The 60,948-nt window shown below is 43.3% G+C and overlaps 2 protein-coding genes across 2 annotated transcripts; both read left to right on the top strand.

Annotated features, from left to right (window-relative positions):
- Nucleotides 1–372: 372 nt before the first annotated feature.
- On the top strand, nt 373–32,689 carry LIPA (lipase A, lysosomal acid type). Its single transcript, XM_075935105.1, has 10 exons — nt 373–784; nt 6,307–6,418; nt 9,948–10,068; nt 13,211–13,409; nt 14,587–14,696; nt 15,190–15,326; nt 19,607–19,753; nt 23,920–23,991; nt 28,342–28,413; nt 30,017–32,689. The coding sequence occupies exons 2-10, from the start codon at nt 6,308–6,310 to the stop codon at nt 30,248–30,250; spliced, it is 1,203 nt and encodes a 400-aa protein (XP_075791220.1). The 5' UTR covers nt 373–784; nt 6,307; the 3' UTR covers nt 30,251–32,689.
- A 12,377-nt stretch (nt 32,690–45,066) lies between these two features.
- CH25H (cholesterol 25-hydroxylase) lies at nt 45,067–46,728 on the top strand. Its single transcript, XM_006121446.4, has one exon. The coding sequence runs from the start codon at nt 45,099–45,101 to the stop codon at nt 45,924–45,926; it is 828 nt and encodes a 275-aa protein (XP_006121508.2). The 5' UTR covers nt 45,067–45,098; the 3' UTR covers nt 45,927–46,728.
- Nucleotides 46,729–60,948: the final 14,220 nt, after the last annotated feature.

The following is a 60,948-nucleotide window of genomic DNA, read 5'->3' as shown; positions in this document are numbered from 1 at the left end:
CCAGGCACATGCAGATCCCGGGGCACTGTCAGTCCCGTGCACAGTCCAGAGACAGCGAGTGAGTCCAGCTGCGGCTCCAGGACGTGCTCAGGAGCAGGGACCCGGCTTCTCCCCCAGGCCTCAGACGCAGCCAGAGCCCCCAGCGCCGATCGCGTCCGCCTCCCAGCTACTGCCCCAGCCCCCACCAGGCTTCGTCCAGCGCCCAGCCAGAGATGCAGGAAATGGGCAATGGCCGCTATTCTCTGGATGCTTTTACCGGACAGAGGGCCCCAAAACCGGACCCTGGCAACCCCGTGACAGCCCAGCGCCTGCCCCCAGGAGCAGCCCAACCCCGCCCCCCAGCGAGGAGCCGCCCACGCCCCAGGCAGCTCAACCCGCCGCGAGGAGCTGCGGGGATCCGGGCAGCCCAACTCCGACTGCCCCCGCCCCCCGAAGCTGCCCGCGGAGCCCCGGCCCGGTCACTCCCCAGCGGGAGCGCGCTGGTTCCAGCCTCCGAGTCCCGCAGCGACCCTTCGGGACAAGCCCCTTGTCAGCGCCGCCCCGCAGCTTCCAAGCCGCCGCCCTGCGCGCAAGGCCGGGCGGGCGCACGGGGGGGGGGCTGGTATCGCTGCAGAAATCCCTCCCCCGCCAGCCCGCGCCGGGCGGGGCGACCCCTGCGCTGGAAGCGCCGATTGGCGCCCGGCGTGGCCTGAGGGGGCGGGGCGGGTCTGGCTCCTTCCTCCTCGCTGCACCGAGAGCGGCGCCGGGCTCCTGAGCAGCAGCAGCGGCCTCCGCCTCCCCTCAGGTCAGTGCGGCCCCCCCGGCACGTCCCCCGCGCGCCGCCGGCCTCGGGCACCGCTCAGCCCCGCGGCGGCTGGGGCCCGGCCCTGAGCGGGGCCCGACGGAGCTTGCCCGCACCGTGGTCTGGGCGCGGGCGCTGCTCTGGAGCGGATTCCCCCGTGGGCACCAGAGCTCTTCCCTGCCGCCCTTTGCGTGCCTCGCCCTGGCTGTGCCCCGCTTCCCTAGCGCAGCGGCGGCTCCTCCTCCTCCTCCGGCCGCTGCGGTCCGCTAGTTGCTCCAAGTGCGACTGAATGTGAGCTGACCGCTTGCCTCCGCTTCGGTCACGGCACTGAGCTCTGCGCCGCTTCCCCTTTTCCCTAAAGCACGTACATGCTTCATCATAGGCATTTGTCCCCATTCTGTAGCTGGGGAAACTGAGGCACAGCATGGGGTGTGTGAAAGTGGGAGTTAATGATATATCCCTAGGGTTGCCAGGTGTCCACTTCTGAACCAGACGGTCTGGTATGTTACCAGATTTGCCCAATACTCTGGGGTATGCTCATTTATCAGGGTTACCCTGATGGGACTGGGGGAAGGTTAACAATTCTATCAGTGTGCTTACTTGTGCTCTCATATGGAGCTGAATTCTCCCTGCTGCCAATTCCCCTTCCCACTGGAGCTCTCCTGCAGGAACTAGGTTCCTCAGGATGGGGTTCTTACCACCTTGGCAACACACACAGACACCCACACCCACTAATCAGAGCACGTCTGAGAGGACTGGGTACTCAGCACTCACAAGCTGACCCCCTCATATGTCCCTGGATTCAGCTGGCTGGGTTTCACAGCAATGCCACACTGCACCCTCATGTGCCTTTGGACTCCGTGGGCTGGATTAAACAGCACTTTAAGCTGCCATCCTCATGAACCTGGGGGCTTATGAGGATGGCAGCTTAAGCACCCCCATCCCCACTTTCACACCACAGTCATTCACTGGTAAACCACATGATGAGCAAACCCCACAGGATTTTGGGCACTATAGGGATCTTTTGCTTGGGAACAAGAAGTGTTGTTGCAGAGCGAATGGGGAAGCCAAAACAACACCCCTTAAGGAAGAGTGAGCAAAAGAGAAAGAAAGAGAAGCAACCAGCTTAACAATGAAAGTGATTTATTTCTGAGTAGTGAATAGATATCAAAAAGTTACAATATTAAATCTAACAATTACAATATTAAATCTAAATTGAAACTGATTACAAACGTTAGGTAACCATATAACAGTTTACACAGGGCAGGGTCAGGAGGCTATGCTTAGAGAGATAGTTGAGAGAGAGAAAGAGAGAGAGACCTCACCACTCCACAGAGCTTGCACTGATTGGGGTTCCCAGATGAAAATGGTAGCTGGGGGTCCAGAGGGCAGGAGAAAAGCAGGACAGAGCCCCCAGCATGATCAGACAGGAGATGAAGAAGTCTCAATGGAACTGATGCAGTTTAAGTCCAGGTATCAGAACAGTTTTCTTGGGGCAAGGATAGGAGTTTTTATAGGGATAGTTCAAAGAGAAAGAGGAGAGACAATAGTGACTGATCACCGCTGGTTATGGGTGATGTTCCTTGAACGAACTCACAATGCAACTAGGCAGTTTCAGTATTTTAGATGTCAATACTAGAATTGGTCTGATAATGACTAATTTGGGTGTGAGCAGGCCTAGGTTCATTAGCATCTGGAGCAGGGATTTCCCATCAGGCAGTGCTTCTCTGCTTTCGGTGTCCCATAGTTCACTGCGGTTCCTGCCTTGGAAGAGCTGCTCTCTATTCTGTATGCTAATGAGATGTCCCTCTGTTCCATCTTTAATGCAAATGAGGCTGGGGTGTTTCCTTAATTATATCACCCTGGTCTGAAGCAGTTTAGGTGTGTCTTCCCCGGCCTTTTCATTGCTTTGTCTTTGATTCTAGCAGAGGCCTGAGGGAGGGGAATGGTTTTCCATGAATCACTCCCTGGCTCCCCAAGAGCACAAGGCTGACAGGTGACCATGTTCTGGTTTCCCCGGAATCACAGAGCTGGTGGGTAACAGGTATTTGAGCTTTCTGCCTGGGAAACAAATTGAGAAAATACCGGACCTATAAATGTCTGGTATTTTCTAATTAGTGAGTTTTATTATTATCATGAGTATTAGTACGTAGTTGTGTACTGCCTGGCTGGTAGACACACTCACACTGTGTGAGTGTGTCTACCAGCCAGGCAGTAGGCAACTACCCAGTGAGGGCGGGGGGGGGGGGGGGCGCCGGGGACTGGACTCAATGACCTCTCAAGGTTCCTTCCAGTCCTAGTATTCTATGAATGGCCACCCTTCTTTTTTAATAATAAAATTATCCAGTCATATCCTATGGTCTCTAAGCCTTTTAGACATTTACTTACTCCGAGCAGTGCTTACGACAGGTGGCCAATACTTTTTGAAGAGGGCCATTTCCTGAATTTTGGAAGTGGTCAGGGGCTGCCCCCGAAAGGGCGGGGCCACGGTTGGAAGGAGCAGGACTTTGGGCGGAAGAGGTCTGTTCCCTCTAAGTGTAGCCCACCCCAGGCGGGGGAGGAGACTTTGCATGCTCCCCATTTCCAGACCCTGATTGGCAGGGCTTGACAAATTCACTCACTTGCGGTGAGTAGATTTTACCATCTGGTAAGTGCAGGGGCGGACTGGCCCGGTGGGCCATTGTGAAGGGCTGGCCAAAGGGCTGGCCAAAGAGGGCTGCCAGGAAGGGGTAAGTGCGGCGATTCTTGCCACGGGGCTGCCTGTGTGCAGCTCCGGTGTGAGAAGGAGGGGTGCAAGCCAGAGGGCGGGATGCTGGCAGACGTCAGGACGCTGGTGTGATGTGGCCCCGCCGATTTTAAAGGGCCGTGGCAGCTTGGCTCTGGCTGCATGTCCCTGGGAGCTGGCTGCGGCGCGCGGCGCAGCCAGGCCCCACCTCACTCCGCCGGCTCTAGTCCTGTCACGGCCCCAGCCCCCTCGCTGGCAAGAGACTGCTCCCTGTCGACTGCCCGGCTTGCTGTGCCCGCCCCATTGTCTCTGCGCTGCCCGTTTCCCATGCCGCCTCTGCTCCCCTGCACCCGAACCCTCTGCTCTCCCTCTTCCCTGTGACTCTCTGGCTCTGTGCCGCCCTTGCACCCCGCCCCCCCAGCTCTGTGCTGCCTGTTTCCTGCAGTGCCCCTAGACCCCGATCCCTCTGCCCCTCCCGTTCCCTGCGTCCCATTCCCCATGCCTCCACCACACCCTGCTCCCCCCGATCCCTGCACCCCTCTCGCTCTGTGCTGTCCCTGCACCCTGCTCCCCCAGTGGGTCGGGAGTGAGGGGTGCATGTCCATAGGGAGGTGCTTGACATGGCAAGGAAAAGGCTGCTGTGACCCAGCAGCGAGTGAAACGGATAGTTCACTTGAAGTGCCTTTGCCTTTATGGAAAAAAATGAATGAAAATACTATTTGCTATTTATAGGGCTAAAATGCGGGGTGGGGGGAATGTTTTGCTTGGGGCAGCAAAAAACCTAGAGCTGGCCAGCGCCAGGTGCCCCAGAGAGGGTTGACCGAAGACAATGATTAAGCGATTTGTCTTGTGCCATCCGTCCCCAGCCTGTGACAAACAGGCCGGGGACACCATTTCTATCCCCTGGCTAATAGCCTTTTATAGACCTAACCTCCATGAAATTATCTAGCTTCTCTTTAAACTCTGATCTAGTCCTAGCCTTCACAGCCTCCTCTGGCAAGGAGTTCCACAGATTGACTACACACTGTGTGAAGAAGAACTTTCTTTTATTAGTTTTAAACCTGCTACCCATTAACTTCATTTGGTGTCCTCTAGTTCTTCTATTGTGGGAACTAATAAATAACTTTTCTTTATTCGCCCTCTCCACATCACTTATGATTTTATATACCTCTATCATATCCCCCCTCAGTCTCCTCTTTTCTAAGCTGAAAAGTACCAGTTGCTTTAGCCTCTCTTCATATGGGGCCTGTTCCAAACCCCTAATCATTTTAGTTGCCCTTTTCTGAACCCTTTCCAAGGCCAAAATATCTTTTTTGAGGTGAGGAGACCATGTCTGTACATAGTATTCAAAATGTGGGCGTACCATAGTTTTATACAGGGGCATTAAGATATTCTGTCTCTTATTTTCTATCTCTTTCTTAATAATTCCTAATATTCCATTTGCCTTTTTGACCGCCGCAGCACAGTGTGTGGACGTATTTGGAGAACTATCCACGATAACTCCAAGATCTCTTTCCTGATTTGTCATAGGCAAAATTAGCCCCCATCATACTATATGTATAGTTGGGGTTATTTTTTCCAACCTGCATTACTTTACACTTATCCACATTAAACTTCATTTGCCATTTTGTTGCCCCACTTAGTTTTGTGAGATCTTTTTGAAGTTCTTCACATTCTGTTTCTGTCTTGACTATCTTGAACTGTTTAATATCATCTGCAAACTTTACCACCTCACTGCTTTCCCCTTTCTCTAGATCATTTATGAATAAGTTAAATAGGATTGGTCCTAGGACTGACCCTTGGGGGACACCACTAGTTACCCCTCTCCATTCTGAAAATTTACCATTTATTCCTACCCTTTGTTTCCTGTCTTTTAACCAGTTCTCAATCCATGAAAGGACCTTTCCTCTTATTCCATGACAATGTAATTTACACAAGAGCCTTTGGTGAAGGACTTTGTCAAAGGCTTTCTGAAAATCTAAGTATACTGTATCTACTGGATCCCCCTTGTCTGCATGTTTGTTAACCCCTTCAAAGAACTTTAATAGATTAGTAAGACATGATTTCCCTTTACAGAAACCATGTTGACTTTTGCCCAACAAATTATCTTCTTCTATGTGCCTAACATTTTTATTCTTAACTATTGTTTCAACTAATTTGCCCGGTGCCGACATTAGACTTACCAGTCTGTAATTGCCAGGATCACCTCTAAAGCCCTTTTTAAATATTGGTGTCATGTTAGCTATCTAGTCATTAGGTACGGAAGCCAATTTAAAGGATAGAGTACAAACCACAGTTAACAGTTCTGCAATTTCCCATTTGAGTTCTTTTAGAACCCTTGGGTGAGTGCCGTCCGGTTCCACTTTTATGGCCAGTTTGCAAGAGAAAACTAGGATTTTCATAATTATTTTTAAGAGCAAATCTAGGGAGGCACATACACAGCTTAATACAGGTGGCCAAGTTTTCACCATTCTTTGTTTAAAATTGATGTGCTCTTGTAAGTGCTTTGTTTCTGGTCTGCTACATCATCATTGGTTTTTTGGAAGGAAAGGATATTAAATTTTACTTCAATTTTAAACCCATTTGAAATCTTCATGAAAAGAAATATTAGAGAAAAGTAGACTCTTTGTATATCCTCCCCCCTCCATCCCATCTATTTATTTTTCCTGTAGAAGAAGCCATATATAACAACCTCAGGATCTCACATTCTTTTACAGCATAAATCTTTCTCTTATACTGTGTAGTTTTAACCAAGCCTCATTTAATTGTGTAAGAAAATAAATAAATGTATTCTCTACAGAATGAAGATGTGTCTCTTTATAATTGTGGCATGTTTGATCCAAGGAATTGTAAGTTCAGAAACATTCATCAGAAGAATAAGAGATGTGGATCCTGAAGCAACTATGAATGTTGTAAGTTATGCATTGTAAAATTCATTCACTAGCTGCCATTTAAAAACATTGATGTTAATATCCTATACGATAACAGGTGATAGATATCATTCCCTTGTAGGACAGGAAATAGTTCTCTCAGATATTGTAGTCTCATTACTATGGGAAATGGCTGCCTTTTAAAAAATGATTACTTTAACTGTGAAATGGTGTTTTGCCTAGTAAATTTGAATTAATAATGCTCTTGTAGCAGGTTGGATGAAAGAATAGAGGGAAATTGTCTAACCTAGTTTCTTAAATTGCCTAACTTGTTTACACACCTGACAGTAAGCAGGAATCTTGTCAGTGACATTCTGTATCCATCTCCTTCCTTTCTTCCAAATAGAGGAAAAAGCTGTGGGTTAATTGTGTGCGTGTGTAAGAGATGCAGAGGAAATAGCATATAAATGTCTTTTATTTGCATTTTCTCTTCCTGTCCCTCAGTTTCTCTTTGTTTATTTCCCCCATCTATCTTTCTTTAACCTCCCCCTGCCACTAACTAGAACAGGGTTGGACCTAATTGGGCAGCTGCCCAGAGCACCTTTTTTCTTCTTCAGATGGGATGACCAGTATTCAAGCTGTGGACATACCATGGATTTATATCTGGGTGGGCAGTACTTTTTGATGGGGGGAGGAGTCACTTCAAGAATTTGATAAGTGATCATGGACTGCACTCTTTCATGCTATTAATGGAAGAGCTGTGGAGTCTGGGATAGAAGTTGGGTGAAGATGGAGGCTCAAGGTAGGGAATTGGGGTGCAGGAGGGGGTGTGGGGTTTGCGAGGGAGTTTGGATGAAAAAAGAGGTTGTGACCCGGAACAGAGGATTGAGGTGTAGGAGAAGGTTGTTGTGACCTGGGGTAGGGGATAGGATGCAGGGTCGAGGAGGGGGTATGGGTGCAGGAGAGGATTCTGACCTGGAGGAGGGGATGTAGGAGGGGGTTGTGACCTGGGGCAGGAATGCAGGAAGGGGTGCAGAAGTTTGGATTGTGACTTATGGCAGGAGAGGGTTATGACCTATAGCAGGGGATTGAGGTGCAGGGTCTGGGGGGGGGATGGGTACAGGAGCAGGGGTGCTGAAATTTTGAGTTACATGTGGTAGGGATACAGGAGGGGGGACAGAGGACTGGGGGTAGTAAGAGAGAGTGTGCCAGAGGCAGGGTGCTTACCTAGATTGCTTCTGGCTGGCAATTCATCTGGTCCCCCTCCCGCAATGTCATTCAGAGTGTTCGGCTGTGGGGACCATTGTGAGCTGAGGAGAGCTACTTCACACACTGCACCTGCAAACATGGCCCAAGCAGCTCCCATTGGCTGGTTCCCAGCTAATGGGAGTTGTGAGATGTGTGTGGGGGAGGGGGATAGAGACAGCACGTGGCTTCTCTGAGTGGCGTGTAGGGCTGAGGCAGACAGAGAGCCTGTGTGAGGCTCATGATATGGCAGCTTGGTGGACTTAATCTGGCCCAAAAGCCATATTTTGCCTGTCCCTGATTTATATAGTGGCATTATGATAATATTATGTCGTCTTATCTGTATCTTTCCTTTATTATTATTTATTTGCTGCTGCTGCACATTGAGCAGTTGTTTTCAGAGAACTATCCATAATGACTCCAAGATCTTTGTTGAGTGGTAACTACGAATTTTATTAACATAATTTTGTATGTATAGTTAGGAATATATTTTCTATTGTGCATTACTTTGCATTGAATTTCATCTGCCATTTTCTTACCCAGTTACCCAGTTTTGTGAAATTTTGTAACTCTTAGTAGTTAGGTTCAAGCTATCTTGAGTAGTTTTGTATCATCTGCAAACTTTGCTACCCCTCTGTTTATGCCTTCACTCTAGTTAACATCTCTAGTTGTTAAAACAACTAAAAGTAAAACCACTTGTTGCTAGCAAGGTTTTAGTAAGTTTTTCCTGGCAATTGCTTTTCTCCCCATTGGTGTTCGCTCTTGTCACTTTTCCCTCTTTTTCTTATAATAGCCATGTCTGTACTCTCATTGAGTAAAGACTTTGTGTTAGTTACTGGTGATCTTATCAGCACATTTGCCCTTCCTCTCATTTTCCCCACCCTTTTTGTTACCTTGACTTGTGGCATCATGTCTGAAACATTTGGGGCCAAAGGGCATTTTTTTGCCATTCCCGTACAATGCCTTGCATGTTTTAAAAATGTTTATTGCCAACAAGATCATGCAATTGTACTGATAAGGCATTTGTATACCTTCATAGTTCTGCTAATTTTTTAAAGGTTTGAATTAACTCACTTGTGGGTGATAAACAGAAGTGAATGTTTAGAAAAGATCGTATTTAATAGCCCTATTTCATTGTAGGATATGTGGCATTAAAAGCCATCACCCAAGCAAGTGAACAGTGTGTAAAACTTTCCTATTCTTACTATGATGATTAAGTCATAATATAAATGACTTTATTGAAGCCAGTGTTACACAACATTTTGTGTCAAACCCTCTGTGTTGTGGGCATTTAGATTATTTATTTAAATGGGATTGAGTTCCATGTGTGATAAATAGGGATGAGGATCGTGATTCTAATATTTGAAAGGTTTTAAAAATCTCCCCCATTAGAAGAGAGATGTATCTCCCTGTCTGCCATGGAAGCTCAATTTTTGGTGATATCACTAGTCTGCTGTTGACAGATGTTCTGTTTCCACTTACATTAGGCATTGTCTGTCAGTTCTTAACTCTTTCACTTCAGTCTTTTCCTCCTTTACCCTGTTGTTTCTGAGCTTCTTTCCCCTGCCTCCTTTTTCAACACTCTAATTTCTCCTGGTTAGTGGCAGATGAGAGAACTGATGTGTCTTCTTTAGAGTGAAAACACAGACTACCAGCTTTAGCCTGAAATACGTATTAGAACTTTAGAGCTCCCTCTTTGTAGAGGTTGATCATTGAGACAGATAAAGAGAGTTTTCTAAGGCAGTGTTTCTCAACCGTTTTTTATAAAGTACCCCTTTAAAAAAAAGTATCCCCAGTACCTACAGTTTTCAGACACAATTTTTTTTCTTCTATTGTAACACATTTGTTTAAACAATTTAATTGTAGCTGGGTTGTGATTAAATTTTTGGGTGTAAAAAGTACAAAAATAATAGAGTTGTAAAACTTAAATAAAAAATTCAGTTTTCTCCAGTTGTGTTGACGTACCTCCCAGACTCCTCTGGAGTACCCCTAAGGGAGCTTGTACCACTGGTTGAGAAACACTGTTCTAAGACACCAAGATTTGTTAGGTGTCCAACTCCTATAGAAAGTCAATGGGAGTTGGGTGCCTAATTCTCATTTGTTTCTCTGAAACACAGGTAGTAGAAAATGCATCACTGCCAAGTAACAAACCTTTTTCCTACTTGTGTGTCTCTAACGCTTACCAGACATGGAAGTGTGGTGTCTCCATATATTGTCTGTGGAGGGACCTCCAAGCACTTTACAGACATTAATGAATTAAAAATGTCAACAGTTTCAACCAAAAGCTTCCCCCCCTCCCTTTTTTTTTTTTTTTTTTTTTTTGCAGAGTGAAATTATTATCTACAGAGGCTACCCTAGTGAGGAATATGAAGTGGTGACTGAAGATGGGTATATCCTTAGCATTAACAGAATTCCCCATGGGAAGAAAAACCATGGGAATAATAAGGGTAAGATTTACTTCTGCTTGAAGAAAAAGAAGTCTTGGGGGGAAAAAATCACTTCAATTTAGAGAGGTGACTTTTGTAATAATCCTGACTAGGAAAAAATGTTGGTAACCTATGTGGAAAACAATAATCAGAATATGGGTAGATTATGTGGGTGAAATATTCTCTTTCCCCCCCCAATCAAAATTTTGAAGTAGTTTGTGTTTTATAGGCTCTAAAACAGACTCTTCCTTTTATGTTGAAATTTTACACTTACTGAAAACCTCATTTTTTTGATAAATGGTAATATTTTTTTCTTTTAAAAAAAAGTAAGAATGTGTTTAATTCTGTTTTGTTGCAAAATATTTCTATTTTTATATAAAGTTTGTTTTAAAAATTTGACCAACACTAAAGGTAGGGGCAGGTCTTGTTCCTCTACTGTTGAAAACAAACTAGAAAGATACTTCTCCTCCCTAAAAACAAACAAACAAAACACCCTACTGCTCTTTTGATTTCTGTATGGCAGGAGTGGGCACTAATTTTTGATGGGTGAGGGCATTCCAAGATTTTGGAAAATGGTTGAGGGCTGCACTCTTCCATGATCTGAATGGAGGAGATGTGGGGTCTAGGATGGAGGTTGGGTGTGGAAGGGAGCTTGAGGTAAGGGATTAGGATGCGGGAGGGAGTTTGCGTGAAGGAGGCAGTTGTAAGCTGGAGCACTGGACTGGGGTGCAGGAGTTTGGGTTAGGACCTACGGCAGGAGGGGGTTGGATCCTGGGGCAGAGTACTGGGGTGCAGGTTCTGAGAGGGTGTTTGGATGCTGGAAGGGGGCAGAGGGTTTGGGTTATGCAGGGTAAGGGAGCAGGAGTATGGGGGAAGAGGGTTGGAGGAGAGAGGGGCTAAGGTTCCAGACGCAGCCTCTGACCGGGGGATTTAACTGGGTGACTCCCAGTCAGCAACCTAGCAAGTTTCTGAGGCTGCCCTGCCCCCGCACAGGGTGCAATGGCCATGTGTGTATGTGAATAAGTAGAAGCCTGTGAAGAGTGGTGTTTCATGTACTGCCTGTTATTCAAATGGGCAGTTCCCATGTACCAGAAACTGGCCAATGGGATTGTGCTTGGGTAGGAACAGCTCATGAAGCCTCTCCCTCCTCCCATGGCTCACAGCTGAGAAACTCAAACAGCGTGGCAGCTACTTTTCTGAGTGGTGGGTGGGTGAGGCGAGGTAAGCAAGGAGCCTGCCTGGGGCTCCCCCCGTGTCTGTGGGCCAGACCTGGTGGCTTGGTGGGCTGGCTCTGGCCCGCTGTATGGAAATGAGAATTAGACTAACACTTAATTTCAGTTTTTAACTAACTATTCTCCTTGTCTTTGTTTTAAACTATAAAGCAAAGTAATTAAAATAGCACCATATTGTGCATAGCTATTTACCATATATAAAATGCTGTAATAATAAAAAATATCTTGTTCCAAGACAAATGAGTGCAATTCAGCTTGAAATAACCAACTCCAAGATGGAGGGCCAAGTCGCTGTAGTTGCATGTTTCCTCAACAGAAGTTGTTTGACAGGGAAGGAGAGTGATTGCCATATCCTAAACAGGAGGATGTCCACAGTATAAGAAGTGGCATGAAAGAAGGCATAACTTTAGGAGCGGGGAAATCAAAAGAGGAGACCAGGGAATTTTCAAAATAGAAGATTTGGAGAAGTGTAAAGGGTGAGAGAGTGTATAGGAGGGAATGAGGACAAAGGTACTGGCAAGGACTAAGCTCTGAAATGTTTTGAAAATAAGATTAAAATGTATGTGGAAGAAGAGAAACATTTGCAGGAAAAAGTCTTAGATCTGCTGTACTAATACACTTGTAAATCTGAACAACAAAGGATGAATTCAGCCAGGATATATGTTTACTGTCTCTTGTGGTAAATTCTGTCCCCTAAGGCATGCATGCATCTGTTTATTTCAAAGGGAATTGTACACTTATATTGTGTAGAGTTTAGAGTCTGAATCAATTGAACTTAAAAAGCTGAAGATGTGTGATGCATACATATGTATCTTATGGAGGGGTAAAATGCAAGTATCCTATAATGGCAGGTGTGAACACACACTATGCCAAAAGACACTTTTCTGCCAAAGGCAAAAAATCTGTCTGTCCTTAATGTTTGATTTGATCTCTCTTAATCATGTTTGCTCTAACGACTATTTCAAAGAGCATAGGGACAGACAGTTTGGTACGTGATGCAAGCTAGTCAGATTAGTTAGATTTCATATTTGTGCTTAAAAAAATCTTGAGAAATCCACAAGAGAAGATAGGTGATGCATCTGTAGGTTTTTTAGTGAATCTTTCATCAGTAATAATAAGCAAATTGAGACAGGAAATATTATTCTTAGGAGTGTTGTGGTGGAGGAGGAAGCAATGTCAAAGTTAATGTTTTGTAAAACACTTTTAATTTTTAAAATCAAGGATTACTAGCAATATTTCTCTCTATAAGATTGCGGATTTTAAAGTTCATATTGACTTCAAGCTGTTACAGATCTGGTATAACTTCCCAAACAGTGTTTATTTACTGCTGTGTCAGAATTCATAGTACATATATTTCATAATGTTTTTTTTGCAATATCTGATTAATGTGAATAGAATTAATTGCAGTTGTGTATGACATGTTTATTATTGTCATAGTGTACAAAGTCTAATTCCTTAAGTCCACCTATGGGAATGCTTAGGGGAAGGGGAGCAAGGGCAGTGAAGAAAATCTAGCATACCTCTAGGATCTGTCCTCTTATCTTGCAGAAATTATAAACACTGGGTACAAATAGCTCTCTTCTAACTGTAGTTCCTGTTTTTCTTGGGTTTGCTTGATGCAAGCCTGCTTTTGTGTGTGTGTGAAATACTAGTTGCCTTTTGCTCTAGATAAGTACCTAATGTTTTAAAATCCATAGCTGCAATAAAATAACGCTTTTAAAAACCTGCTATTGTGGAAGATTACAGTGCATGAATTTAAGACTTTCTGAGTATCATAAAGACTGCTAATCATACAGCTCATAGGTTGATAACCTCTCAAATATAGATATGAAGGAAATATTGACTATTCAGTAGAATTTGTCAGGTATTCAGTGTTCAAAGGAGAATATGAATCTTTGAGTTTTAACTATGTAAAGTGCTTTATTTTTCAGGTCCCAAGCCTGTTGTTTTTCTGCAACATGGTTTACTTGCAGATGCTAGTAACTGGATCACCAATTTGGAATACAACAGCCTAGGCTTTATGCTGGCAGATGCTGGATATGATGTTTGGATGGGAAACAGCAGGGGGAATACTTGGTGCAGAAAGCATAAACGCTTTACAGAAAAGCAAGAGGAATTCTGGATTTTCAGGTAGCCGGATCTCATTTTTGAGGAGTGATGTTATTACGTGTCATATATGCTGTCACCAGAACCTCTCTTCTCTTTCCCCATCTCCTCTGTGATGCCATGCCTCCAGTACTAGCTCTGTGCTGATCACTGATTTTTTTTTGGGGGGGGGGGGGGTTGCTGACTATTCTGAGAGGCAGGAGGGTGCAGGTTGGTTTGGGTCTAACTAAAACAAAATTTGGAATTTTTGATGAATTGAAAAAGTAGGGAAAATGTCCTTTTGGATTGAATGAAACATTTTGTTTACAGACATTTAAAAAATAAAATCAAAAGGAAATGAAGGACTTTTATTCACAGCTGAGGCAGTAGGGTTTTCCCTCCTTAGCCCGGTGGTCAGGGTATTCACTTGGAATATGGGAGACTCAGGTTTGAATTCCTGCTGTGGAGCAGGGGTTGAAACCCAGGGCTGCTTCCCCCTCCCTATGCCGCCAGGAGAGTGCTCTGACCACTGGGATATAGTCAATCTCTCTCCTGCTTGTCTGGCCCAATGGCTATATATGTGCTTTTATATAAACTGGAAAAGCATCAGGAGGCGAAATTGAGAGACCTGCCTCAGTAGTTCATAATGGGGTGGTCGTGTAATCTCCTGGGATGTGAAGGAAGCTAATGGTTCCAGTTGCTGTTCCAAAGCAGAGGTTTGAAGCTGAGTCCCTCATGTCTTGGGACAATGCCCTAGCTGCTGAGATAAAGCCTGTGAAGGAGGATTCTCCCATTCCTCCTGAAGTTCCTTTGGTCATTTTTAAAAAATCAAATATGAAAAATTTTACCCTGCTTTATCTACTACCCCTCTTCAGTAATAGATTTAAACAAATGTGTGCCACAATAATTTTTTATCTTGGTTATATATGTGCTAATATGTTAACAATATGGGGAACTATCAATTTGCCATAATGACCTGACCGTGCCTTCATTGAAATCAATGAGAAAATTCCCGTTGACTTCAGTGGTGCAGGATCAAGACCTAAGTTAATCTTGGTCAGAGTCTGGTTGTTCAGAAACATCCTTTGGAAGTTGAGTATATTGAAGATAGGTCAGCTGTGAATGAATATAAAGTTCCATTCATCAGTTCTACATTGTATACATTGATGCAGAAATTTTATAACTTTATTTATACAATTGCCTTTTTGTCTTTGTACTGTAGTTTTGATGAAATGGCTAAATATGACCTTCCTGCCACTATAAACTTCATTGTGAATAAAACTGGCCAGGAGAAAATCTGTTACGTTGGCCATTCACAGGGTACTACTATAGGTATGTGAAGAGATTTAAATACTTTGTTTTAAAAGATATAGATTATCACACTTTTGGTTAAATAATGATAAAATATAAATTTGAGTACATTTTGTTTTGCATTCTCATTAGAGCTAAAATGTAGAGAATTTATTTTCACGTATTCATTTGAAATGAAAAGCTGTAAAAAAGTATGCTAAGCTAGTAGACTACATTATTCATTTCGTTTATATAAACAGATGTTTTAGAGTTTTAAAAATGTACATGGGAAAAAAATAATTAATCATTTCATAAAAAAATCTAAGTGATGCTCAGGTGAACCATTAATTAACCAAACCTGCATTTAAAGAATATAGGACTGATGCTAATTCAAATTCTTCTTTAAACACCTATATAAGTTCCAAATTCAGAACTTAAAACATGCTACATTTTATAATGAAAACATGCTTAGCTAAAATTCTGATGTGAATTTCTGTCAAATGTTGTCTTATTAACCAGTCTAATTTTTTTATAGGTTTCATTGCATTTTCAACTATGCCAGAGCTGGCTAAAAAAATAAAAATGTTTTTTGCCTTGGCACCTGTAGCTACAATCAAGTTCTCCACTAGCCCGCTGACAAAACTTGGAGTGCTTCCAGAACTGTTGCTTAAAGTATGTATTTCAGTCAAGATATTTGTTTTAAACCCAAGTAAGATTATTTCTTTTCCATTTAAATTGGGCTTTAGTGGAGAATATAAATGAGATTGAATGCAGGCTTAATTCATATGAATGTGCTTCTCTTGCTGTGTAAACATTTGTACATAAGGTACACACATGCAACAAGAGTTCTAAGCCAAATTTTGATATTGTATCAGTTTATCTCCATAGTTGCTCTAATGGTTTTCATATTGATAACTGAGTAATTATGGCGAGGAGTCCTGTGGCACCTTATAGACTAACTGAAGCGTAGGAGCATAAGATTTCGTGGGCAAAGACCCACTTCGTCAAATGTATGTCATACATGCGTCTGACGAAGTGGGTCTTTGCCCACGAAATCTTATGCTCCTACGCTTCAGTTAGTCTATAAGGTGCCACAGGACTCCTCGCCACTTTTGCAGATTCAGACTAACACGGCTACCCCTCTGATACTTGAGTAATTATGAGGAGAATTAGGCTCAGTCACTACAAAATGCATTTGATGCTGCCCAGTTGCACCTCATGTTCCCCACTGGAAAAAAGTGAATAAGAATGTGAAAAAAACATTTGTTTTTATGTTGCTGCATCATGTGCTATCTAAAAAACTTAAATATTTATCTTTTTTGTACCATCCACAAGTGTCTAGAGAGCCTTAAAAATGGAAGATTTGAACCAAGAAGCTGAGAAATCTAAATACGTGACAGGAGAAGCTAGGGGGAATTTAGAACTTACAATGTACCATATTAAATAGGGCTTGACCTGACCTGAAAAAATCAGTGTGATATTTACTCATTTGCACATGATTCTAGCGCTCGTGTTGCCAAAAAAGTCATGATTAACTTACAGGCTGGTCAATTTTAGCAGAATCATGCGGTATCCTTTCTGCCTTTATATAGAATATTTTTCATCTGTCATCAGTTTCTTTAGACTTATTTAGCAATCATATCTGTGTACTTCAGTCTTCATATAGATTTTTTTCCATTGGAAAAAAATGCTTTTTCAGACTTTAAATTCTAAATTCTTATTTTTCACACAAATTGCCAAACAAAGTGAGAGGAAACAAGTAGGATACAATGAAGATGTTTACTAGATGTTAAAAAGTGCTCTTTATGGGAGCAGTGCTGTTCATATCCTTCCATCTAGCTATCCTTTGGTAAGAGAAGGAAGGGGAGCTATGTGAGTTATGGGAGACTAGATTTTAAATGTTGGAAGTGTGTCTCTGATAGGTATAATGTACCTTTTCTAGCCACATGACATACCTTGAATAGATACTTTTATGCAGGACGGCAACTCCAGTCAGAGCTCAACAACTTTTCCCCTGGAGTACTGGCACCTCTTTTTGTACAAAAAAAGCACTGCTTTTATGTATCATAACTGCTGCTGGCTCCCCTCAGGCAGATAAAGATGAGATTGAATAACACCTGCCTGGCTGCCCCTCTTCTCATAGTGAGAATGGCTGCTTAGTTAGAATAATAGACAGTATCCCCCCAGTTAAGAAGTTTTTATTTATAGAAGAATGCACCTGTTTACATCAGACTGTGAAACTTGATCCAGTCATGGTGACTTGCACAATAAGCTATTGTGGAACCACCCAGTTAACCACAAACTAGTGGATGTGTCATAGACTTTGTGCTGTGTCAGTGAGAGTAAAATGCACTATCCCTAGATCATATTCAAACTCTTGAACTGTTTAAAAATAATGTCTTGCAAGAGGAAGCTGCCACCACAATGCAAGCTTGGTTTTATTCAAATAGTTTGAATTGAGGAAGCTGCAGATATCAAACCTCTCAACCTAAACAAAAATCAGTTTAAAATATTTAGCTTTTAGCAGAAATCTGACATGCCCATGGATACAAAACTGATAAGATCAATTAAAAGTTGGAATTGTCATGGATTTTCTTTGGGTAACCATGAATATTGTATAGGGTTGTTGATTAATTGCAGTTAACTCATGGGATTAACTCAAAATTAACTGTGATATAAAAATTGCAGTTAATCAAAGTTTTAAATCATACTGTTAAACAGTAGAATACCAATTAACATTTATTTGATGTTTTTTACATTTTTCATTTACAACACAGAATACAGTGTCTACAGCGCTCACATTATATTATTTTTATTACAAATATTTGAACTGTGAAAATGATAAATAGTATTTTTCAGTTGACCTCATACAGGTACTATAATGCAATCTCTGTATCGTGAAAGTGCTTCTTACAAATATAGATTGTTACATAACTGCACTCAAAACCAAAACACTATAAAACTTTAAAGCTTGTAAGTCCATCCATTTCTGTTTCTTCAGCTAATTAAGAGAATTTTGTTTACATTTGCAGGAGATAATGCTGCCTGCTTATTTACAAAGTCACCTGAGAGTGAGAATAGGCCTTCCCTTAGCACTTTTATAGTTGGCCTTGCAAGGTGCCAGATATGCTAAACATTCATATGCCATTTGTACTTTAGCTACCGTCCCAGAGGACATCCTTTCATTCTGATAATGCTCATTTAAAAAAAAAAAAAAGTGTTTACATTTGTGACTCAACTTTTTGAGGGAGAATTGTATGGGTCCTGCTCTGTTTCACCCACTATTCTGCCTTACATCTGAAATCTTGGCTGATGACCCTGCACATGTTCATTTTAAGAACACTTTCCCTGCAGATTTGAGAAAACACAAGAAAGGTGCCAAAATGAGATTTCTAAAGATAGCAGTAGCACTTGACCTAAAATTTTAGAATCTGAAGTGCCTTCCAAACTCTGAGGGACAGGATGTGGTACATGATTTCAGTACTCTTCAAAGATCATACTCTGATGCAGAAACTACAGAATCTGAACCAACAAAAAAGAAAAGCAACCTTCTGCAGCTGGCACCTGACTCAGATGATGAAAATAAACATGGTTGGCCTGCCCAACTTTGGTAGAACTTGTTAGCAGAGCTGATGCATGTCCTCTGGAATGGCTGAAGTGTGACGGGACATATGAATCTTCAGCACATCTGGAACTGGGATATTTTGCATTGCTGGCTACAACAAAGCCATACGAACACATGTTCATTTTCACATGGCATTGTAAACAAGAAGTGGGCAGCAATATGTCCTGCAAATGTAAAAAAATCTTGTTTGTATGGACAAGAAGTCAGACTGAATGGTCTTGTAGGCCTAAAGTTTTACGTTTTTATTTTTGAATGCAGGGGATTTTTTTGTACATAGTTCTTTTGTAAGTTCAGCTTTCGTGATAAAGAGATTGCTCTATAGTACTTGTAATGGGAGAATTGAAAATACTATTTTGGTTTTTACAGTGCAAATGTTTGTAAAAAAAAAAATAAAGTGAGTACTGTATACTGTAATCTCTGGTGTAATTGAAATAAAAGCATTTGAAAAGGTAGAAAACATTCAAAATATTTAAATGGTATTTTGTTAGTGTTTAATCAGGAATTTTTAATAGCATGTTTAATAGCTATTTTTTTAATTGCTTGACAGCCCATAATATTTTTAACTTGATACCAAAGTTCCTGATTTATATATTTTATTTCAGATTAACGATCTAGGCCAGTAATTCTCAAAGTGTGTTCCATGGACCCGTAGTGGTCTGCAACAGTCTTTCAGGAGGGCCCTGGGCTCGGAGCTCCCCCCTCTGCAGTGGAGAAGCCTTTGCTGGCGCTCCAACCCCTCACCTCCCGTGCATGGTTGGAATGCTAGCACCGGCTTTCTGCTGGGGTGGGGTGGGGAGGAGTCCCAAACCTTACAGGCTGGATCTGGCCAGTCGGGGAGAGGAAGCAGCTCCGAGTACTGCTGCAGCCCCTCCTCCCTTCTCCCACCCCAGCTGGGAGAATGACAGTACAGGAAACCACTCCCCAGGAGGCTTCCCCCTTCGCTTCCACTAACCAGAATCGTGGTCAATGGCAGCAATGGGAGAATGGAGCCTGGGAGCAGTGGGAGGCATGGGAGGTAAGTGCCCTTCATGCCCAGATCCCACGCCCTCCCTCCTGGATAAACCTCCTCCCCACCCTCAGCCTGCTCCAGCACCCATTTTGTTATTTTGGGTGGTTGTCTGGCGATCTGCAAAAAGGCTTGTGTTGAGTGGCGTGGGCCGCAGGCCAAAAAGTTTGAGAACCACTGATCTAGGCGAAACACTAAAAGCATGTGAGCATTACATTATCCTTATTTTCTGAATTGAAGTAAACTATCTGAAGAAGGCTACTGTATGAGCAAAAGCAAATAGCCTTCTGTTTTTACATGTGTGGGCTTATTCTTTTGCAGGACATGTTTGGAAAGAAGCAATTCCTTCCTCAGAATTCATTGCTGAAGTGGCTTGCCATGCATGTTTGTACCCACAGATTACTCGATGACCTTTGTGGCAATTTCTTCTTTCTTATATGTGGCTTTGATGAGAAAAACTTAAACATGGTATGTTCTGTATACACTTAGCAATTAGCATCTTGTGAAATTTAAAGCGTATAGACTACAATCTAAATGTAGTTGTATACATATGTGAGTTTAAAAAAGTTTAATACCTTCTAGTTCAGGGGTGGGCAATAATTTTTGACCGGGGGCCACTTCAGAAATTTTTGAAGTGGCCCCAGGCCACCCCTGAAGAGGCATGGCCTCAGGTGGGGTGGTGTTGGGGGGACCAGAACACGTGCATGCTACCCTGCCCACAGACTCTGATTGATCTATGGGTGGGGGTGCACGTGAAATCTTCACCCCTGCCTCCCACAGGAGAACTGGCAGCGCAATCAGGGCCCAGGGGTGGGAGGACCACATTAAGTCTTCTGAAAAGCAACTGCAAGATGATTCTAAGTGCCAAACCCCTTGCAAGGTGGGAAGAGAATTTGCCCACTTCCCTTCCCCCCCCCCCCCCCCAGGTGGGGGAGCACAAAGTGGGTATGTCTAGACTACATGGCTCCGTTGACGAGCCATGTAGATGAGTTTACTAGACATAGGAAAATGAAGCAGCGATTTAAATAATCGCCGCTTCATTTGCATCAAAATGGCCGCTGCACTGTGCCGATCGGCTGTTTGGCGACACAGCGGGACAGTCTGGACGTGCCGTGGTTGACAAGGGAAGCCTTTGTCGATTGCTCCGATAAACCAAGGTATACCGGAGCGGTCGACAAAGGCTTCCCTTGTCAACCGTGGCACGTCCAGACTGCCCCGCTGTGCTGCCAAACAGCCGATCGGCACAGCGCAGCGGCCATTTTGATGTAAATGAGGCGGCGATTATTTAAATCGCTGCTTCAGTTTCCTATGTCTAGTAAACTCATCTACATGGCTCCATTGACAGAGCCATGTAATCTAGGCATTCCCAGTATCTCGCTCCCTGCCCTCCAGGATGTGACAGGTTGACTCCAGTGTTCCTGCTAAGATTTTCCACCCATGAACGGAGTGAGTTTTGTCTAGTGCACCAGTATTGAGTCCACGTGCACTTGTTTGGATGTGCCACTGTGGCACCCAAGTTATTAATAAATATCTTATAAACCTTTACCTTTTCCCTCTGTTGCCAAGTCTCCTACCCTTCCCTTGCCCCATCTACTTCCTTGGTGCCTCATGCTCCCCACTCTTCACCCTCCTCTGCTGTCCTGGCTCCTGCTTTTTCACTCCCCTCAGTCCTTTGTGGACCTGCTCTCACCCCCCACCCGTTGACCCCTGCACCAGCCCCTCTCTTGTGTCCACTCCTCCTCTAGCCCCACTCTGATCATCTGTAGCTACCCCTCCCCATCTCCTCTCCTAACTCCTCCCTCTACCCACTTGCCCTGCCTCTGTCCTCTGGTGCCCGTCCCTTCCTTCCACGTGTCTGTCCTTCTGCTTCATCCCCATGATACCCCTCTCACCTGCACCTTCTTTTACCCCTGCACCTTCCTGGTTTCTCCCCCTTCCCTCACTACCCTTGCCCTCTTTCTCCCTGGTGCCCATCCCCTCACCACCCACTGCCCCAGTTCTCCTCATGGCCCCTCTGGAGCCTCACATATGACTTACTCCATCCACTGCCTTCCTCATGCCCATCCTTTCTTTCAACCTCTCGTCTCCTCGTACTCATGTCTCCCCTCTTCTCTTGCCCCCATTGTTCCTCCCCTTTCCTCTCCTAACATCACCCTGTCCCTTCCCTTCTCCCATCCCCACTGATACCTTTCCTCCACTCCTGCCCTTTTCCTCATTGTCTCCTCTTGGTCCCCTGGCATTTGTCTCTTCTCTACCCTGTCCCTTAGTGCCTGCCCCGGCCCACCTCCCCTCAGCACAAGCCCCTTCCTCTCCTCTCCCCCACTTCCTCCTGTTCTTTCCCTCACCTTCTGCCTCCAGCATGGAAAGCAGTTTGTGGGGGTTGGAGCTTTGGCTGAAGTACTATTTTTAGTACTGCAGTTCCGGCCCCAGAAGCCCCCGCAGCCCTGGCCCAGCTGCTCCAGCGACAGGACCGCGTGCCAGGACTGGAGCAGAAGCTGCCTGCGGTGCTATTTTTAGTACTGCGGTCTTGGTCCCCATGGGACCTCAGTACTAAAAATAGTACCGCGGGTCACCCTGGCCTCAGCTGGAATAAAGCGGCAACTGCATGAGGCTTGTTCCACCTGGGGCAGTCTTATAGGAAGATCCTCACCTCACACGCCATTGCTCTTAGCGGAGCAGAAGGGCAGCTGCCGTCTGCCAGGATTCCACCAAACCACTAGCTGCTGTCGCCACCACTCACCTTCTGTTCTAGCTGCTGCACGGCTCTTAAAATGACATGGGTGGACCTAACATTTTTAGCATGCAACCGCATAGGCGTGCAGCTTAGTGGGAACACTGGTTGACTCTAAGCACCACATGCTCCCCCATCCCTAAGCCCTGATTGGCCTGGGGGCGGGGGAGTGGCAGGACCTCTGTGGGCTGGATCAACCCATTTTGCAAGCCAGATCCAGCCTGCAGAGGCCCTTTTTCCCACCCCGTTCTAGTTCTTGAAAGATTGAATAAGTATCTTTTCTTCTTCTACATATGAGTCCAACTTCACAGACTCTAGTTGATGATACATGGAACTAAATTTTAAAAACGGATTGAAAATATTTTTGTACTCAGTGGGCAGAACATGAGCAAGATGAATAGTGATAAAGTCTCAGAAAGAAATAACCCAGCGTGAAATTTCTAGTCTCAGGGTTTGAGTTTCCAGAGCTGGGTTTTTGTTTAAACAACAAACACACAGAAACACCAAATAGCAGAACATCTCTCTGTTACTGTGGACATCTGTGACAGAAAATGATGTGGGATTCTATGCTTGACTCTTTTTAGAGTCTGTTTGTGGCGTAACTCAGTAAGCTGGGTGCAGTAATCAGGACATAATTGTCTACTAAATCCTAGAATATGGAGCTTTGGGTTTAGGGAGAGAGGATTCAAACTCGATGGGCCATTCTGTTGGGTCAAGCCACCTAAAGGAGCAATGAAATAGGGACATTCTCATATGGGAAAGATTACAAAATATTCACAACAAAACTTTCATTGACGGGTTTTTGCTTTTCCATGCAACTTCACTAAAATATAGTGGAAAAACCTGCAAAATTATTTCTTCTTCCTAAAGGTTTGGACAAATCTTCCTGGTGAAACTTGGCCCAATTGACTTCTTATCATTAACTTCAGAAGGGCCAGAATTTCACCTGAAAATTTGAAGTTGGCATAATTTATATGAAATAGGAAAAAATGCTGATTTTTATAGGTAGAATTTTCCTCTCCCTGCACACAATATTCCATTGTTCTAGATATGGATGATATGTTAACCTGCCTGAGGATTCAGCTTTCAGAAGAAATTCAGGTTGTGGGGTTTTTTTTTAACTGAATGTACATGATGCTTATTTGGAGCAAAAGCCTACATAGCAAAAATAGCTGAATTATTGGTTAAAACTAGCATACTGTAGGGAGGCATTTTTAACCTAGAAATACTTGGCATACTTTTGTTAACAATAGGACTTTTGAACTTGTGCATTAATATAAAACTGATTCATGCATAACAATATCAAGTTTAAAGTCAATGTTATGAAAAAAATCACAGTATTAAGGACACCATGGAATATTAAATCTGAAGCGTTTTTTTCTAAATTTAGTTTACTTTTCAACATCTATGCTTTATTTTATTTTTGCATTTCATTCAGAAGGGAAACAAAGTTAGAGTAGCTAGTTTCACTTTTGCATCTAGTAGTTTTAATTAACTTGAGTAACATTGTTTTCTTGTTTTTTCTCAATATATTTGGAGAAAGCTTACGTCCCTTCCTCCTCCCCCACCCTTGGAAAAAACTCAGCGCAAAACACTGAAATATTCCTAGTCAGATTTAGTATGTTTTTTTTAAAGAAAAGGCAATGTTATAGTAAAATATGAACTTTAGTTTAAACTAAACTAAGTACACAGTGATAATTAATGTCAAATATTCTCCATGACTTAAGCATTTTACCTAGTTTGTTTATACTAGTCTACTCTGAAACTTTCTGAAAGGAACTTTTTATTTCTTAAACTTACTGTTTTGTTATGCAAAAAAAAAAAAACAAAAAAAAAAACAGTAAAGAATGGAGCAGATACACATTAATAGATGAAAATTGTAATTACTATGTTGCTGTTTCAGAGCCGAGTAGACGTGTATTCAACACACTGCCCTGCTGGGACATCTGTACAAAATATGCTCCACTGGAGTCAGGTAGAACTTTTGAAATCTAAAGTGCCTGTTAACCTAATTTATGTTTATAAAATACTGCTGTCACTGAAATGGGGTGAAATGTCAAAACAATCTTATGTTAGCACAACTTGGATAAGACTTTGGGACTACTAGGGAGAAAGAACAACATATGTTAATCTCTACTATTTTAATTTTAAAAATCCCCCTCCCTTAGATGCAGCATGTTTTTGCATAAGTGCAAAATAATAGGTGATCCAGATCAGTAGACAGTAATCCTGTCTGCATTTAAAACTAGCATGTCAGAGATAGTGTTGCTACAATAAACATTTGTTTCTCCTTCATTAACCTTGGTTTCTGACCATGAGCTCTAACTACATACTGTAGCAGAACCAATGGACAAATTGTGCATATTTAGGCTTTTTTTTAACACTTTGCAATCTATATACTTTCAGTTCTTTTAAGTGGTTGTGGTGCTGTTGTATCTCAGTGCTAGAAAGCAAGTACCATATCCCTATGCTGAGGGAGAGAGATTTTTCATGGAATCCGCAGCTGCTGCTCTCTGCATAGGTGACTGAGATACAGTCTTAGAGTCAACCTGGTTGTCCACACAAAGCGCATGTTGGTCTAGAAATTTAAGTTGAGCTTCCATGGGTTAGATATGGGACATGGAATGAAGCGGAAAGAGGCTCATAAAGAAAGCTGGCTTTAAAAATTCATATTTCTTAGACAAGTTTTAAAAGAAAACTTCATTGTTTTGTTTATCAGAGCAGGGCTGCTGTACCTGTATTTATCACCAAGGGCACTCCTTCTAGGTTTCCAGCTTCTTAGCTGGCCACCTCTCTTGGGCAGAAACCCACATCTTTCCCTTCAGAATAGGGTATTTCAATGCTGTAGCTCCCTGCTACACTGAGTTCCCCTGCAAGCCAGACTGCCTTAACAGGTCTGCATGTGTGCTTTGCTATCTCTCCAATGGCTTTGAACAGGTTAATTTCCCCAGCTATAAGTTACCACATAGCCCTGTATAAACAAACACATTTACTTTTAAGGTGAAAGCATTAGGTAAAACATACAGAAAACAACTAAAAGAACCTATACACCTGCTAATAATCTTAACAGAGATTATCTCTCCCCTCCCCCACATCCTAGAAGGGCTCTGTCCTTTAACATTTTAAAAGATTTGGGTCTCCACCCTTGGATCAGTTATGTCTATTTGATAGACTAGAAAGAATCATGGAATCGTAGAACACTAGAACTGGAAGGGACCTTGAGAGGCCATCAAGTCCAGTCTCCTGCCCTCGCAGCAGGACCAAGAGCCAGATAATCCCTGATAGATGCCTATCTAACCTGCTCTTAAATATCTCCAGTGATGGAGAGTCCATAACGCCTACCCCCCCAAGCAATTTATTCCAGGGTTTAATCACCCTGACAGTTAGGAAGTTTTTCCTAATGTCCAACCTAAACCTCCCTTGATGCAACTTAAGGATATAAGAAGACTTGGTATCAAGTCAGTCATTTTATCCCAGATTCCTTTCTTTGGCTACCTCTAAGACTGCATTGCTTTTCTGGGATACTAGAGGTATCCCAGAAAAGCAATGCTGTGTCCAAGGAATGCATCCGTTTTTTTCAAAACATTCTTTTAAAAAGCGGGCACACTCTTTGGCCATCCCTGTAAACCTTGTTCTACAAAACAGCAGGGATGTGTCGAAAGAGCATTTTTTTTCCTGACATTTGGCACCTTGTAGAAGCGCCAAATTTTGGAAAAGCCTCTTTCAAAAGTAAATCGGAAAAAGATACACAATTTGCGCATTGCAAATTGCATATCTTCTTCTGATTTAACACTTAAGTCTAGACGTAGCCTTTATCTGCTAGTCTCTGGAGAGCCTGGTTTGAACCAGTATATGCTAGTCTTTCTAGTAATATACAGTCTAATGTGCATGCAGAACCCCCAATGAATGAATGAATTCTTTGCTTCAGTCTTCACGGCTGAGGATGTTAGGGAGATTCCCAAACCTGAGCCGGCCTTTGTAGGTGACAAATCTGAAGAATTATCACAGATTGAAGTGTCATTAGAGGAGGTTTTGGAATTAATTGATAAACTTGAACAAGACACCAGGACCAGATGGTGTTTACCCAAGAGTTCTGAAAGAACTCAAATGTGAAATTGCGGAACTGTTAACTATGGTTTGTAACCTATCCTTTAAAACAGCTTCTGTACCCAATGACTGGAAGATAGCTAATGTAATAACAATATTTAAAAGGGGTCTAGAGGTGATCCTGGGAATTACAGACCAGTCAGTCTAACGTCGATACCGGGCAAATTAGTTGAAACAATAGTAAAGAATAAAATTTTCACACCTAGAAGAACATAATTTGTTGGGCAAAAGTCAACTTGCTTTCTGCAAAGGGAAATCATGAGTTCTTTGAAGCGGTCAACAAAATATGGACAAGGGGGATCCAGTACATATAATGTACTTAGATTTCCAAAAAGCCTTTGACAAGGTCCCTCACCAAAGGCTCTTACGTAAATTAAGTTGTCATGGGATAAAAGAGAAGACCTTTCATGGATTGAGAATTGGTTAAAAGACAGGAAACAAAGGTTAAGAATAAATGGTAAATTTTCAGAATGGAGAGGGGTAACTAGTGGTATTCCTCAAGGGTCAGTCCTGGGGCCCAATCCTATTCAACTTATTCATAAATGATCTGGAGAAAGGGGTAAACAGTGAGGTGGCAAAGTTTGCAGAAGATACTAAACTGCTCAAGGTAGTTAAGACCAAAGCAGACTGTGAAGAACTTCAAAAAGATCTCACAAAATTAAGTGATTGGGCAACAAAATGGCAAATGAAATTGAATGTGGATAAATATGAACTCATGCACATTGGAAAAAATAACCCCAACTATACACACAATCTGATGGGGTCTAATTTAACTACAGCTAATGAGGAAAGAGATCTTGGAGTCATCGTGGATAGTTCTCTGAAGAAGTCCATGCAGTGTGCAGCAACAGTCAAAAAAGCAAACAGGATGTTAGGAATCATTAAAAAAGGGATAGAGAATAAGATTTATATATTGCCCTTATATAAATCCATGGTATCCCCACATCTTGGATACTGTGTACAGATGTGGTCTCCTCATCTCAAAAAAGATGTACTGGCATTAGAAAAAGTTCAGAGAAGGGCAACTAAAATGATTAGGGGTTTGGAACAGGTCCCATCTGAGGAGAGATTAAAGAGACTAGGACTTTTTGTCTTGGAAAAGAGAAGACTAAGGGGGTGATATGACAGAGGTATGTAAAATCATGAGTGGTGTGGAGAAAGTGAATAAGGAAAAGTTATTTACTTGTTCCCATAATATAAGAAGTAGGGGCCATCAAGTGAGATTAATGGGTAGCAGGTTTAAAACTAATAAGCGAAAGTTCTTCTTCACAAGGCTAGGACTATAAAAGAATAGAACTAGATAAATTCATGGAGGTTAAGTCCATTAATGGCTATTAGCCAGTATGGGTAAGGAATGGTGTCCCTAGCCTCTGTTTGTCAGAGGGTAGAGATGGATGGCATTGATCATTACCTGTTCGGTTCACTCCCTCTGGAGCACCTAGCCTTGGCCACTGTCAGGAGACAGGATACTGGGCTGGATGGATTTTTGGTCTGACCCAGTATGGCTGGTCTTCAGTTCTTAATTTGTAATAAATCCAGCACACTTGGATGTTTACCTTTAGAAAATCTGGCAAACTGTATATTCCATTCCAGGATATGGTGTCTGCTCCTGCCTTGTGGACTCTTGAGTGCCCATAGTCTATAGGTAAAAATGTGAGACCTAAGACACCTTGTGGAAACAAAATGTTCTTTTAAAATATTCATTCTACCATTCCCATGCCCAAAAGTTACAATTAGTTGGGCTTTCCTTTGTTCCAGGTATTTTTGGCTAGGTCTACACTGCAATGGTAAGTCGAAAAAGAAACACAAATTGCATATCTTTTTCCGCTTTACTGTCAAAAGAAGCTTTTCAGAAATTTGACGTGTCTACACAGTACCAAATTTCAGAAAAAAAGTGATCTTTCGATCCATCCCTTATTCCTCATAAAATGAGGTTTACAGGGATGGCGAAATAATGTGTCTGCTTTTTCAAAAAATTTTCCGAAAAAGTGGACACATTCTTTGGATGTGGCATTGCTTGATCATTGCACGAGCAGTGCAGTTTAGATGTAGCCTCAGTCACATTGTATAGGTAAAACATCTCCTCTTCCTGGTGTGTGTTCTTTTTTAGTTTAATTACATAGGATTAAGATGCTTCTCTAGCTAACCTTCATTTTTTGTATTTACAGTTTGAGTGCAAACACTGACCTTCATGTTGTTGTGTGACTATATGTTTCAGGCTGTTAAATCTGGGGAACTCAAAGCTTTTGACTGGGGAAACAAGGCTGCAAATATTTTTCACTATAACCAGGTAAAGAACTTTTAATGAAAGTCTTACTATCCCTGAGAGATACAACATGTAAAACTGCCAGGAGACCATGTCAGGCCTCGCAAATTAAGCAGAAACCTGCTTCTGTAATGCAAGCATATAGGCATTAGGAAATTATTAGACATAAGGTAGCACTGTTGTCTGAATCAGTACAGATTTAGTGCTTCCGTATGATACGGGGTGTTTTGTTGCAAGAGATGCAGTAAATAGGTCTTAACCAAGGTTCTGATTGGAGTTGTCTGCAGATGTTTCAGTGAATAGTAAATTCATCCTCCTCTTCTCCCCTCCCCAAAAAAAGCATTTAAGAGATGTTGAAAATATTTACAAATTTGGCAAGTTGAAGACAAAAGTGAGAGAATTTATTTTTAAAATGTCGCCATTTTTCCATTTTGACCATTCTGAAGTGCTTTAACTTTTCATTTTGAAATATAGCTACATATTTTTAAAAATTGATGAAATGAAAATATACATTTATTTTTTGGTTTAGGGCATATTTTCAGCTGAAACAATTTTGTTTTTAAATGTATTTTTCACTTTAGAGAGAACCTGAAAAAAAACTTTAGAAACAAACCATTTTTAAATTTTTGGTGTGGTTGTCCAGCTGAAAAATCACTTGTTTGCTCAGCTCTTGGCCTGACTTTTTTGATCATTAATGATCTCTCTGCATTTCTCACTAGAGTTGTATATGGTTAATTAAGGTGTCCTGGCCAAACTTCAACCTCCTTAAATCCGCCTGCATCTTTATATGACTACCAAATTATTTTCTCGATCCCTTTTGCATAGCATTAAAAATGTACTCCTCTTGCTTTATTGTGAGAGTAATCTCTTACGGGTGCAGGGAACCTTTTTTAGGCTGGAGGGCCACTGATACACAGAAAAATCAGTCAGGGGCTGCACACAAGTGAGAAGTGGGGGGAAAAAACCCTCACTGTGGTCTCCAACTAAAAAGGAGGACGACACTCCCCACATATTCCCCTCACACACCAGAGATTAGGGGGGCCCAGTTTAGTAGATTGTGTGAGTTTCAGCCTCCAGGGGGATGGCAGGGGGCTGGAGCACCAGCACAAGCTCTGCAATGCTGGGGGGCAGAGGGGAGGGCTGAGCCTCGGGGACCAGATCCAGGCAAGCTGAGGGCTGAGGTTCCCCATTCCTGCCTTACAGTAATTCTAGCTTGAGCAATGCAATGGAGATTAGCTATCTGAATGCTTGTTGGTAGGTAGGTAGGTATTTCACCTTTGGGGTAATAGTGACACACAAAAGTAGGTTTGAGATTTAAATTTTACATGGTAGATTCTTTGCATACATCAATGAGCTAGCATTATCTTGTATTACCCAAAAACCTCATTTTCTCTACTGAGGAAGCTTTAACATGAAGTTAGTCACAGTTTCCCTTGAATTGACTGCTGCTCCAGAGCAAAGACAGGAAAGACTAGGATTCTGACTTCTACTATTCTCTTACACTTGTGATATTCTCTCTCTCTTTCTCTCACTCTCTCTCACTTACACACACACACACAGACACACACACACACACACGTACGTACGTTCATTTTTTAAAAGTTTGTGATCTTTTCCCCTACTATAGTCTACCCCTCCATTCTACAAAGTAAAAGATATGACCGTGCCAACTGCACTTTGGACTGGAGGACAGGACTGGCTTGCAGACGTGAATGATATTGCCATGCTGCTCACTCAAGTCACTAATCTAGTTTACCACAAACACATTCCTGAATGGGAACATCTGGATTTCATCTGGGGTCTCGACGCACCTTATCGCATGTATAAAGAAATCATAAACGAGATGAGCACATACTTGTAAAACTGCCTGATGTGTGGGTTAAAAGTTTACTAATTGCCTATTTCGGAATGTGTAGTGTTGTCATGGCACTAGTAATATATCCTTATTTATAATGTCTTTAAAATGCCAATAATGACTACTGGTTTGGATTACTATCTACTGTTGATGTAAACAGTGTTATTTCTTTTATCTGTATAGTTCCTTTCTTATTTTACTGGTAATACTATCAGAAAACAGTGTGCCTTTGTTCAGAGGATACATTTTAAATCCATGTAGGTTTAATAAGATGTTTAAAAGACAAATTATCCCACTTTGCATGTCAGCAGCCTGAAAGTAAAAAAGATGAGCATGTGCCCTGGAATAAAATATTGGCATGGATTTGAAGTTTCTACTACAGTAAAACCTGTGTTATCCAGCATGCTCGGGGATTAGGGCATTCCGGTTATCTAAAAATTCCGGTTATCTGAGGATCCCATCAACCCAGGAAAAACCAATGGACAATAATAGTAAAACTCAAGTTTTTAATATTGGTAGTTTTTATACTGTGAGGCAGTTGGTCTCACATTTCCATTTTGAGTTAAAGATGATTAGTACTTCTTAAATAAAAAATTGTTAAGCCAATCATGATAAACCAAGCCAGGCCTGTGCGCCTGAAGATGTGACAGTATTGTGGCTGGGGGCAGTGCTGGTTAACAAAGTTTTCTGGTTAACAGAGTGCCGGATAACAAAGGTTTCACTGTATATTTGATTTCAGAGTTACAAACACCTTGGGATTGGAGATTGTTCGTAATTGAAACATATTCAACGCTGAACAAAATGTTATGGTTGTTCTTTCAAAACTTTACAACTGAAAATTGACTTAATACAGCTTTGAAACTTTACAATATGCAGAAGAAAAATCCTGCTTTCCTTTTTTATAGTTGTTTAACACAATTCATATTTGCTTTTTTGGGGCTGGGGGTGGGGAGGGATGAATAGGGTGGTTTTTGCTGCTGCCTGATTGTGTACTTCCATTTCCAAATAAGGTGTGTGCTTGATTTATCAGCTCTTACACTCTGATATTTGTAACTCTGAGGTTCTACTGCAGATATTTCTAAACCTTTTATTGGTGCTTTTGCTAATACAGTGACATTCTAACTCTAGCAGCACAGAAACCAAAGATGCCTTGCCATTTTCTCTTGTGCTTTAATTTTAAGTTAGCCATATTTTAAGAATTAACATGTCAGTTTAATTTCTGCCTAATGTTCTCTAAGGGTGTGTCTAGACTACTGAGTTTTGTCGACAAAAGTGGACTTTTGTTGACAAAACTATACCTGCGTCTACACTACTGCTGAGTTCTGTCGACATAACGTCGACAGAGCTCAGCAGTTTTGTCGACGCTGGTAAACCTCATTTTATGAGGCATAACACCTTCTGTCGACAGAGTTCTGTTGACAGAAGGTGTTATTGCCTGTAGGGTTGCGTCTAGACTTACAGGGTTCTGTCGACAAAGCAGCTTGCTTTGTCGACAGAACTGAATGTGTCTAGACGCTCTATGTCGACAGAAGTTTTGTCGACAGATACTGTCGACAAAACTTCTGTCGACAAAACCCTGTAGTCTAGACGTACTCTAAGAAGAAGCAAGCCAACACTGCATGCTTTCAGTGCCATTTGGAGTCATATATATTCTGGGTTTGATTCACTACTGCATTGTATTGGAGTTCACTTGAGTTACACAAAGGTAAAACTAGATAAGGCCTTGTATGCCAAAAATCAAAGTACTGATGAGAATTATTACTTATTGTTTGATTTTAAAGATTGCTGGGAGAAGCAAATGGAATAAAAGAAAACACTGCTTTCTGTAACGGTTACTTGTTTTAAGCTGCAATGAAAAAGGTGGAAGTATGTAATGGTAATGACTAGAAAACAAGGCTCAAATGTTTAGTACGGGCAGAGGAGGGGCCAAGGTAACAGTTTTGTAGTTCAAGTGCACTTCCATTTTCATTCAGACTCGAGCTGTAATTGGCAGCTGCAGTGAAGGTCTAGGAGACCGTAGGGTTTCTGTGGCAGAGCAGGAATTTAGCTGAAGTTCTCCAGAGTCCCAATCTATAAGCCTAACCATGAAGCCATCCGTTCTCCTTTTGGCTTCTGCCTCTGTATGGTACAGAAAATATTAGCAGTTAAGCTCTTGAGAGAGAATTCTTTTGTAAATAAGCTAGAAAAAAAGCAATACTTTCGGGAGGTTTTACTCCTTATCGAGGCTCAGGGAGTTTCTTGCATTTATAAGTTCTGGTACTTTCATTTTTAAAAAATTGCTCTTCATTAATATCCTGATTGTAGCTCCTTATGGGGCCCTGTGCTGTGTATTGCTGGTTTTGGCATTTGCTTTAAATTACTTAAAAAGGAAATCTCTGAAAGTGTCTGAAGTGGCCTGGATAGAATAGTCACAGTTTTTCAATAAATCAAAATGATCGACCATAACTTGAAATGGTGTGTTCTGTTATGTTGCATGCTGTTTCACATATGCATTTATGATGTTTGTCAAAGATATTTCATGGACATAGGTATCCAGGATACATACAACATCGGTATATGGTAAAAGCCTGAAAGCCTAGGGCACATTTCACTCTAGACCTGAAAGACACTCTCTCAGCTGTCTACATAGTCCTGTTTTTTGTTTCAGCTACACCAGACTAACACAGCTACATTTCTATCATTATTCAACTGTCCTGAAATCCTTCAGCTTTTTGCCCTTTAGGCTATTGCTCTTCTATGTCTTTGCTAAATGCTCTTTTGTGCTATTTGCTGGCTTACATTATTCTGATCCCCTGTCCCCCCTTAAAAGGATGCATTCCTGCATCTTGCTGAAGCTCTTTCAAATGGTCCTGAAGCCATCTGGTCAGTCTGCACACCCACTGTGATCTGCTCTTAAGTTGAGACAGGGTCCAGCCTGAATTTAGGGAATACTGTCCTGCTGAACCCTGCTCTGATTCCATGCTGAGCATTTACTGATCCTCACTATCCCCGTCTTCATTGGACCAGGTTAATGTGAGGCTTTATAACTGAGGAACATTGTGCAGGGGTTGTGAAATGGAACGGGGCAAAACTATAATACAGGGCAGTATTCCTGTCCTGTGGTGGTAACCCCGGGTTCCTGTGTAGGCTCAGCATCCCTGCACTGGGGATGCACGGAAGGCTTCTGCCAGTAGTAATGTATCACAAAAGATTGTCCATCCAGCTTTGGAGATAGCTCAAATAGCACCTAATGTAGTTTTACAATAGCTGAAAGGACATCGTTAATTTTTTCCCTCCCTTCTAGTCTGGTCTTGTACCCACACAACTCTCCTGACTACCACCCCTGTTTGGTGTACCTGAGGTCAGGTATGCTGTTTGTCATGTGGCCTTTGCCTGCTGCCTTGGACATCTTGGTTCATAAAACTCAAGTTCCTTGTTACCTGTAGGACATATTCAGATGGATTGCTGAACTCTTCTCATACTTCAACTCCAGATGTAAGTTCAAGGGCTAGGCAAATCTGCCTCCATAACACTGTATAGGATGCATATCCCATAGGTGACTGGACAGTGCTCCGATAGGCCATTATAATGTAGGTGAGTAACATTGTCCCTCACTTTGGTTATTTGAGCAATTCAACAGCATGCTTATTAGTACGCTGTTCTCCCTGTGTCAAGACAATGAATCAGATTTAGGGTGATAACCATACTGTGGGCACTCCAAAAGTTCACACTCCTGCTGGAAAAATAGGGATTCAAAATTTCTTCTCTGAGTACAAGAACCTAAGTATCCCAAGGTAGCACCCAAACCTCTTGACAAATACCAGATTATGAGTAGTGGTAACCCTATTTGGTGGCGAATATGATCCTCTAACTAGGGCTATCCCATCCTTCCCATCATGTATTTGCTTCCCTTCCAATGTCTTAACAGCTAACAAAAACCCACAAATTTCTACAATTAACAAAGCAGTTTATCTTTGCCTCTGGTCTGAACCTGACCGTCCCTTGCCTAACCTGTGGGGTACTCCCCCACCCTGTGCACAATCCCACTTCTCTAACATCAGTTTGTGTCAACCTCTCCACTTGTCTGTGTTGGCCAGTGTTCTAAGGCAGGGGTTCCCAAGCTGATGGACTGCAGCCCAAAAGTGAGATGTGAAGTAGTCTGAGGTGGTCTGCCAGCAGGGACAGAGATTGGGAGAGGCATGAATGGGCATTGCTCCCCAAAACTGCATCTTTCCACTCCTCTCTCCACCCTAGCAGTTCAACATAGCCCCTAAGTAGGCCCAGGAAGGTCAAAGTGTTCACTGCCGGCCCCAGACTTGCAGCATTCATCATAATCAGGCCTATTGTTGGGGTGGGGGGGGGGAGGGGCAACCTGGGACCCAGTGATACAAAAAGGCCTGGGGCTCCTGGATGCCAGTGCTACTGTGGCAGTGGCCAGAGCCCAGGGCTCTTTAAATCACTGAGGAAACTCCACACATTACACTCTGGGCTGGCTGGGGGAGAGGGGTGGGGGCAGTAAAGGGGCATGACATGGTCTGGGCAGCACTGAGGGCTGGGCTCCTTCCACCTGGGGCTCCCTCCTTCCAGGAATGCAGCTCCCAACCCCTACACCTTGCTTAGGGACCCAGAAATTCTTTCAGCCCCCCGATCACAGTCCTGGGCCTTGGGTTCATACACACTCACAGTCAGTGCAGCACTGTCCTGCCTCCTTCCACCAACCTCCTCCTCCACACACATTTCTGCCAGAAAAGGGCTCCTCCAGCTATTGATTCTCCAGGACGTAGCTGCCATCTGCTGGCTTATTATACTTCCTTCTTATCGCTTGCAGCTGAAGTCAGGTTAATGTCCTATCCATAGACAATCACTTGGAACACTGTGAAAATGCATTAGTGTGGGAGCAAAGGATTATTTTCAGGAATAACGGCATTGCGCAAGAGCGTTTTTCTTGCGCAAGAAGGGGCAGTGTAGACAGCTTAGCCTCATTTGCATATTTCTTGTGCAAGAAGCCACGAGTATAGACATGGCCAACTGGTATAACTGCATCCACATTAGGGCTTGAATCAATGTATCTGTTTTAGTCAACTTTTCTCCTGCAACTGAAATAGTTACTCTGTAAAACTTTAAGGCTACGTCTAGACTGGCATGATTTTCCAGAAATGCTTTTAACGGAAAAGTTTTCCGTTAAAAGCATTTTCAGAAAAGAGTGTCTAGATTGGCATGGATGCTTTTCCGCAAAAGCACTTTTTGCGGAAAAGTGTCCGTGGCCAATCTAGACGCATTTTTGTGAAAAAAAGCCCCGATCGCCATTTTCGCGATTGGGGCTTTTTGCGCAAAACAAATCTCAGCTGTCTACACTGGCCCTTTTGCGCAAAAGTTTTTTTCCCGAACGGGAGCAGCATAGTATTTCCTCAAAAAACACTGATTTCTTACAGTAGGAAGTCAGAGCTTTTGCGGAAATTCAAGCGGCTGATTTTCCTGAAAAACGGACCAGTCTAGGCACAGCCTAAGTGTAGACCAGGTCTGAGTTAGGCTTATAGTCTAATGAGGTGATGAAGATCAAGAAAGCAAGAGACTAGAGACCTCCTGTACAGCTAATCAATCGACACCCAGGCCTACATTTAAAATATAGACATGCAACACATGAAGAGTATACACTAAATTCAGTATTTGCAGACTACAACCTGTGCACACATCAAGTGTTTTGTGCATACAAAAAAAGGATGTGTGCTTTGTCCACATACTTTAAAACATCTTGGCCACAAAGTTTCTGATTAGACTATTGGGCTAGAGCTGTCAGTGAAGCTGTCTGCAAGATGAATTCAGACTTATTTTCTTCCCCTAGTCTTCTGAAAGCAAATAGGCATTTTTTTTCTTAAAAAACAAAAAAACAAACCAGAAATAAAAAAGCATTTTGTAAAACACAAATCTTCTTTGAGTGATGTTTCCGTGGGTGCTCCACTATAGGTGCTGGGCTTGTACTGGTGCTGCAGATCGGAGACTTTTCCATAGCAGTATTCAGCTGGTCCACACATAGACAGTGTTCGCGCTCTTTTGCACAGGTGCGTGGTCCAGCTCCCACCAGTTCCTCTCAACTGTTTCAGGCTGCAGATGGAGTAAACAAATCTCTGGCACCAATAAATAAGGATTTGCGTACTACCTTGCACACTTTGGGGATGTACACCCCACCTATAGGAGACGGCGTTATACCCCTTACCAAAGACATTATGATTACGGTTATAACAGACAACATTGGCAACACCAACAATGGGGCTTTGACCAGTCATGCACCCAACAGAGGCCTCAGAGATGCCATAATCAGAATAACTGTACACAACCCCAGCCTGCCAACAAGCAGCAGCTTTGACTCCTCAGTCTAGAGCATCCAAACCGTCACCGAGCAGGATCACCGTACCACCCACATATTTCACCATCATCTCCGACTTTTTACCATCAATGGGTAGCCATCACTACCGACAAATGGGTTTTGGAGATAATTTGATTCAGCTACACAATACCTTTTCTCTCCATCCACTCCCCACACCCCCTACCCTGTCCCTCTTCAGGGACCCTTCCCATGAGAAGTTGCTGTGCATCGAGGTCAACCATCTACTCTCCATAGGTGCAGTAGAAAGAGTTCCAGACGAGTTCAAAGGGAGAGGGTTTTACTCCCACTATTTCCTCACACAAAAGAAGACAGGTGGATGGAGACCAATACTGGATCTCAGAAAGCTAAACAGATATCTCCAGAAACAACAGTCATAGGGACTCTACCCTGTCAGTGCAAGTGTTTATTGTTAACAATGCAAAAAGGACAATTTGTGGCATAAACAAACTGAGCAATCTTTTCATCTGACAGTGTTTCTCAAACTGTACTCCTCAGAGCCCCAGGGCTCCGCGAGACATCTCCAGGGGCTCTGCGAGGTTGACAAACTGGAAGCATCGATAGGTACAACACACACAATCAGTGGACCGCTGGGATGCCGCATACATTTTTACGCATGTAAAGGGCTCCGGAGCCCAAAAAGTTTGAGAACCGCTGATCTATGATACCTTGTTAGTATTTGCTGGTCCTTATTATGAAACAATCCATGGTGTGAGTTGCATTGGATTATTGAAATTTTTTGACTACTACTGATATTTTATCTGAAATAAGTTTAGTTGCAGCTCTGCTGCTAAAAATACCCATGGATGACTCTGACGTTGCTGCAGATAGACCAAGTCTCTTCCACTTACATGTGATCCTGAAACAAAATTCAAAAGATATTGAATAGTCATTCTTCTCAGTTCTTGCTACATTATTCAGTTAATTATTTACATTTTTCCAGCAAGGATGCAGAGCCAATTGCAAGTTATCAAAAAAGTTAACATTTAATATGCTTCGATTGCACTTAATTTTGGAGCAAACCCAGCTGAACTCACTAGCACTTGAGTTTTTCGAGAAAACAAGTATAGGATGGGGTTCCCTTGGAAAAGCTGAGTTATGCTGAGGTAAAATAGGAAATAGACCTGTTAGGGCATCACCATTATGATCTGTGGCCATGATATTTCAAAATAAGGGGTATATGTTATGTAATATAAAATAAAATGATAGTGCCAATTGGAAACTCTAGATTTCTCTTATTGCAGCTTTCTGTTAGGGATGTGGAAGGTTAACCTGTTAATCACCGAACCAGTAAGTACTTCCACAACCATATTCACAATATGTCAGTCAAGATTCTCACAGACAACATTGAGGCAGTGTACTATATCAACTGTCAGGGCGGAGCACGTTCTCGCTCCCTATGTGTAGAAGCAATCTGTCTTTGGAATTGGTGCATTCAAAACAACAACACACTTGTGGCGTCTTACTTACCTGGAGTCAGCAACCTTACTGCGGACTTCCTGAGCAGGCACTTTGCACCAGATCACAAATGGGAGCTCCATGACGGAATCCTTCAATTCCTCTTCCAAAGTTGGGGGATGCCCCTCATAGATCTTTTTGCAACTTATTACAACAAAAAGTGCAGCTATTACTGCTCCAGAGCGAGAGAAGGTCAAGGAACCCAGGGCAACGCATTCTTACTCAATTGGAACGGGCCTCTTCTGTACGCCTTTCTTCCCACAGTCCTCATCCCCAAAGTCCTGAAGAAGGTCAAAGTGGACAAGACCACCTTGATATTAGTGGCACCCGCATGGGCATGCCAACATTGGTTTCCCTTCTTCCAGAGAATGTCACCATGCAGTCCTTACCCCCTTCCGATTCTCCCTGACCTCCTCACCCAGAACCGGAGGTCCTTGCTTCATCCCCAAGTGCACACCCTACAACTCACAGCATGGCTTGTTGTTGGCTAAGTGCATCTGAAGACCTCTGCTCCACACAGGTCAAGGACATACTGATTCACAGTAGAAGGCAGAACACCCGAAATACTTACCTTTCCAAATGGCATAGGTTCACTTCCAGGTGCTCTGCACACGATATGGAACCTCATTCAACTCCTCTCCATTTCATCCTTGACTATATTCTACACCTGAAACAGACAGGTTTGTCTTTATCTTCTCTAAAAGTGCATCCCGTGGTGATCTCTGCCTTCAGACAACCCATCGATAATACCTCTGTGTTTGCCCATTCCATGTCCAAGAGGTTCATCAAAGTCCTTACAAATTTAAGCCCTTCTAGAAAACCTGTCCCCACACCATGGAACCTGGACATAGTACGTGGGGCCTTAACCTCACCACCTTTTGAACCGCTAGCTACAGATTCCTTACAAATAATGATTATGAAGGTGGTCTTTTTCCTCGCCATCACATCGACCCGCAGGGTCAGTGAGATATCAGCTCTCATGGCAGTGCCTCAATATATGATCTTTAATAAGGACAGTTTTGAGTAGTAGTTTTGAGACACCATCCAGCCTTCATTCCCAAAATCTGCTCAGAATTCCATATCAACAAGCCAATTATCTTACCATCTTTTTACCCTATACCACACACCTCACTACATGAAGCGGCACTCCACACCCTGGATGTCCGTAGGGCACTTGCTTTTTATATGGAATGGACTAAACCATTTAGAAAAACGGACCGACTGATATTCTCACTTGCTGAGCGATCTAAGGGTGAGCCAATATCATCTCAATGTGTGTCCAAAATCATAACTTCATGAATAGATGAATGTTCCTCTGCGCGACGTGTACCTCTTCCAGCACAACTTAGAGTTCACTCTACCAGAGCCATAGCAACCTCAGCAGTCTTCTTCCAGGGCATCTCCTTTAGGAACATCTGCAGAGCAGCCACCTGGTCATCCCACGACACATTTGTTAAACACTACGCTATTCAGCGTCGGTGGCTTTCATATACTTCAGTAGCATCTGCAGTACTCTCAACAACAACCAAGTAGGGACTCCGAGTCCCACCTTTCTGTAAGCTAAGGGTACTGCTACTCAGTCACCTACAATGGAACACCCACGGGGACATCACTCAAAGAAGAAAGTGAAGTTACTCACCTTGATGCAGTAACTGTTGTTCTTCGAGATGTGTGTCCCCATGGGTGCTCCACTACCCACTCTCCTCCCCGCTTTGGAGTCTCTTCTTATATCTTTCAGATTCCAAAGCGAATTCGAGGAACTGGCGAGAGCTGAATCGCGCGCCTGTGCAAAAGAGTGTGAACGCTGCAAGACGCCCTCTGTGTATGCGCAGTCCACCTGAATACTGCTATGGAAAAGTCTCCAATCTGTGGCATGGGGACAAACCCAGTACCTACAGTGGAGCAGCCACAGGGACACACATCTCGAAGAATGACAGTTACTGCACCAAGGTGAGTAACTTTGCTTTTCTCTAATATTAAAGCTACGTTAATTTCAGCCATTGATAGCACAAACAATTTTATCATTATGAATTGAAGGACTAAGTAAATATTGGATTGTGATCAAAGTTACATTGATGTTTATTTTTTAGATAGATATTGGCGCTAAGTTAAACTTTGAGGAAACAATTTATGTTGCTGTCAGCTTTCAGTCCTAGTGACTCATGAAAATTCATCTGATTTAGAAACGACTTTTAATGCTTTATAATTCACCTATAAAAGCATAAAGAAAATCTTTACTTCCAAAATAGCCATTACAATAGTCTCATACAAGCTTTTATCTTAAAACCACCTTATCTTATACCATTGATGAAGCTATTTGAAATCTGGTTTTGGCCACAAGGAGGTGCAAATGGACTTGTAAATAATATTCTGTAGTCTAGTTCCTGTTATGCAGAATCCATCAGCTGTTGTTAGCATCTGCTATTTTTACAGACCTCAAGTACAGGAATTATGTAACTTGTTTCACACAGCTTCTTGGGAGTGAAGACCTAAGGACCCAGTTATCTTCCCTTTTTGCATCATGCATAGCAATTTGTTCTAAAATAAGATGAGAAAGCCTTTTGACTTCATTGCTGTGGTATCTGTTCAGCTTAGGCAAACCCTGAATGACTCTCCCCTCTCTAGCTGCTGTCTTGGGGTATATTGTTTCAGAATAACTGAAGTTATTTCAAAATAACATAGTGCGCCTCTACACAGCAAGCCATTATTTTGAAATAATGTTGAGATGGAGGGCATCTTACTCTGACTCCTGTAACCCTCATTTCACAAGGAATAAGGGAAGTTGAAGGAAGAGTGTTCTTCCTTCGACTTCATACTGCGTAGACAGCGTCAAAAGCAAAATTAAGTTATTTTGACTTCCGCTACGCAATTGAAGTAGCTCAAGTTGCGTTGCTTAATTCAGCTTTTGCTCTGCTATGTAGATGTGCCTTTCTAGAGCTTCACAACTCCCTTTTCTGGTAAGGGGCTTAACATGCCTTAGGACCTACCCTCTGATCTGTCACCAAAACTGTGGACAATAAGAGGAAATTTTTACACCCTGTGCCCACTTGGAGCACTGGAGCACTGATCTTGGGTCTGTATCAAAACAGTCTGGGAAAACAAATCTTCTTCCTTGTTATTGTTTTGTTCTTGATGGCAGTGGACCATTAAGGGTCTGAATTTCCCTCATCAAGTACAGATGAGATTTATATTGTGATTCTCACCCTTGGCAGCTAGGATCTAACTGGGACAGAATTCAAAGGGAGAGGGTTTTACTCCCACTATTTCCTCACACAAAAGAAGACAGGTGGATGGAGACCAATACTGGATCTCAGAAAGCTAAACAGATATCTCCAGAAACAACAGTCATAGGGACTCTACCCTGTCAGTGCAAGTGTTTATTGTTAACAATGCAAAAAGGACAATTTGTGGCATAAACAAACTGAGCAATCTTTTCATCTATGACAGTGTTTCTCAAACTGTACTCCTCAGAGCCCCAGGGCTCCGCGAGACATCTCCAGGGGCTCTGCGAGGTTGACAAACTGGAAGCATCGATAGATACAACACATACAATCAGTGGACCGCTGGGGTGCCGCATACATTTTTACGCATGTAAAGGGCTCCGGAGCCCAAAAAGTTTGAGAACCACTGATCTATGATACCTTGTTAGTATTTGCTGGTCCTTATTACAAAACAATCCATGGTGTTAGTTGCATTGGATTATTGAAATTTTTTGACTACTACTGATATTTTATCTGAAATAAGTTTAGTTGCAGCTCTGTTGCTAAAAATACCCATGGATGACTCTGACGTTGCTGCAGATAGACCAAGTCTCTTCCACTTACATGTGATCCTGAAACAAAATTCAAAAGATATTGAATAGTCATTCTTCTCAGTTCTTGCTACATTATTCAGTTAATTATTTACATTTTTCCAGCAAGGATGCAGAGCCAATTGCAAGTTATCAAAAAAGTTAACATTTAATATGCTTCGAGTGCACTTAATTTTGGAGCAAACCCAACTGAACTCACTAGCACTTGAATTTTTCGAGAAAACAAGTACGGGCAGTCCTCAGGTTACATGGATCTGACTTACATCGGATCCCTACTTACAAACGGGGTGAGGAAACCCCGCACTAGCTGCTTCCCCCCAGCAGACCAGGGAGATGCGAAGCTAGCGCTCCCCCGCAGCAAACCAAGGAGACGCAGAGCAGCTTTTCTCAGCAGACACCTCAGCTTGAGAATAAAGGACTGAGGGAAGTGAGGTGTGGGAGAATAAAACTGAGCTCTGGAGAAATGTTTGGCTAGAGTTTCCCCTACAATATGTACCAGTTCTGACTTACATACAAATTCAACTTAAGAACAAACCTCCAGTCCCTATCTTGTACGTAACCTGGGGACTGCCTATATAGGATGGGGTTCCCTTGGAAAAGCTGAGTTATGCTGAGGTAAAATAGGAAATAGACCTGTTAGGGCATCACCATTATGATCTGTGGCCATGATATTTCAAAATAAGGGGTATATGTTATGTAATATAAAATAAAATGATAGTGCCAATTGGAAACTCTAGATTTCTCTTACTGCAGCTTTCTGTTAGGGATGTGGAAGGTTAACCTGTTAATCACCGAACCAGTAAGTACTTCCACAACCATATTCACAATATGTCAGTCAAGATTCTCACAGACAACATTGAGGCAGTGTACTATATCAACTGTCAGGGCAGAGCACGTTCTCGCTCCCTATGTGTAGAAGCAATCTGTCTTTGGAATTGGTGCATTCAAAACAACATCACACTTGTGGCATCTTACTTACCTGGAGTCAGCAACCTTACTGCAGACTTCCTGAGCAGGCACTTTGCACCAGATCTCAAATGGGAGCTCCATGACGGAATCCTTCAATTCCTCTTCCAAAGTTGGGGGATGCCCCTCATCGATCTTTTTGCAACTTATTACAACAAAAAGTGCAGCTATTACTGCTCCAGAGCGAGAGAAGGTCAAGGAACCCAGGGCAACGCATTCTTACTCAATTGGAACGGGCCTCTTCTGTACGCCTTTCTTCCCACAGTCCTCATCCCCAAAGTCCTGAAGAAGGTCAAAGTGGACAAGACCACCTTGATATTAGTGGCACCCGCATGGGCATGCCAACATTGGTTTCCCTTCTTCCAGAGAATGTCACCATGCAGTCCTTACCCCCTTCCGATTCTCCCTGACCTCCTCACCCAGAACCAGAGGTCCTTGCTTCATCCCCAAGTGCACACCCTACAACTCACAGCATGGCTTCTAGTTGGCTAAGTGCATCTGAAGACCTCTGCTCCACACAGGTCAAGGACATACTGATTCACAGTAGAAGGCAGAACACCCGAAATACTTACCTTTCTTACTTACGAAGTGAAAAGAGCTAGGTGTATAACTTTGAGTTAAATATAGAGAGGATAAGCAAGTACTTTATTTAAATGGTGTACTCAATACCTGAAATGTTTTCCAGTTTGCTTTACAATGACACAAAAACCTAGGGACTTGTACGCATGGTGTGTTAGTCTGTACCAGAAGAATGTAAATTCTAGTGTGCACTAATGTGTTGTGTGGTAACTGGCTCGGGTGGACTCTGCTGGTGTGCACTAAAAGTTCTCTAGTGTGCACTAATCTTGTCCAATTTGATGTGCATGGACACCGACACTTCAGTTTCTTGTGTGATGATGTATTTAAATAAAATAACTAACAGCTCAATTTTGCATCCAGCCTAAGTCAATGTCTCTTACTTTCGTGAGTGCAGGATCAAACCTGAATGTGTAATGAACTAGACACATGTGGGCTAAAGGCACAAGTGCAGCTCCACAGTTTGATGGTTTTCTGATTTTGGAGATTGATTGTACTCATTATGCAGATGAGGGGCTTGTAACAGGATCTGAGTAGCCTAATCAGCCTTATTACTTTGTACACTTTCTAAATGTTCCCACATGGGGGCAAACTGACAAGCAAATTGAGCACAAGGTGATTAACCAATTAGAGAGATTCATCTTGTCAATAAAGTACAGTGAAAAGACAGAGATAGGAGTGAAGGAGAGAAGGCTGGAGGGAAACCAGGAAAACTGAGCCCTGTGTCTGGGCAGAAAGTAAAAGCCTTATGTGGAGTGGTACAACCACTTGTATAACATATGGTAAATAAACACAAACATGGTGTTGTGCTTGGCAGGAGAATGTGTAAGGTCTGTTTACAGAGATCAGAGTCAGGGAACTCTGTCCTTTATAGGGGTTTTTGCAAAATGTATGTGGACCGATTTCTCCCCTTCTCCCCTCAAAAGAGTTTTTTTTGGGGGGAGGGGGGTCATATCTGGGATTTAGGTTCAAGTAAATCTTTAATAGGAATCATAGAAAAATGTAATTCTTTGATGGTATGGTTCATTCCTCAGCATTGAGGCAGAGCTGTCACTGCTTTGATTTACTAAAAGGTAAAATGACAGTTCTCTAAAATGTATGGGGCGAAGTGGCACAGAAAATCCTGCTGCAACCTTTTCTCCTGTCTCTCATGTTCAGGGATATCACACTGGTTTATTTCTGAAACAAAAAACAGGACTATGTAGCACTTTAAAGAGTAACAAGATGGTTTATTAGGTGATGAGCTTTCGTGGGCCAGACCCACTTCCTATTTGACCTGAGGAAGTGGATCTGGCCCACGAAAGCTCATCACCTAATAAACCATCTTCTTAGTCTTTAAAGTGCTACATAGTCCTGTATTTTGTTTCAGCTACACCAGAGTAACACGGCTACATTTCTATCACTATTCTTGGTTTATTTCTAGTTACCATTCATATCTTATAGTGAAAGGGGTTTGGAATGATATTAATGATTTTCTTGACCTGTCACTATAAATCAATTTACAGAATTAGTCTCTGCCTTGTGGGTGGGCTAATCTGCCCACTCTGACGCTGTAGTGCTCTAGATGGAGAGAGATTTCCTCCTGGAGTTCCTGTGACAACGTAGTGTGTGATGTCATTAAATGGGAGGGGTAACGCCTAACAAAAGCAGCACATTCAGCAGCAGCCTCAGACAGCATCAGCATGAACGGCAGCGTGCAGAGCAGAGTGCTGCTAAGTGACAGAATGGATAAACAGCTGGACCAAGTCACTCTGCAGCCCTTCTGGGACTTTGTCAAATCAAAGGAGCCATTCATCACATCACCTTACTTTCCAGTGCTGTTTTCGTTTACAGCTTACATGACTTTCTGTTTTCCTTACATTGCACTGGACTGCCTAAGCACTAAAGTACCAGCCTTGAGAAAATACAAAATCCAGCCTATGGTTTATCCAACTCTGGGAATGATGATACCTTGTATGATTCAATGTGTCTATCACCACGTTGTCTTTATCTTCCCAGTGACAATTGTTCATTGGTACTGGAGACCAGTGGAATTTCCAGTAATGGCTCCAGAGCTTCCGAAAGTCCTGCTGGATGTATCTGTTTGCCTGCTTCTCTTTGACTTCCAGTATTTTCTGTGGCATTTGCTTCATCATAAAGTGCCTTGGCTCTACAAGACTTTTCACAAGGTTCATCACAAGCATGTATCTACATTTGCTCTTAGCACACAGTACTCAAGTGTTTGGGAGTTACTTTCGCTGGGATTTTTTGCTGCCATAAATCCAAAGTTGCTGAAGTGCCATCCTTTGACAGAAACTATTTTCTTCCTTGTTAATATCTGGCTGTCAGTGGAGGATCATTCAGGCTATGAACTTCCGTGGTCAACAAACAGACTGGTGCCATTTGGTTTGTATGGAGGAGCTCCGCATCATGATCTCCATCACCTGAAGTTCAAATGTAATTATGCACCTTACTTCACCCACTGGGACAGACTCTTTGGAACACTTGCTCCTACACGGTCACAACAGTAACAAGGAATTTGTCTGTTACCTAGCATATGTGTGTGTATATATATTTATGGAATTGCATATGCAATGTCTATTTCTACTTGTTTAGAAACAATGATACATTACAAGGAAAACACTAAGAGATTCTCTCTGCCTTCTTTCCTTTGAATATGCCAGCTTTTATAAAGCATATTGTGTTACTGTGTTTTCAACATAGAGAGACAAATATTTTCTTGCTGTTATAAGATGACTTGTGAAATGAATAGAAACAATGAACAGATTTTCTTAGAATTCTTAATGTGCGTACATGTTATTTAAAAAAAATTGCTGCTGGATGGCACTACTTGTATAATCTGGTTCTGTGTTTCTTTGCAAAAAAATTGGATCTTTATATTTCATACCTGAATATATTTTTAATTTTTGAATGGGAAATAAACATTTATATTTGTTTAAAACTATGTTTTGTTTCCTTATATTTGGTCCTCAATTCTCCCACAATGTACATTTCTGTCTACATGCAGTATTGTTGTTAGAAAGACAAGAGAGGGTGAGGTTAATATAATTTATTGGACTATGGTCCTATTGAAGAGCTTGGAAACATGTCTCTCACCAATGGAAACTTCAGAAAATATATTACCTCACCCATGTTGTCTCTCTGGCTATGTCTACACTGCGGGGTTTCCCGGAAAAACTGCCACATCCAAGGAACACGTTTGCTCTTCCGCAAAAAAAGCGGAAGAGCAAACGTGCTCTTTGGGGAACTCTATATCCCTTGCTCTATGATGGATAAGGGCTTTGCCAAAAGAGGACAATCTAGACAGGGCCAAATGGTGGATAAAACTCTTCCGGAAAAGCGATTGGAAAAAGCAACACAAATTATTTCAACAAAGGACTGTAGTATAGACCTAGCCTCTGTTTCTGTCTGCACAAATTTGAAATAATTTGCACTACATTATGGTATAAGAGAGAATAGACAGACTCCTTCATCATTCCTTTAGCACTCCTCCAACCAACTAATTTATTATTGACTTGCAAAACTGACTAGGAATCTGGCTGGAATTTCCACAAAATTTAAGTTTAAAAAAAATTGATTTTCATGAATCTTGGAGGGCATTGGTTGAAAAACAACAAGTTTAAGGCTACTAATAGCATAATTATCAATAACATTGCCAGGGTACTTCAGAAATAAAAGGCTTATAGAAGAATGTAAAGATACAAGCCTAAGGATAGGTCCCGTGTTCCTCTTTTAGCAAAGTAACTTCACTGGGAGTTCTATAAGGGTGTGTCTACACTGCACCCGTAGCTCGCAATAAGCTACACAATTTGAGCTACGCACATTGCATAGCTTATTTCAAAATAGCTTATTTCAAAATTTGGCATTGTCTACACAGCACTTATTTTGAAATAAACCGCTATCCCGAAACATCCCTTACTCCTCATAGAATGATGTTTACAGGGACGTTGGAATAGGGATCTGTTATATTTTTAAATAGCGGGTGCACTCAAAAAATGTGGAATAGCTATTTCGGGATAGTGTAGACTGCAGTGTAAATGTAGCCTTAGTGAAGTAACACAGTATGCGTCCTCTGACTGAAAATCCTGAAAAGCTCCTGCCTTGGATTTCTAGTAAACCATACACAGACACAAGTGAAAGTCTGAGTCTATGGGTTGGATGACAATTATATACGTATTGCACCATCCCCAAATGCACTTGTATTTAATTTTCCTTAGAAGAATTGCACAGACTGTTAAGAGGCTGAGTATCCCAGAATAAAGGCCCTTGTTTCTCTTGGAGACTGTCAGGTTGTATGGTAAAGGTAGCAGCCACACAGAGCAGTGGCTCTGTTTAGCACCAGGGTGAGGGGGTTGAGTTTGAGGGAAAGCCATACAACATTCTTAGCTGCTTAGGATGTCTGTTTTGCTAATGAAATATCTCCATACAAAAATCTGTGAAACACTACAATTTTGTTTACTCTGAAAATATGTTAATTACATAAAATCACATTTTATTTTTAAAAGAGGACTACGGCAACTTAGATGTATTTAAAAGAATATAACCAGCTGATGCTTCCACTAAGCAGAAATAAAGGCTCATCTAATCTGCTTGATTATATTAATCTTAAATATTTTTGGCTGCAATGCAAGGAAAGGAAAGATTCTCTTTTATGGCAAATGGGAGGCAAATTACAAACTCCGATTTCTCTTTAACCAATATACAGGCAGTCCCCGGGTTACGTATAAGATAGGGACTGTAGGTTTGTTCTTAAGTTGAATTTGTATGTAAGTCGGAACTGGTACATATTGTAGGGGAAACTCTAGCCAAACATTTCTCCAGAGCTCAGTTTTATTCTCCCACACCTCACTTCCCTCAGTCCTTTATTCTCAAGCTGAGGTGTCTGCTGAGAAAAGCCGCTCCGCGTCTCGCTGGTCTGCTGGGGGGGGGGAGGGGCGCTAGCTTCGCGTCTCCCTGGTCTGCTGGGGGGAAGCAGCTAGTACGAGGTTGCCTCACCCTGTTTGTAAGTAGGGATCCGATGTAAGTTGGATCCATGTAACCTGGGGACTGCCTGTACCAGCTTTGAAGCAAGTCAAGACTCAAAGCTGTACTCTTAAACTCAGGAAAAATTTCCACTGTCTTCAGATGGCCAAATTCTTAACTTCTGATGATGATTAACAGTGGTTTCAGTGGGCATTTGCTATTATACTGGATATGTGATGCTGTGATGTTGTCCAATTTCCATGTCAAGCCAATGTGTGGAGAGTATCTCTGTTTAAAAATAAAAAACAGAAGTCCATGAACAGATGCTATATGAAACGAAACTGATCATTCAGTAAGTGCTCTCTTTGAGTTGATACTGAGTTAATGCTAGAATAGAGCATGGTCTCTGCTACTGAAAGTGCTGTATTTTGGGCACCTCTCTACTAAGTTAGCATTGCCAAGTGTCCAGACCGGAACATCTGGTCAAAAAGGGAACTTGGCAGCATCTGGTTAGCATACTTGACTGGAGTCTAAAAGTCTGGTTACTTGCAGTGCTGGTCTCAGAAGTGAGCGAGGGAGAGGGACAAGCAGGAAGAGCAGCCTGGAGGAGTGGCTCTGTTTAGCAGCTGTTGACCTTCCCAGCCCCCGCTCCCAGCTGATGGAGAGAACAGTCTGGCTCTTGAATCAGGCTGCAAAGTAGATGTAAGTGCCATCTTGGGAGTGACCAGATTTCCCCACTCTAGCTCCTTGCTCTGGGGATTGATCCTTTCTGTGCCCTCGTTGGGCAGATAGGCAGGATTCACGTCAGCTCCTGCTAGCCAAGCTCTTCAGGTCCCAGGGGATGGAGAAGTGAGTGATGGGGGCAAGGGTGGAGAGTAAGTGATGGAGGGGCATGGAAATCCTGTTGGGGCAGGAGGCAGGGCCTTCAGGGATAGGCGTGTTTGGTTTTCAGGAGTAGAAATTTTGCAACGTTATTAATGAGCTGCAAGTGTGGGGGTGTTTGGCCAAGACTTTGCTTGGATGGGGATGTGGGTTCCATCTATGGGTGTGTCTAGACTTCATCCCTCTGTCAACAGAGAGATGTAGATTAGGCACATTGAAATTGCTAATGAAGTAGGGATTTAAATATCCCTCATTAGCATAAACATGGCCACTGCTTTTTTTCCAAAACGGAGTTTTAAAAAAAACAACAACCAGCAGTCTAGACACGGTTCTGTCAAAAATAAAGCCTTTTTCGACAGATCCTGTAAACCTCATTTTTTGAGGAATACAGGATCTGTCAAAAAAGGCTTTATTTTTGACAGATTCACGTCTAGACTGCCATTTTTTTCGAAAAAACTCTGTTTAGAAAAAAAGTGGTGGCCATGTTTATGCTAATGAGGTGTGGGATAGTTAAATCCCTGCTTCATTAGCAATTTTGATGTGCCTAATCTACATCTCTCTGTCGACAGAGGGATGCAGTCTAGACATAGCCTAGGGCTCCAGCACAGTTTGAGAACCCCAGGGTGGCCATGATTGGGTCCAGGTTTCCCAGGCAGATAATCCTCCACAGCAGGATGGAATTGATGGCCCTCACCACCTGCAGAAGGAGACAAACAAACACACAATACAGAAAACGAGAGAGGGAGTGCCTGAACCCTGGGGAGGTGCCCATCCCCTTTTCCTCCCCTCCCCCAAACACCCCAGAAGCCACTCCCTATGAGGAACCCCCCCCCCCCCAGCAGCAGGGCTGTGTGAGGACAGGAAGGCACAACCCCCTGAGAATGGGACTTCCTCCCACCGCCACACTTCTCAAGGCCCCCTTTCCTGAGGGTCCCCCTTTTCCAGGATTCCCCCCCACCATGCAGGGACTATATCCTGAGAGTGCCCTACCTCCATGAGGAGGGCCCTGATGGTGGACTTCCCCATGCCAAATTGGTTGCCCACCAAACGGTAGCTGTCTAGGGTGGCAAAATTCCAGATGGCGATGGTGACTCGCTTCTCCAGGGAGATGGTGGGCTGCAGGTGGGTGTCACGTCTCTGGAAAGCAGGGGCGAGCCAGGCACACCTCCAAAAAAGTGGCCTTCCTCATGCAGAAGTTTTGCTGCCACTGCTGGTCATTCTATCGCTTCATGACCAGCCAGTCCCACCAGTCTGAACTGGTGTCCAGCCTCCAGAAATGCCTCTCCACAGTGGGTTGCAGTTGCCAGAGTGTAGCTCCTGCACCCAGAGAGAGGGTGCCCAGAATGAGCTTGGGGTCGAGCTCGGTCAGGACCAGGAAGGCAGCTGGCACAAAATGCTGCAGACCTGCAGCATGGCCACGTGGGACCATCACATGCAACGGGGCAGCTCTGCCTCCATGTCTCAAAGGAAAAAGCTGTGACATCCAAAAACAAAAGGGCAACCACAGCAGGCACTAGAAGAGCTTTGCTGTCCCTCAAAGAGGTATTAAGCATGCAGCAGAAGCAGAGAAACGGCTGTCCGGGGGTCCCTTTAAGCGCGTGTCTCTGCAAGGCTCCGGCACCAGCACTCAGAAACAACTGGTGACCTAAAGCCCTGCCTGAAGTGGCTCTAGGTGGCCTTTTATGCAAGAGAGCATCCAATCAGTCTGGACACTCTCTTTCAAAAAAGCACATTGATTTTTTGATGCGCTTTTGAGTGTGGACGCTCTCTTTCGGAAGAAGTTTTTCATAAGATCTCTTGCAAAAAAAGGTTCTTCTGAAAGAAGCCAGCAGTCTAGACAGAGCCAAACAGGAATCACTCTCTCCCTCCCCCTCAAGAACCAGTCAGCTACCGGGCAGCATTACATAGCAGTGCAACCCAAGCAGTAAAGAAGATGCATACCACTAAAATTAAAGGAGGAATTTTGTGTAATCCAAATTGTTACTTCAACTGAAGTGTATCGGATAATCATGGATGATGAGGTCAACCCTCCGAACACTGGCAAAAAATAATATTGTGATAATGTAGCCATGGAATATTTAATGGCTACAGGTGATCAGGCTTTTAAGTCTCTCTCTTCCCCTAAAGAGAACACTGTATTTCTGAAGTTGCCTTCAGCACTATGCAAAGGCATTGTCACTTACTCAAAGTATGTCTACATCAGGGGTCTTAAACGCCTGGCCCATGGGCCATCCTGGCCTGGAGAGTTGTGCAATCCAGCCTTGAAGTTTCTGCCGGTGCTGAGGGGAGAGCCTGTCCATTCTTTCCCCCCACCTCAGGGATTATCAGGGCGCTCTGGTGCAGGGCAACAGCAGTGGTCCCTCCTGCTCCCTGTGGTGGTGCCTGCTGAGTGTGCTCAACATTGCTGCAGGTCTTGCTGCTGTGGGGAGTCTGGACTGGTGCCTCCCTAACCCACTGAGACTCTGGATCTAGATTGCTCAATTGCTCTGGTTGGAGGTGACCTGCATGCTGGAAGTTTGAGACCCTGGTCTACACAAGTAGACAAGGGGTACATCTAGACAACAGGCTTTTGTCAACAGAAGTTTTGTCGACAGATACTGTTGACAAAGCTTCTGTCGACAAAGAGCATCTAGACTGCATCCAGTTCCATCGACAAAGCAAGCCGCTTTGTCGACGTGACAGTGTAGATGCAAAGGACAGTGTAGATGCAATAACGCCTTCTGTCGACAGAACTCTGTTGACAAAAGGCGTTATTCCTCGTAGAATGAGGTTTACAGCCATCCACAAAACTGCTGAGTTCTGTCAATGTTATGTCGACAGAACTCAGCGGCAGTGTAGACGCAAGTATAGTTTTGTCGACAAAAGTCCACTTTTGTTGACAAAACCCTGTAGTCTAAACACACCCAAGATGTGGGACTGCAGTGCATGCTGACTCTTCAGGATTTTGGACTTTTCCCTCTTTGGTCTACAGTGCAACCAAAGCTTGCTGCTCCTTAAGCACACTGCAGACTACTTGAAGCTAGTTAGATCAAAGCTAGTCCTAGGCAGGGTTGGTTGTCACCCACTAAGCTCCCCCATACAATGTCTGCCCAGGGCCTGGTCTATATAGTTGGAATATTAGCCCATGCTGTTGCCTTGTTCTCATAGCTATACTGCAGTCACTCATGTTAGCTTTGATCTAGCTAATCAAAGCTGTCTTTGGAGTGTCTAGGGAGCAGTTATCACACCTCTTGATTGTATTGCAAACATACCCAGAGAATGGGGTTGTCAACTTCCTATTGGCACAAAACCTATCACCTTAACCCTGCTCTTTCTGTGAGGCCCCACCCTGTCCCGCCCTTTCAATAAGGGCCCGCCCCTCACTCACTATATTCCCTCTCCCTCAGTGAGTTGATCTCCATGGGGCTGGGGTCAGAGCTCTAAATGGGCATTTGGCTCTATATGGGGACTCCAGGCTGGGTCCGGTAGCTGGGGTGGGGGAAAGGAGTGAGGACTCCAGCTGGGGACCATGGACTCTGAGGAGGGGCTGGATGAGCAGTTTGAGGTGCAGGAGGGGCCTCCAGCCTTGCATGGTAGTGCTGAAGGATTTGGATTACAGGAGAGGGGTGTGGGTTGTGGCAGGGGCTTGGGGTGTAGGAGGGGATGAGGTTCTGGTGTGGTCTCAGAGATCGGGGCTTGGGATTCAAGAGGGGGCTTCAGGTTTGGGAAGGGGCTCAGGCCCCACAGGAATGAGAGGATGAGGTGCAGGAGGGGATACAGGCTCTGGGCTGGGACTGGTGTGGAAGAAGGGATACAGGCTCTATTCTGGGGGATTATGCTTTGGGGTGGGACTGGGGAGGAGTGGTTTGGAGTGAGGAGATGATGCTCTCAGTCTGGGGGGAAGGACCAGGGCTGGGGCAGGGGGTTGAGGCTGAGGCTCAGGCTCGGGCTTACCTTAACTCATGGTCAGCACCATTAAGGCAGGATGCCTGATGCCTGCCTGACTTGGGGCATTGTGTTTCCTGTTTGCTGTTTTTACAGTGGCCAGTGCTTTTCACAAATTGTTTCTATGTTTTTCAACCTGCTCTATTATTGTATATTGTCTAAATCTTAGACTGGAGGCAGTCTTTGTGTTGTTTATCTGTATGGTGCCTATTAAAATAGGTCCCGACCCTACTGCATATCTAAAGTCCCTTATGGTGCTATCAGAACACAAATAATACATAAACAATAGCTTCAGGGGGTAGCTGAATTAGTCTAACTGGAAAAACTTTAAAAAAAAACAACAAATAGTCTAGCAGCACTTTAAAGACTAACAAAACATGTAGATGGTAATGTGAGCTTTCATGTGTACAATCCACTTCTTTAGATGAATCAATAGGTAAACAACAGTTTAAACATAAACAATAGTTAAGTAATATGTCCATTTTTTTCAGCTTTGGAAGGAATTGTTAATTCTGCCAATTAGGAGGTTGCACTATTGTTGAGTTCTGAAAGTTCTCCTTGGTCTCTGAGGATAGGATAAGAAGCAATGGGCTTAAACTGCAGCAAGGGAGGGTTAGGTTGGACATTAGGAAAAACTTCCTACCTGCCAGGGTGGTTAAACACTGGAATAAGTTGCCTAGGGAGGTTGTGGAATCTCCATCAGTGGAGATATTTAAGAGCAGGTTAGATAGACATCTCTCAGGGATGGTCTAGAGCCGTGGTCACCAACCAGTAGATCGCGATCTACCGGTAGATCTCAGGGGCTCTAAGAGTAGCTTTTGAGCCCTCTCTGAACTGCGCACCTAATTTACATTAGATTTCCTCATGTAATGTAGGTGGGGCTTCAAGGAAGGGATGGGGCAGTAGATCTTTGCCTGTTCTGAGACTTAACAAGTGAACTTGGGTGCAAAAAGGTTGGAGACCACTGATCTAGAGAATGGTGCTGGGTCCTGCCGTAAGGGCAGGGGACTGGACTCAATGACTTCTCGAGGTCCCTTCCAGTTCTAGAATTCTATGAATCTACATGCTGATCTACAGAGCTGGATCATGATTTCTATAGCATTTACTTTATAATCCTATGTGGTATTGTGATAAAGGGAGTATTTGCTACTATTGTTGATACAGGAGGAAAAATTTCTTATCCTTTCTTAGGAGGGGAATTAACCCTTTCTGTACTGTAAGTATTGTTTTTGGCTTTCCTGTGCTATTTCACTGTAGCACTGCAGGATTTCTAGTGGCATATTCTGGTGATGGTGGTTATTGAAGTATGAACTTATATCTCTCCCCGGTATAGTAAAGTGAAATGAATTATACTGTCAAATAGTGTTAACAGTGCTTTTATTTAAGTTTAGCTATATTGTGGAGATACAGCTTTACTGAAGTTTCTTTCTGGCATAGAAGGCCAGCAGAGCCTTTTAATATTTTTATAGCCAACCTGAAACACATTTAATGTGTTCTTATTCAGCCCAAGAATTTGTTATTTAGGATACGGCAAATTTCCTTGTCTTTATAACAGTGCTAAACTTGATCTAGTACCAAATTTAATGACTTGTTTCTTCCTCTTTAGAGGGCCAAAAACTTGATCTGAACAGATGTGCATTTTAGGAGTTCAAAATCTGAAATTTGCTGCTTAGGCACATCTCTGCAAGGCTGTGTCTACATTGGCACCCCTTCCGGAAAAGGGATGCTAATGAGACCAGTCGGAATTGCAAATTCCGCGGAGGATTTAAATATCCCCCGTGCATTTGCATGAATATGGCTCCCGCTTTTTTCTGGCTCGGGGCTTTGCCGGAGAAAAGCGCCAGTCTAGACGGGATCTTGCGGAAAATAAGCCCTTTTCCGCAAGATCCCTTATTCCTACTTGCAGGGGAGCATGTGAAGCTCTGCCAGGAGTATGTGGCGCTTTGAAGAGCCATGTGCTGCTCGCAAGGTGGGGGGGAAAGTGGAGGAGGTTTCGCACATTCCCCCACCCCCAGACCAATCAGGGCCTGGGGGCGGGGGAGCTGCGTGAAACTTCCTTCGCCCTGCCCTGGACTAGCGAGCAGCCTGCGGTCCTTCAAAATGCCAAGTGCTTCTCGCAGGGCGGGAGGAGGTTTCCCACCCTCCTCTGCCCCTCAGGCCCTGATTGGTCTGGGGGTGAAGGAGCATGCCAAGCCTCTTCCAGGGCATGGGTGCCTAGTGGGAAGGGGGGGGGAAGAGGCCCCCCCCCAAGACCAGTCATGGTCCCTCCTCTTCCTTTTTAGGCCCTGCCCCTTCCGGGGTGGTCTAGGGCTACTTCAAAAAAATTTTAAGTGGCATCCTGGAAAAAATTATTGCCCACCCCAATCTAAATTCTGTTTTAAAAAGTGTCTTAGACTTAGGAGTTTATGAGCTTAAACCTTAGAAGCCTAAATCTCAAACTGGCTTAGACAATAAGGAGTGTCTATACTGCAGGAATATGCCCATGGAGGGCCAGCCTTAGACTGTATGGATCCCTATGCAGTACTCTACCCTGTGGCCCCTATGCCTGACAGCATCCAGACGGGAGAGGGGCAATTGTTTAGAGATGTGATTTTATAATCTTCAGTAACAAACTAATGAAATATTTTGTAGAGCAAATTTTAAACAAAGTTCTTGTAGAATAACAGTATATTTAGCAGTTGATAGTATATACCTGTTAAATGGCTTTATTACCACTTGAATGGCTCTTTCACTGGTTCAGCATCTGCTAATAGGTCTGGCAGGGTTTTTTCCTTTTAAGTTAACTAGATCCCCGCAGCAGGGAGACTCACCAGATTGCAACAATCACAGAAAAGGTATGGAAAGAAGAGGATGGGTGGACATGAAGACCCAGTGGTGCCCCAGATTTTCAGATGTCTTATGCAGCTGCGTATTCTCCATATGGGTAAGGATGACCCTGCATCCATGGCTGGGCTATGCCAGCTGACTTGGGCTCATAGGGGCTATTTAATTGCAACGTCGATGTTTGGGCTTGGGTTGCAACTTGAGCTCCGGGATCTTCTCATCTCACAGGGTCCTAGAGCCAAGGTTCCAACCTGACCCTAAATGTCTACCCAGCAATTCAACAGCCCCTTAGCCTGGAAGCTCACAGCCTGAGTCAGCTTTCAGGGGCCAACTGCCAGCTTAATTTAGATGTAAAAATATTCTTAAGGGCCTAAATTCCACCGACTTTCAATGAGAGGCTCCTAAGCAGGGTTCTCTCTAAGGTGTGCACCTGCGCGGCCGCACACCAACGGTTCTAAGCCTGCCCACCTCTTTCACAGTTGCGCAGCAGCCCTCATCTTCCTGCTGGATTTGGAAAATGAGTGGCTTGGCTGATCCCAGAGCTGGGGCCACGTGGCAGATGGGGTTGGGGCTGGGGATCTGCTACTCTGGCAGCTGGGGCTGTCTTGGGGGGCTGCTGCTGGGGTTTGGGGCTGTGAGCGAGCAAACAGGTGTTTGCCACCAGGGTTTGGAGCTGTTGGCGGGTGGGCTACTGCTGGAGTTTGCAGCCACATGGTGTGGATTGCTGCCACCGAGGTATGGGGCGGTGAGCAAGGAGGGTGCTGCTACCACAGGTTGAGGTAGTGGGAGGCTGCTGCCCGGACCTTGATGCAACAGCTGCATGGCAGGTGGGCAGCTGCTCCAGGGCAGGGCTGTGTGGCTCAAACCCGGGGGTGGGTATGAGGGATAGAAAAGACAGAATCAGATAAAGTGAGAGCAAAATCAGCATTTCTCCAGTCTTGAGTGGGACTGATTCTGCTCTCACACAGCTGTAAATCAGCAACAGTGATAAAACAGGTATGCAAATAAATATTTACACTTCTTTAAAAAAAAGAACAGATGAACACAAAATACCATTTTGGGAGCTGTTTTACTGCAGGCCTAGTTGTGGAGCTTACTCTGTAAATTTATACTTTAGAAAAGGAATCATTGTTTTGAACTGTCCTTGAAGACTAAAATGTAGGGCTTTTATAGTTGTTGGGGGTGTACTTAATGTACTTGATATTAGACTTCATTCTCCCATTCTTACACTGAAATAAAAGCATCTTTAAAAATGGAAGGAAAAAGATTTGCCATAGTAATCATAAGCAGTGGAATATGGAAAACCTAAGCATTCTTCAATATTGCACAAAGCAAAGCCACGGTCCATCTCAAATATACATTTCTGTATTAGTTTTAGCTTTAAAAAGAGTGCTGGGGTGAGGGTAAAGGTTGTCTGATTTTCAACCAGAAACGAGAAGCTTCTGATTGTGCTTCTAACAGTAACAATAACAGCGCAGGTAGGATTGTTGTGCAACTCTTCCTTTGTATTCTTCCTTGAAACATTATTAATCTGAAATTATTACTTGATTGGTGCTCTCTGTGAAACTACTGACAGTGAAATTTTTACTACCAAATGTATCTAAAACTGTTGTCAAATGCATTTTTCATCTCCCAGTACTGGTACAGACATTATTTACCAGCTTACCATAAGCCTCTTGTGCTTCTGCCATGAATTGCATGTGTCATTAGTAGTACCCATTTCTGTGTCCTCTTCCCAATAAAGTCCAGGAGACATATTCCACTTTCCACTATAGATATAGTAAGTAAAAGAAGTCTTATATTACAGTAGTGTAATTTTGAGTCTATATGTTCCTTTGGAAGACCCAATGAATTAATCATAGATACACACCAAAAATAAATAGTTCTCCCCAGGAGGTGATTTATCTGGCTAGGATACTATAGTAGTATCTTGAACTATACACTGAAGACATTTGTCTAAATATCGTGCGTGAGTTGGCCCAATGATGGCTCAGGTACCTGTGATTCTGTTATTGTCAGCGAGTGTGCACAGGGTTCTGAAAAGCTGCAATTTTCAGGCTGCTACAGGACAGTTGTCTGTCAGGAGGCTTGGCTATGTCTACACTGGCAACTGAATGACAAAGCTTATGTCCTTCAGAGGTGTTACCCCTTGCCTCCCAAGACAAAAATTTTCCCTTGGCACGTACCAATGTGAATGCCATTCATTGGGGGTGGAAGTATTTTGTCAGCAAAATAGCTGATAAACAGAAGCTGCACTGCTTGACTTTTAGGGGCACGCATGTGTTGCCACCAATCCCAGGAGCTAGTGAACTGCCAGGCCTGTCAAGTTCCCTGGGACTCAGTGATTTTAAAGGGACTGGGGCTCTGGAGGCTGCTGCCGCAGTATGAGCAGTGCTGCAGCGTGCTTACTCTTGGCCTCCTATGACTTCTATGGAACTGAGGACAGTGCAGATTTAGAGCAGCCTTTGAGGCTAATCTAACATACTGAAAACTTTGCAGGATTTTCTCATTATTTGACTTCATATTAAAGTCATAACACTTTTTAATTATCCCTTGTTTTAGTATTATTTCTTTCATAGCATTTTAATTTATATATATATATATATATATATATATATATATATATATATATATGAATAACTTGGGTGCCACGGTGGCACACATCCGCATGTGAATTTTGTGAGCGATAGTTTTATAGAGAAGAATCAAACCCACTATCTGGATAGAAAATAAATTAATTCATGACAAATTATAGATAACTTCAATGGTGCAAATTGTAAGGGCTTGAATCTGGGCTTGCAAGGCTGTCAGGCAACAGTCTACTCAGTGCCACCAACTACAGCTGCAACCTGACTGCTCCATCTGCTTAACTCCAAACTCTGATTCCAGCTTAACTCTCAGCTTCACTCTTGACCCTCCCTCATACTGGTTCTCACCAGCTTCAGTTCCTGTCCTAAGTCCTACCATTAGTTCTGCCCACCTTCACCCAGGATCTTGGCACAGGTAAACCAACTCTTCCTAATAAAGTAACACTGCTAGGGCAGTTCCAGTAGCAAACAACAGGTTAAGCAACAAGCCACAAATGGGAGGGGGCAAAGGTGACAACTGCCCTGCGGCTTGGTGATTCAAAAGGGCCCAGGCTCCCAGCCATCACCACAGTAGTGCCCCTTCTGCTCAAGGCCTCACCATTTCCAGGAAGAAGGATCTGCCATCCCTACCTTGCCTAGGGGCCCAGCAATTCTGTTGGCCCCTACCCCTGATCCAAGGCCCACTGTAGTCAGTGAAGGTCTTTCCAGTTCACTAAGGAGTTGTGCTTTCATTTCTTCCATCTCACACTAGATTTGTGAAACTGAGAAAGTCTGCAAGTATAAGCAGGGTGTGAATCAATCCTCCATTGCAGTCAGCTGGAATGGGAAAGGAATCCTGGGTGTGGTCATGCTCACTTAGCTGCTTAGCCCTGGCAAAGTATTCAACTGTTATGGAAATACAGTTCAAATCCTGGGTGTGGTTATGCAGCTACAGTTCAGTCAGTTGCTTAGGCATGATATTCAATTATTAGAATGGTATTTAGCCTATTGTACCCAATTTGGCTATTGTGGGTTCACAAACTATGTTAACCCTAAACATAGGAATTATAAAATATGACCACCAGTGCTTGCAGTTATTGGGAACGCAGAAAAGCAGACTGTGTTTAACTCAGTTCAAAGGAGAGATGCTGTCATTATAAAGAATCTCAGATGGACAAGGATTTCTCTTCCACACTCTGTGAAGTCAATTCAGGGGAAGGGCAGAGCTCTGAACCAGCAGGCTACATGCCCGCCAGGCATGAGCTTTAAGACTAGTTCAACCTGTTTCTCTCCCCCCTCCCTTGTTCTAATGATAAAACAGACTCCATAAGGAGTGTCTTTATTATTTTAAAATATTATTCCAGTGGATGCTGGACTCTTTTGACTGGCCTGTGCTGTGGGCCAAGAGCTAAAATCCCTGAGAAGCTGATATCACAGAGCGTTGAAATCACTAGGTTTTGGCCCAGAGCCAAATCCATCACCAGCGGCTGGCAGGTGACCAGGGAGGTGGCTGGCAGAAGCAAGCAGCTGGCAGGAACAGCAGCAGGAGGCCACTAGAGCGGTGCCAGATAGCAGTAAACAAGTGGAAGGTGAGTATCAGTGGAGTAGGTCAGATGCCTCCTACCCTCTCCCCCACCACGGATGAGAAGTGAATTCTGCAGATCACCTCTGAACTCTGGTTTGCCCTGAGGGGAGCAACTGTGAGTGGGATGCAGAGAAGGGCTGGGCATGTGAATGGGACACTTACATTGCTGTACTTGTGAGCCTGAGAGGAAAAGGACATTGCCCAACCTCCTTGAGCTGGGATGTTTACTTGTGGTTTGTTATGAACTCTAGTTTTTCCCCAATTAATCCCACGTTACTTCTCTACCTCTTTTATTAAAGGTTTCTTTTCTATGCCTAGACTGTGCTTGTGAGAGGAGAAGCATTGCTTCTCAGAGTCACCCCAGGGTGTATGTGAATTTCCCAGGTGGGGGTTCGAGCCAGTTCTGTGTTGGATGGATGGAAAGGAACCCCTAGATATTGAACCCGGCCCTGGCTGCTATTGGCAGAAGGGTTTCACAAGAAAGCTCAGGGATGGCTTGTTCAACTGAACTGATTGATGGAGCAAATATTGTTCAGGTCTTCTCCCTCTCCTATATCATAACTCTCTCTCCGCTCTTATCCCCTCAGCACACTTTTTTGTTTTTTGATTCTGAAGAAACTCTCCAGCTGTTGTTGGAGAATTGGCAGAACTCAGAGAATAAGTTTGCCAGCTACTGCACTGTTTACATTTGAGCAGTAGGATAATTGCTCCCTGATGTCATAATATTGTTTGCTATGATTTCATGCTGCAGCTTAGAAAAAATAATAAATGGTTAGTACTTATCATTAC

This window comes from Pelodiscus sinensis, chromosome 8, assembly GCF_049634645.1.
Source record: "Pelodiscus sinensis isolate JC-2024 chromosome 8, ASM4963464v1, whole genome shotgun sequence".
In the NCBI taxonomy this organism is placed as follows: domain Eukaryota; kingdom Metazoa; phylum Chordata; order Testudines; family Trionychidae; genus Pelodiscus; species Pelodiscus sinensis.
Note: the sequence above shows the minus strand (reverse complement) of the source record. Positions and strands in the feature narration are given on the sequence as shown.

Bases quoted from the DNA above. Each gene is read 5' to 3' on its own strand.
- LIPA (XM_075935105.1), top strand. From the start codon at position 6,308: ATGAAGATGTGTCTCTTTATAATTGTGGCATGTTTGATCCAAGGAATT. The intron at 13,410-14,586 runs GTAGCCGGATCT...TTTGTACTGTAG, and splicing joins GAGGAATTCTGGATTTTCAG to TTTTGATGAAATGGCTAAAT. The intron at 14,697-15,189 runs GTATGTGAAGAG...ATTTTTTTATAG, and splicing joins TTCACAGGGTACTACTATAG to GTTTCATTGCATTTTCAACT.
- CH25H (XM_006121446.4), top strand. From the start codon at position 45,099: ATGAACGGCAGCGTGCAGAGCAGAGTGCTGCTAAGTGACAGAATGGAT.